Source organism: Phragmites australis, chromosome 17 (genome assembly GCF_958298935.1).
Source record: "Phragmites australis chromosome 17, lpPhrAust1.1, whole genome shotgun sequence".
In the NCBI taxonomy this organism is placed as follows: Eukaryota; Viridiplantae; Streptophyta; class Magnoliopsida; order Poales; family Poaceae; genus Phragmites; species Phragmites australis.
The window spans coordinates 22,076,579-22,147,674 of NC_084937.1; the positions used below are offsets into that span (position 1 = coordinate 22,076,579).

Consider the following 71,096-nt stretch of genomic DNA (forward strand, 5'->3'; position numbering starts at 1 on the left):
CTCCACAAGCCTAGAACTTTGCGTTGTCTTCAGGATATTCTTCATAAGATTCACCTTCTGAAAAGCAAGCGTGAATATTTCCAATACTCGGCATGTGGGGGAAAGTTTGACATAAAGGCTTAAACCAAGATTTCCTATTTTTTTAGGGTTTAATTTGCATAAAAGCCCAATTTTAGATTATAGCTGTAGAAAAGCAGTTTTTTTTTAAAAGGAAATATGTGCAACAGATCTCCTTTAACCCTCGAGAATTCAACCATTTCTTAACCATGGGAAACTTCCACCCGACTAATCATGTGAGGGTCCATGCTGCTTATAACCATGAGCATAGCTGAATATTCAGTTTGACACTCTATAGAGTTTGTACACTTCACCCATGAGTCGTGACCAACTCTTTTGCCGGTACCCATCGGTACCTTACACACTTCCGAGGTGTGAGCCAAGAGATCACTATGAGGCCTTTCCAAAGAGTCTCCCAGTATGCACTTGCCCACTAAGATTTTACCATTGTACATAAATAGAGTAACCCTCCACCCCAGAATCCCTCTCTTATGCCAGGTAGAATCAGGAAGTACCCTTTACTTCTCTACACATCCAACTAGCTCATACACCACTGGGAGAATATCTAATTACTTAGCCAAACCGTACCATATAGGTCTCGTGGTTGTACTATTGTCATGGATGGTCACTCTATGAACCGGTCCTTATTATGGTTTGGGTAAGATCACCAGCTAACCAACAAGGGTAATCACTAATCATATCCATTCAACATAACCATGCCTCGAACACATCAACAAGCACACACCAACATACCCTTCTTACCCAACCTTAGATTCCTTATTGCTAATTACCTTAACAACATCAATTATCAAACCATACTTCATATCTCAACTTTTAATTTCATAGCTCATGATTCATCGCCTACATACTACATGTTATCTAAAAGTATGGCTAAGCAGAAACATGACATTATTGAGAAATAAGCATCTATAAGCACAAAACCCACATAATAGGCTAGTGTTTGCTATAAACCCCATTTCATCACAAAAACAGCATGCATGTTTTGTAAAAACTATATTTATATTAAAACTTTGCTCACAACATGGTCAAGACACTTGCCTTCGTCAAGGTGATGCATGGTTCCTTCAAAGTCTTCTTCCTGGAACTTCCCGAACTGCTCTTGGACTGAATCGACTACATAAGCACACAATCAAATATAAAAACAATATACCAGATAGTACTAAAACTTGGTAAAAACACCTATAAAGAGATTCTACACGTTGCTACAAGAATTTGAGCGTAAAGATCGTCTAAATCGGAGCTACGAGCAAAAAGTTATAAACATTTGAAATTCTAGGGGTGTTTCTACAAATTTTACTTATTCACAAAGAATGAACTAATTATTTTTATATTGAAAAACTTGTTTATTGCATATGTAGATGTCATAAATCAAGAAATAAATTATTTTGTTATGCAAAACTTGCGTGGACCGAGTCCACCGGGCGGTGAACCGAGAGAAGCCCCTCGGTCCATGGGTCCACCAAGGATCGGAAGCTCTAAAGAGACTCGACATGGCGGCGCGCGGCCGGATGGTGGCCAGAATCGAGCGTCGGTGGCCGGGATGCTCTAGGGAGTGGCGTAAAATGGCGAGGGAGCGCCAACGAACTCACCCGAGCGAATACGAGACCGGAGCGGGGTTGTGGAGACCGTGCGATAATGAGGGTGGCAGCGACGGTCGGTGAGGCATCAGAAGAGGTGCTTTGGTGGCTGAACGTCAACAACGAGCCACAGGATCGACTTCGGAGGGTCCTGCAGAGCCGAAGAGAATGCTATCACAGCCGGAGGCAGCGCAAACATGAAGAACAACGGCGGCGACGCATCTCACCAGAGTCGAAGAAGAAGCGGGAGGCGATGGCGTTCCAAGCATAAAATGAGGTGTGAGCAGGTGAGGGGTGTGTAGAACTTCATCGAGGTGGTAGAGGGCGATTTAAATAGATGAGAAGGTGAGCGGAGCGGCCGAAATTCGGAGGGAAATAGCCGGTGGCCATGGCCTTAACGGCCGGTGGTTTTCTACCTTGATTGTGCAATAGAGAGGTATTAAAGAGGGGGAAATGGGCGAGGATGCCTTGATGGCACTTAATGATCTGGGCTCGACCGTTTTGGGGAGGGGAATGGGCGCCGGGAGGCACGGGTTTGGACCGGTGGCCAGCGGAGGGGAACGAGCCGAGGCGGGGGAAGAAGAAGAGGAGCTGGGGCTCAGAGGCTTGGCTCGGCTCGACTGGCGTGGCTCGGCACGGGCCCGCAGGACAGAGAGAACGGCAGGAGAGGGAGGCCGGCTTGGATGCAGGAAGAGGCTGGCTCGGTCAGGCAGGCCTGGTCCAGGGGCACACGGGAGAAGGCCGGGCCGAAGCCCACGTGAGGAGAGGGTGAGGGAGACTGGCCCGATAGAGAAGAAGGGAGGGAGGGAAAGATGAGATTTGGGCCGGATTTGGAAAGAAATCGGCCCGAGGTGATTTGAGAATTAGGAAAATACATTTCCAATTACTTTTGAACCATTTTCCAAAAGAGATTTTAAATGAGTGCCTTCTAGCGATTTTTTACACATAAAAACCTATTTGCAACTACTGCTACATGAATGCATCAAGCAAGAATATACCCTATGGAAAATTTAAATTTATAAATTAATTTCCTCTAGATTCAAGTAAAAAACTAAAAGTGCTATTTATTTCTATTAAAATTTTAACTATTGAGAAAATTTGAAAGTTTGGGTGTTACACTTTGCTTGATTTTGTTTACCTTCTTTGCAACATCTTTAGTCTTGGAGGTTGAGCTTTGCTTGACAGGGGTTCTTTACTTCATTTGCTTCCTCCTCCATGAGCTCATGAGCAAGAATTCTTCCAAGCATATCACTTAGAGTGAGTCTCTTGTAAGCCATTATTTCGTAGATGAGTGTTACCAAGGTGAGATTCCTTGGTGCGAAAGCTCTAAATAATGTTCTTACCACTTTGTGGTCATCTGGCTCTTCACTTCCAAGCCCTCCAATCTTGTTCACTAGCATCATCATGTAGTCATGTATTGTTTGAGGGGTTTCATCATCTTCCACCAAAAATCTTCCTAATTTCCCTTTAAGCAACTCTATCTTTGATTCTCTCACCCTTGTGGTGGCTTCATGTGCGACTTGGAGTGTGTCCTATATCACTTTAGCCTCCTCAAGCTCATCCACCTTGTTGAACTCCTCGAAGCTCAAAGCACCAAGCAGCACGCTTGCGGCTTGTGCATTACGGTGAAAGTTTTGCTCTTGTTCAGGAGTGAGCTCTATGTTTTCATCCGGTAGTTCAAAACTTGTACACACAATCTTCCACATACTTGGATGAAGAGATAATAGATGCAATTTTATTTTGTGCCTCCACACGGCATAATGTGTGCCATCAAAAAATAGCACACGCCGGATAGCACATAAATATAAGAATAGAATGCATTTAATTTATCGTAATTGGAACCGATCTCAACTCCCTTGTTTTTTCCGTCGCCCGATGTAACATCCTTATGACTTTTTGGGCTTTTCGGACTCTTCTCTCTGGATGTCGACATTTTCAAATTCTCCAAGCGACGAAGCTTTATAGGATGTTTTGGCTCTAATACTAATTGAATGTACGAGATGTCACCTAAAGGAGGGCTAAATAGGCGTTCCTTAAAATTAAAAACTTCACAGCAGATTAACAGAATCTAGAACTTTTGAGTTCAGTGCGGAACTTCCGGGTACTGGAAGTTCCAAGTTCAACCCTTCCGGGCTAAATAGAACGAAATCAAAAATGAACAATGCCTAGGTACTTCTAGTTGAATCTAGTTGTTACCACAGGTTCCAAAGTAAGTGCAGAGTGTTTTCCACCTTTCACCTGCAGCCACAAACTCACAAACATGTAGATCGGGGTAAATTGCTCAAAAGTCAACTAGAACAACAAAGAACACAAAGAAAACAAAGGAGATAAGAATTTTTTTTCTCAAAGTTTGGATCCAACGATCCTACGTCTCCATTGAGGTGCTCACAAAGAGCCAGATCTCTTTCAACCCTATTCCTCACCAAGTAACCATGGAGATCGAGCTTGGGCTTACTCAAAGTCCTCTTTCCTTGTGAATGTGAGGATGAACCTTCACAAACTTTCTGTGGCACTCCACAAGCTTGGGTGCTCAGCGGGCGACACCTAGCCATCTAGGAGCTCAAAGCTTCAAGAGTAACGAATACGAAATTGATCGACTTGATGACAAACTCGGGTGCTCAAAGGTTTGAATGGAGCTCACTAGCAATCAATCACATAACCCAACTCTCAAAACCTTACAAGAATTAATGCCTAAGGGAGTGGGGAGCTATTTAATGGCTATCAATGCTTTTCTCTTCGTGGTTGCTCAGTAGCAAATGAAGGGAGGGGGTATTTATACCCAACCCCCCAAAACTAGTTGTTATGCAACTCTTCTGCAGAAATCTAGAAATTTCAGGTTCAACCCGGAATTTCCGGATTAGCACGAGACTTAGAAACTAAGGACCCCTACTCGGAAAGGATATGCAGGTTTCAAGACCTGGAACTTCCAGGCCAGCCCAAAAATTCTGGGTTAAGCACTGAGGTCCTAACCGAGCACCCCAGCCCAGACTCAATCTTGATGTTCCGGCTACCTGGAACTTCTGGGCCAGCCTGGAACGTCTGGGTTGGTTTTAAAAAAGGCAAACCGATCACCCTTGCTCGGAGCTCCACCCGGAGGTTCCAGCTACCCGGAACTTTCGGGGTACACAGAGCAACTTCAAAAATCCGGCGTTCGTGGCGTGATTTGTGTCTCTCATCTTTTGGATAAAATTATACTTTAAACACTAAGACATCATCAAGACAATCTAAACGCATCCCTCTTGATAGAACGACATACTTATACTCAACTTCAAAAATAAAATCAATTAAAACTATTGAGTACCCACGTGCCGCTTCTATTTTCCTTTTGAAGGACGCCAACGTTGTTTAACATCTTTAACGGGACTAAAACATGTTCATAATCTCATTAAACTCATTAGTCACTTGATCATTTGTCATCAATTATCCAAAACTTACATAAGGGGCATAGATGCACTTTCAGACTTAACATAGCAAATCGATGTAGGATTTAGTGATATTATATGTAATGTTGTTAGATCTATTTTTTTAGCAATATAGAAGTAATGTTGGACCTATTTTTTCAGGAATATTGCACGGTTAGATGTAGATTTGCATAATAGGTTTACATGTGTGGTTTTTATGTTATGTTGTTCTAAATGTAGCGAATATAGTTGTCGGTACCCGAAATAATAATAGAGTTTTTTGTTGATCGTTGGCATGTATGTCAGATAAGTAGCAGTTTAGGATTTTTTTTTTATAGAGACAATGACATCTTTGTGGTGTGGAAGGGGTAGTACTGTCGGTGTTTGAGTTAATAGAGAAGGGTATATCGAGATCGATGCATAAGAGTGTCGAGCATTTGTTTGACTGGTTAATGCACGGTTTCAAAATATATCCCAAGATTCAAGAGATGACTATTAGCATTGTGGGCAGCCGTAGAATTGATAGTGTGTACGTGGAGGTGTACCTGCTTACGAAAAAACAGGATTGGAGGAGGTACCTACAAGATGCAGTGCATAAAGGTTGACCACCTATGTTGCTTGTGTAATGGAAGAACAATGATGGAGTTGTGGAGATGCAAGGTGAAGGGTATGTGGAGGAGGAGGTGGATGATGAGGTAGTGGAAGAAGTGGTTGGCAAACCAAATGTTGGGCAGCCATCGCCCGTTCCGATTGAACCCACTGGTGAGGCGAACGAAGGGGAACACATCCCTAGTTTAATTGAGTAGATGGACTGGGATGATCGGGAGGCCGATGAAACTATTGAGTGTGACATGTCGGATGATGAGGATGATGCTCCTGTCCCTACGGACTGGAACAATCCAAATTTTAAGAACCTAATGGTGAATGGAGGGAATCAGATAGTGTGGGAGTATAATGAGGTAACCCAGGGGGCTAGGTACCCCACCAGTAAGGTCATGAAGGATGCTGGGATTCAGTACCCCACCAGTAAGGTCATGAAGGATGCTGGGATTCAATGGGAGACATCGCTTCGAAGGCAATTTGTTGTTGTCAAGTCCAGCAAAGAGTATGATGTAAAGTGTGTGAAGGATGGTTACCCGTGATGGGTGCACACTTTCAAGGGGGTTGACTATTGAGAAGTGTCGATTGTGGTGGACTACAATTGCACACTTGATGAACTTTCGTCGAGCCATAGGAACCTGACATCAAGCTTTGTTGCCAATGTTATGTATGCTTAGATTGTGAACAACCTGAACTATAAATCCAAATCCATAACTAAGGCAATTGAGGAGCAGTACTAGTATACTATCAGGTACAGCCAGGCTTAGAGGGCGAACAAGGCAATTGATATGAGGTTCGAGACCTATGAAGCATCATATGACAATCTGTCACGGTTGCTTCAAACCATTGCTCGTTGGAACCCTAGCCTTTTCAGAATTAGCATTTTCAGATATAGCCTTTTTAGAAGTAGCATTTTTACACCTAGTTTTTTCAAAAGTGGCCTTTTTAGACCCAGCCTTTTCAACCTAGTCTTTTCAGAAGTAGCATTTTCAGACCTAGCCTTTTTAGTTAACATGATCACTTCATACAACGGAATCAATTGCTTTCCCCGGTTCAATTTCCGTGGACTTAGTCCTTGAACCAAGACAAAACTTCAGTATAAAAAAAAAAGACGCTGGTCATAGCTAGGACCAAACTAGTAGCCTCAACCTCCATAACTCCTACAATAATGACGTCCAATCCTCTCCTCAAGAAATATATACTGGATACTACGCATGTTGTGGCCGAAGTACTCATGTGCTGGTATGGAGATCTTTATGGGGTGATGAAGTACAACAAAATCTCTGACATCTACAGAAGGAGGTTCTTCATGTGCCCATACTACGACTACGATCCACCCCAAAGCAGCATCCATGGCGCCTACTGTCACCAGCTAAACACTTCTGGTCAAACTACTTCAAATAAATCTGTGATTTACCATTTATCATTTTGGTCTTCGTTGTAGTCTTTACCACCACTATGTGACTTCATACAGTAACTGGATACTGAGCAGTCACCAGCAGATGTGTTCCACCTACATGAGTAGCACCGAGCTGCTTGGAGATGATTCCATGAAATGAAAGCTAACGAGAGGAGGGAGGTTGAGTGCGAAGTAGTCAAGAGGAGCAGCAGAAGATCAGGGAGGAGCAAAACCGCCAAAATGAGGAGACCCATGAGGCGGAGAGGGAGAGGAAGCACCAGAGGATACATCGGGCGCGTGAGGCAGGACCGGAAGCTACGAGGAAGGGAAAATACACACGTTGCACTCAGTAGAGTTGATGTTGTAATCAAGTTATTTACATTCCTTAAGGCATGTTAGGATTAGAGATGATACATGGATATGTTAGAATGATCGCGTTCCATATATGCCATCGTGTTTGTTCCTACTATGATTAAAATTGATATGTTCAATTATCCTTATCCGACAATTTCACTTATAAAATTATCTCAAAAACAACGAATGACGATGGACTTTTAAATACTTTGAAAACAACAAATGGAGATGGACAACACTAACTCTAGCGCAAACCGAAAACGGATGACGAAACCCTAAACTCAGCAGGCAGCAAACCCTATCAAGATGTCACCCATTGGTTAGGCAACACCTTCCTGTTGCACATTCAACGCGCGACACCTTTTGTCATCCAATCAGAGGGCGGCATCTTTTACACCACATTAGGTAGTTGCCACACTGGTATGCCACTCAAGGTGTCGCCCGTTGGATGGGCGACACCTTGATGCCACCCTTCCAACGAGTGATTGTAGGTTAAATATGCAATTATATATATATATATATATATATATTCACACCAGCCGCAAGACAAAATGAGGTGGGCTGCATTGGCTACAAATGCCCCACTTGCATCAATAGACACACCCTGAAGCTGATGAATGAAGTGGAAAATCATAAATCCCTACTTTTAGATTAGGGAAAATGTTTAGACGCATTTTGGAACCATCTGCTATATTATGTCAATTACGCTATGTTCTTTAGTAGTGCATAATGCAACTAGATTCAAGCTTAAGATGAAGCTGCAATATATCCTTCCTACGCATAGCCATGGGCATGCGCAGCAGCTCTGTCCTGGCATTGGCATACTTCGCCCCCATCCTCTGGCCCTGGCGCCATCGGGCACCCACATGCGTAGCAGAAGACGAATTGGCACCTTCAAGACGGCATCACAATATTCGTGGAAGGAGTTAGATATAGATTGCCATTGCACCAAGCATTGAAGACAGATACATCAAAAGGACAGATTGATCAGTGATAACCATCAGGAGAGCAAATTAATAAGAGAAATAAAATAGGATCCGGATGTATAAATATGTCTGTAAGATAGAGATCAGCAACTAAATGCAGCTGAGAAAAACCCAAAACAACAAGACAGGTGAATGACAAGATCGTTTAACATAATTGGATATTAAAGCAAGGAAGAAAGTCTAAATAATGCATGGTAGTGTACTACAGATTGAGCTGTGGGATGTCGTGAATGGTATTGGATTGGAGTATTCTCTAAGCATGATTTTTAAATCTGATTATTGCGGCACTGTCTTTATGCTAAATGTTTCAGGAGACACTGCTGACCTAGTTGAGTTCCAAGATATATATGTTTAGGATTAAAAGTGGCGACTAGAAATGATGAATAGACGTTTCAATAATTTCTTGCAAAATAGATATTCTTCTTCTATTTTTAACCACCCAACGCACCTTAAAGCTTGAGCGGAAGCAAAATACTCAGAGAGACAAAGCAAGATGGAAAGTTTCATGACAATATAACTCCACTGATAGGATATGATCTATACATTCCATTCAAAATTATTCCATGTGTCTTTATACTAAAAGCTCGCAACCTGAGATGAGATAACCATGCAATTAAACTCTTCAAGATGATGATCTAAAGACAAAAAAATTTAAGACCCCATCATATATGCATGTGTATGTGAATTCTATTCATCTAGCATAAAAAAAATAACTTCCTAAGGTGTTAAAATTTCAGCTCAAAAAGAAAAATGAAAATCAACAACAAAATATAAAGAACTTGCAAACATAAAAGGGAACCAATAGTAGGAAACTAGAAGGAGCAGGATTTAAGTATATGCAAAAACTTAAACTTCATTATTCAAAGAGATCAACCCTATTTTATACGGATTATAAAGATTTATCTCTCAAAACTCTTACCTATATAGGATAAGCACTCCTCTCCTCTCCTCTAAAACCCTAGCACAAGGCTTTTATATGGATGGCTCAAAGGGTGGACTTCCCAACCAGTCAAACTCCTCTATTTATAGCCTAGGAAACTTGACCTCCAAATTTCCTTGATTGTTCCTAAAATACCCCTCTCTTGTAGTACATTCCTACTAACCACCGGATGTATTTTGGTCTATTTTCTCCTTCATCCATCGGACGATCGTGGCGCTTTCACGACTTAGCTTCGTCTCGACACAAGCTTCGCGATAATGCCACGTGCACTACATCCATCCGCGGTTTTGTGGCCGAACCGGGAAACCGACTCGCAAGCTTCTTAAGGCATGACTCACAGCTGCTTGCTTTGATCTCAAGCAAGTCTTCTGATGTTGACGCGTGTCCTCTATCTTGCGACCTTGACCATCGGCAAGTCTGTCCTGCTCTCGATCCCTCGGGTCATCTTGTCACTTGCATTGGCATCCCCTTTGCTTGACTTTATCAACACGCCGTCTTCATCAATCTTCATCATTGCCTTGCTTGATATCTATATGTACCGTAGGATCGTCTTTGACTCTGATCGGCCTCCTTGATCGTCCAGCACCAAGCACCCCCTTAATCTCGATCACTCGCTGTCGACCGTCAAGTTACATCCATCATCTGCACACCATAAGACCAGCAAACATGCATATCCAAAATCATATAACATCATCACCTGTTAGTCCAGATCGAAATCAAATTGAAAAAGATCAGACGTAACAAAAATATGAACATCGGATTATCCGACGTTCATACTAGTGCAACGCTGGACCATCCAGTGAGTATAATATCGCTGAAACATACCCACTCCCTCCTTTTATAATTGGGGACAGAAAGATATATTCTACACAAACTCCTCCCAGTGTAGTCATTTCCAAACTATTAGTCTCTCGGATATGTAAGAGATTCCTCCTGATCAAAGCATGGCATTCCTATTCCATACGATTATCTTTTTTATAGTTTATCTTCATTCCTTTCTCTACTGTGTTTACAAATCATATCAAATAAGTAAGATGCGTATACACATCATATATCTTTATATATATACAATATTCATAGAATATATAGTTATTATATATTCTCGTCATCTAGTCTCACAACTCCGAAAAGGATCGCTGGTACTTGAAAAGATCTAGCTTTGCTAGAATTTTCCTAGTCTTTTGGTCAAATCCCACCTCTTTTAATCGGGAATTCCTCTGACCACTTGAGGTGGGCCAGCCCAAAGGAAGCCTTGACTGAAGCGAGTTTCAAAGCAATTGTGCCAAGCAAGTCTCAAGTTTTTTAGTTTCCTCACAAACTCACAATGCCTTCTGCGCCAATGAATCGAAGATAAAAATGATCAAAGAGCGTAGTGTGAAGCTTTTAAAATCACTCCTCGAATTATCTCTCCTACCCTAGCCCTGATTGTCCGACCGCATAGGAGACTATGCAGTCAGGGTTTATGAGGAAAGATTCTAACTCCCTAGCCCCCAAACTGTTCGGTTGAAGTAGGGCCTTCCGAATGGACAATCAGAGGTAGGGATGAAAACGGAACGGGAAAATCCTGTTCCGTCCCGGTGTCGTATCCCGTTTTTTCCAGTCCGTTTTCGTTTTTTCCCGTTCCCGCATATCCTGTTTTCGTTTCCGTCCGGCTGAAAAAATGTGAAAATGAAAACGGTAGAGAGGTTTCCCGACCATTTTCGTCCGTTTTCACCCCTACGCTCACTTATGTCTTTGGTTGAAACTTATCATTTATGTTTATTATATGCTCGAGTATCGAGTTAAGGTTATGGTTTTTTTAGAGGGGTACAAAACATGACGTACATAACTCACTTACATCACACTCACGCCTAACGCACGCACACACGTGCATGTCCTAAGCATACACGTTACAGATATATTCTCGCTAAACTAGCACGTGTATGCACCCCTAACTACTAAGGAAAAAACCCCCGATGAGGCTCGTAGGTCGATCATAGGGATCAAACCCACGACTGGTCGTCCCTGTCAGTCTGCCACTGGGAGCGAACCAACCGAGCTACTGCTCGGTCCTAAGGTTTATATTGTTGTATCTTCATATCTTGTATTGTTTGAGTCAAATATTAATAAAAAATGATATGTCATGTGAATCAAAAAATCATATGACATTTTTTTACTTTAATGCGACTTGCTGATTGGATTGGTTCATTAAATTTCTTAATTCAGTGTTATCTGAAGATAATGTTAAACTTATACATGTTGACATGTCTTGATAGTTCTGTAGGTCGGTGTTTCCATTTTGTGTTTTCGAATCCCGACCGATACCGGCATTTTTCCGATTGGATTGGTTCGTTTTCGACCCTCCGATTATGTCCGATCGTTTTTCTTTTTTCCCGTTCCCGTCTATCCCGTTTTCGTTTCCGTCCGGCAGAGAAAATATGAAAGTGAAAACGGTTAGAGAGTTTTTCCAGCCGTTCCCGTCCGTTTTCATCCCTAATCAGAGGCGCATCAAAATCACATAATAAATGAATGCATTTTTCTGTCCCTCTCTTGTTTTCACTTAGACCAGTTATATCTAAGTCTAGTGAAGATCTACCAGAACCAAAAGTCCACCATTAAAAGCATGTTTAGTAGATCTCTTACTGATTCAAATTCTCTGCGGAGAGTGATTTTCTCGGGGAAGTGATTCTATAGCTAAAAGTGATTCTTTAGAATAAACTATATGAAGAAAGTGATTTTATGCGGGAAGTAAATCAAGAGAAGTTGTTTTTTCAGCTCCCTAGCTTCTAATTTATTTCAGATAATCATTTTCACAGATTCCACTCAGAAAGCTAAAAGCTGAAATCTACTGTTTAGCATAGCTCTCCATGGTTTCAACCGGAAAGTTGCTTTGGAAGCTTTGCCAAACAGACTCTAAGTTTCACAAGAAAGAAAGAAAAAAATTGCATGTTTTCCGGGAACACATCATGATTTTATTATTCTACCAAGAGAATTGAAGCACATTTGACCTACTTTACCTACTTAAATATAAAACTTGTAGCGTCTATCAATATTTCAAGAGTTATTGAGCACGCGGCAGTCCTTCGTCTCCAGTTTCACTGAGCCTCGTCGAGTGATTCCGACTACCTTGAATGTAGACGGAGCTTTCTCTGAGAGCTCCGGCGAGGTGGGGGGCATCGCCGCATCGTCACCATCATCAGGGATCATAAAGTGGAGGCGGTGGCACGTAGAGAGGATCTGGCCCTAGCAGCGGACTGGATTCCGAAGCAAGCAATTATGGAAACTGATTGTGCCATAATTGCAAAATTTCGAGCAATCCGAGGTTGCAGAGATCGCCGGTGCATGCACTTCATTATCCAGGAGGGAACCGAACTAGCTGGGCGCTTGCCGACTTTTGGCGTCCAGCACTTGAAGAGAGAGCAAAATGCAAGTCGCACATGAATTAGCACGGTTTGCAAAACGGGCTTGCCGTTCTGCTGTTTGGCGACTCCATTCCCCTTCTTGTGTCGAGCATCTTATTGCTCAAGATTGTAATCCTATAAACTTTTAATAAAGCTCTCTCTTCAGTCGCCAAAAAGAAAAGAAAAGAAACAGTCCAATTTCCATATGAATCCGGGAAAATTCCCTTTGTTTCAAATGAGGCATACACTGGCCAAGAGAACCAAGCCAATAGTATCGCAGCCGAATAACAGAGTTGAGCAGCCCTTCGAAGTGATCTCCATCTTCTCCGTGAAGGAGCTCAAATTCACACAAACTTTTCAAGGAAGGAATAAAGGCGAGCGAAGTATTTGCACGAGGCTTGCGACCGAGGGGAACCGGAGAAGCCCTTCCTTTCCTCTCCCTTTGTACAAACGAAAACATATATATTCATCTCACTCCGATCCATGCCTCCTCTCACTGGAAAACTGTTGCAGAAGCCATGGATCATGGCAGCAACAAGCAGAGCTGCCATGGTCACTGGCCTCCTCCTCGCTCTGCCAGATGCCTCTGCCTCTGCCTCCTCCTCTCAGTCACCCTCTTGGTCGCTGTCCCCGTCGTGTTGCTCGTCGTCTTCGTCACGAGGCTCAAGAAGCCGGCCTTCTTCCTGCAGTCCATCCAGATGGACAGGACGTTCAGCCTCCGGCTGCCGTCGACAACGTCGAACCACAGCGGCGGCGCGAACGGGACCACGGCGTGCGCGGTGGCGTCGCTGCTGTTCTCGGCGCAGAACCTCAACGGCATCGGGATAAGGTACGGCGCGACGGTGCTCGACGTCGCGTACACGAACGAGTCGGTGGGCGCCATGGACGTGCCGGCGTTCTACCAGCCGCCGCGGAGCAGCAATGTGACGGTGTTCATGCACGCCCTGCTCGCGCCGGGAAAGGTGACCCGGCTCCTCGTCAGGGAGCTGTCGGCGCAGAGGAAGTACATGGAGATCAGGATCGCCGGGAGCATCGACGCCCGGACGCACATCATGAACTTCCCTCTGCCAAAAATTCAGGTTCAGGCTACTTCACACTTGTTCTCTTCTAATTTTCATAGGCAAAAAAAAGCCTTCTTACTTCTGAAATTCTTTGCTTGCTGTGGTTTCAGACTTTCAGAGCAATCTTCCTCGTTTTTCTTTGGTTCAGCACTTCAGCTTCTGAAGTTTTATCGTATTTTTGTTCAGTTTTCGCTGGATTGTAGAATAGGAACAAACTACACGGACATAGTGCTACGGGAAGGAATCAAGTCCGTCATGACACGCAAGGTACTTTGGTCTGCAAGTTTTCTGATGTTACTAATATTTAGACACCCATGCTTCTATCTGAAATTTAGTGGTTCCTTCTACAGGCTTTCGTCTTATCCACGCTGCCTCACCTCTCACAGAAGTGCTCTATAAAGATTGACATGAGGTCAAGACGGAAGAGGCCAAGCCTCGACGATTTAGTATGCTGATATTTACATCCGCTTGATAGAGTTTAACTTCGAGATTTATATATTATTTAAAGTTTATAGAATAAAATAAAATAGTTTAAATATTTTTTAGTTTAAATTAAAAACTCTCAATCTGTTCATAACTTAAACTCTAATATTTTTTAAGTTAAAAATGACCAGCGACTAGCTAAAAATTCATAGAGCTAGTGCTCTTCCAAACAAACCATTAGTCTGATAGATTCTTTACTTGTATGACAATTTTTAACTTAGACAAAAGGGTTCTTTTCAATGTTCCCGATATGTAAATGCACACGATTTATTCATCTGTACCTGATCATTTGCATCATCTAAACAAAACCGTTCATTTGCATCTAGCAAAATGATGATTACTTCCATCCAGTTAGAATTACTTATCGTTTTAACTTCGTGCATACTCTTCACATTTTTGCATAATTGGCCCGCGTCGATTGTGTACAGATCTTTATAGCACGCAACTAACAAGCAACAACATCAAAATTTAACTTTACATTAAGAAAAGAACAAAATTTAACTGTAAATCCTACTGCGTCTCGAGGCGCCGGACCAGCTGGGTGGATCAACCGTCCGATGGTCGCCCGCTGGACATGGGACGTTCGGCGCGAGCTCGACTCTGTTTTCTTTCCTCTTAGCTCTCCGGTGACCGAAACGTGTCCTGATCATACAGCGCAGGCCTGGCCCGGGTAGAAAGCAGGCGCGGCACCAGCTATGTGTTGGATCAAACAAATACCATGCATCTGTATAACCTCCTACACGTTTAAATCTCTTTTTTTTCTAAAAAAATAACCCGAGACCTTACGTGTCTCGAAGTTATCTAAGGATGTGCTTAATGTCATTCTAATGTTGTTTGGTTGGAGCCGAGGTAAACCTTGGCGGCATGTTAACAACAAACACAATATGTGAGGTGAATACGGTAGGAGGCGAGCACCATAGATGCGACTACACAAAAGAAAGATCAGTACAAAGGAAGATCTGAATTATTCAAAAACCTTCTATCCAGATTTCAAAAAGCTCCCACTTAAATCCAGATTTTCTAAAATTCATATTAGCTTTAATACATGCATCACCTACGTACTAGCCTACACTATACTACAGTAGCCTATCCCTTGTCACTGTCGTCGCTATTGCTGGCGCCGTCATCATTGCTCTTGATGCCAGCCTCTTTTTCGACGTTGGCCACAACCTCCTCCTCCTCAATGGTGTTGCCAACGTCGTCCTCATCCTTCTTCTTCTATTCCTCCTCCTCAACATCCATCTCCTCCTCATCCAAGCCCGACAGTGGCGGACTGCTCTCCCACCAAGTGCAATTCATCGTCACCACCCTCCTCATCATCATTGAAGGAGAGGCCGCTTCTCTCCTTGCCGCTAGAGAGCTCCACTGCCTCCTTTTTCCTCTACCCGGGACATGCGCTGGCTTATCAGGGAGACAGGGACCAATCCATATAGTAGGGAGGCAGTGGTATCGGAGAGGGTAGTGGAGAGTGCAGCGGCACTAGAGCGGCCATGGCAAGGGCGATGGAGATGGCAGTGGCAGATGGGGAATGCGGATTGGAGCTAAGCGAGGTGAATGGTTTTTTTTAGAGAGGAGGTGAGCCAGCGTGGATGACGACATGGAGCATTTATTACTAATGGTTGGAAAGTAGAACTGGGTGAGGTAAATTTGACCCTTGGTATCCGCTATATTTCTAGAGTATTTCAGATAGTTCTAGTATAGATCTGTCTGAAAAATTTATTCTAGATGACTCTAAGCTGAACTCGACCAGGATATAACTTATCTTAGACAGCTCCAGCTATCTGGCTTATCTTAGATGGCTCCCAATACAGATTGTCTGAGATAATATATCTCACATGGTTCTAAAGAAACCATGAGAGACAAACCGTCTAATATGATTATTTTTATTGTAGTGGTTGGACCACAACTGTGAGAACCCGACCAAACGGTATTCGAACTAATCATCAGGCAGATCATTAACATAAATCACAATCTCGACGATTAATCAAAATACCGCTCCGGCAGTCCCGACATGTGTTTTGTGCCCAAGGATCGGAACACATGCCTTCCAACATGTACATTACAACATAGCTTAATAAAGATCGAGTAATAAATATTTATATTACAAGTATTAAGTATGCAACTGATTTCAACAATTTACAACAAAAGCGAGCTAGGAGGAGACAAAACCCCTCAACTCCTAACCAATAAAAGATCTACGCAGCGGAAGAAAATAAACTAAACAACAAAAGGATATGAAGCCACATGCCCTTAGACTCCATACCAAAAGCATCGAGTTCAGAGTAGAGTGTGCTACTCCTACCTGCCACCCTGATCGGCAGGCACAAAGTAGCCAAACAGCGCCTCTTCCTCGCCAACCTGCGAACCTGCAACAACTTAAGGGCAGCACCTTGAGTACGAAGATACTCACAAGTCTTACACAGTATGGGTATATATATTTTTGACTCCAAGGATCATGCATTAAGCTGGAAGCAAGAATTAACATGGTTAAGTTAATTAAACGGTAAGCAACCTAGACGTAGGTGTGAGTAACTAGCTTAACCAACATATATGAAACAACCCCGCATCACCAACTGAACATAAGTAATTGTAATCAACATGTGTATCAAAAGTATAACAAGTACCAACTCTGACCACTCCCGCATAACCACCATGTCCATACCACCACCACAAACCCGAACCATAACCACACCAAACCATCTCATATCTGAACCAACACCACTATCACTCCAACATAACTCCAACATAACCGATCCACAAACACGTAGCCGAACCATCACCAACAACCGAGACTCTACGATCGGTGCAGATAAGCGATAGACATGCTCATAACCGAGAGCGCGGCAGTTCGAACTGTTTTTACACCCTGCAGGGGATACTCTTGGACCCACACGACATGAAGACCATACGGCTTGTGGCACCGGCCAAAGTGCACACAAGGGGGTACTCGTGACAACCTTTCCCAACCAGCCCCAACCGTGTGCGACATGCAACGCTCGGTGTGGCGGTACCAGAACTACTCCCGAAGCAAACTAGTACCGCTTACAAGCCCACCCGCTCACACCGTCGTTGTTCAGGCCTCACAAAGCCACAGCTGCAAAGGTGAGTAAGGTAAGTGCTAAAGCCGACTACACCGACGATCGGTGCTTAACCGGTGCAAGCGGTCTACGGTGTCCGGTTTTCCTTTACCGTCCTACCCAGGGGACCTCCACATCCGGGCAGGCTAAACACCCTCCTAGTATCGCTCACACCTCGCCTCATACTCACCACTCAACCAACCACCACATCTCAACCACCTTGACATCAAGTATTTGTAATCATAAACATAATTGTAAGATAGGAGCAACCCTAAGCTCGCGAACAACGGAGTACGCCGCCATTCGTCTTCTACTGATGACCTAATGCATTGCTAAGTATATAAGTCGAGCTTACACCTTAGATACAACATCATCTCTAGGCTACAAGGAATATACACGAACAGGTGACCAAGGTAGAAGAATGCAACGGTTTAGGTTCTACCCAAGGTACCCGACGACACATGCATACATACATAAGCATATTTAACATTTTAGATTTCAAGTTAACCCGGTGCAATATGATAGATGCTTGCCTTGCTACCCTGGATAAAAAAGATACGGCGCGACGGGATCGCCTTTGGCCTCCGGGATCGACGGATCGGCGTTCTCTAAAAAGGATCAACGCGTGCAATGCAATGAGTATGAATGAAGTGCAAATATATACCAAAATATGCATATAATAGATGAAATTATTTTTCCTAGATAGAACAAGTCATAAGAAAACTAGCAAAATTAGATTCATCAATTTTGGACTTATGATGAATTAACGATGAATTAATGAAGCTTTAACATAATTAATTAATCTCAGAAATTTAATTCATTATTTCATGGCTAAAATATTTTTAATAGGTAGAGTAGGTTATTATGAAACCAACAAAATTTGTTTCATAATTTTTGGAGCTACAGAAAATTTATTATGAATTTTACAAGTTTCAGCAAACAGTAATAGTGCTGTCTAGGTATACATCGGTCAGACCGTAGGTATACTGGCGGTCAGACCACCAAGAGTCGTGGTTAGACCGTCGGAAACGCGGTTAGACCGCCTCCATGCAGAGGGTTTTGGCCCCTGGCGGTCTGACCGACCTTGGGGTGGCGGTCAGACCGCTGGGAGTCACCGGAGGCACTTTGGAAACTCACCGGTGACGATTTTGGCGACATTTGGAGTGGGGACTTGGACCTAGAGCATTACATTGACTTCCTCTACCACGTAAGACAACATGCATACGCCGAAATCGACTAAAACTCAGCTATTGCTCCTAATTCATCAAGAACTCATGAACTTCAAACCCCTAGCTCAAAATTCGAAATCCAACCATCCAAAAGGCGGATTCTTGCCATTGGAGTTTAGGGGACTCACCCAAAGGCCTTTACTAAGGTTGTGGACCGCCGATTGAAGGAGGAAATGGAGGAAAAAGCTCGGGATGCAAAGAAATCTGGTGTTCTTCACATTTCAACCCTAAACACCAAAAGACACCAAATTCGGCTCAAATCCTCTGGGAAAATGAAAATGAATTGGGGGGATAGATAGCTCATGAGCTTGTGATCGCAATGATACCACATACTCACCTCAAATCTCTCTCTTGAGCTCAGATTTTGGAAGAAAAGAGAGAGGAAGTGAGAGGGAGAGTGAGAAGGGAGGGGAGCACGGTGGGGTGGCGTGGGGGAGAGTGAGGAGGAGAGAGAGTGAGCTGCCACTATAGAGGGAGAGAGAGTGGGGTGGTTGGCCCACTCTAGTGGGACCCACGTGTTAGAAAAAGAGTCTGTTTTAACTGCGAATTTTATTCTTCTCTCTCCTGGATCTCTTTCTCTCATTCAATTGTTTTCAAACGAAGTGCTCTAGTACGCCAAAATAATTTACCTCAAATTTAATTATAATGCTAATGATGCATGATTAAACTTAATCACGCGATTATAGAATTTGGGACGTAACAACAATAAAGACTTTAATTAGCCTTGGCATTAAGTAGATCAAAGGCCACACTTTGCACTGAAAGTTTGTTCAAATGCATCCCATACATATGACGAGAGGTGTTTGATGAACTTTTGTTACTCAAAATTCATGAATATGGAATAATAGGAGTAAACACGACAGCATGGGCCACATGTAAGTCGATGATTATTTGGGCATACAACAATACAACTTTTTTTGAACGTAAACAACAATACAAATATCTAAGCGCAGTATACGGCGTATGCAAATCCCGTGATCAAACTCTATGATGAGTGGGCCTTTGGCCTAATATTCTACGATACCATTAGACTCCTTTGGTCGCTCTCCTGACGGAGCATGAAGGATAAACTAGATCATAAATCTGATGCCCGATTTAATTTAAATGATATGATGTCTCAGAAACTACCGATCAATACGAAGACGGAGTATATTAGCCGGTCCGCGCGCTCGGCGGCATCGAGTAGCAGCGGCCGCCGCGCAGGATAACACGAGGACGAGGACGCGAGCCGGGCTCTTTATAAGTAATCTTAGATCACTGTGAGATAATTAATTATCTTGAGAATATAAACAAACTAGCGGCACAAGTGCATACATATGAAGCTTTTTTTTAACAACAATTTCTCTTCTCTTAGACATCACCTAAAAAATAAGTAATTGGGAATGGTCTAAGGCTTCTCCCAATGTTGGTTTCTTAGATATTAATTAGGATTCAATTAGGTAAAAAAAAATAGATGTAGTAAGCAATTTAAAGAGGAGAAATAATGAGATTATTTCTTATAAAAAAACTAGCTCTTTGAGCAATCTTAGATGACTGTGAGATAATTAATTGATTTGGGAGATCTCTAGAAACTAGCAGCACATACACATATATTAGGAGTTTGTTTCTTAACTGGAATTTCTTACTTAAAAAATAAGGCATTGCAAGTGTCCTAATGAATTTCCTTCCTTCACTGAGAGAGAAACTTGACTTCTACCGGTGTATCGTGTATTGTGTCATGCAAGATTTTTGGTATCACATATGATTTTTTACTAACATAGTAAGGAATTAAAGAAAAGAGAGGAGAAGTGATGTTTTATATAAGATACTGCTCAGGCACTAAATCAAGACTAAGAAACCGTGTATCTTGCATTGTGTTGTGTTATATGAAGAATTTGTTCAAAACGCAAACAACAATTAATTGACTTTGAAGACCTAGTAAACAAAAATCTAATACTGTGCACTGTAGGAGTTGTTTCTACACATCAATGTAATTCTCTCCCTATGATATGACAGTCTTGGATATAATAATTTGATACCATGCATCGGAAGTAATGGTGAGTTTGGTTATAGGGATATCCTCGCCTTCCATGACGGGTAAACAAATTTGCTCACCTCTGGCCAGAAAACAAATGAAAATACCAAACATCCTTGCTAGGGATCCAAGCCATTCTTCAAAGCTTCTTAATTACCCATCACTCCTAGTGTAGTGTCTTAGACGTTAATTAGATATCCAAAGACAATAAAAGATGACGTGTCAGTGTAATTAAGTAATAGAGAGAACGAATTAGTGTCTTCAGAAGAAATAAGCTAGGCTCAAATTAAAAAACTAGAAACCAACAAATATACATCGGAGGAAGCTAGTGTGCTCGAAGTGTGTTCTCTCATTTAGCTATTGGTCATAAGAAATCATATAGATACCACACATATACACTATGCATTTATGTAGAATGAGATTGGTGACTAGAGGGGTGAATAGATGTCTCAATAAATTTCTTTTGAAATCATTGGCTTTCTCCCATTTGAATCATCCAACACTACTTAAAACTCAAGCAGAAACAAAAATAGAGAGAAGTTTTAACAACAGAAAATTAAGACAACACGACTCCACGTATGGTATACGAATCATAGGTTCTATTTAAGATCAATCCAAGTGTCTTAGCACTCGAAAGATTATAACTTGCAAAGAAACAAGAAAAGATGAGCAACAAGCAACAAATCTCTCCAAGTTGATTGTCTAGAGGCAAGAGAATTCAAGACCCCATCATATAAGTGTATGTATACGAGTTTTATGCCTCTAGCAATAAGAAGAGTGACCTCACAAGGTGCTGAAATTTTATCCTAAAAATCAAAACGAAAATCAAATCCGAAAACTAAAAAACTTGCAAGGGAACCAATAGAGAAAAACTTGCAAGGAGGTAAGCATAATAACATGAAGAAAAATAAACTTTATTGCAACATAAGTTAGTCCTATTTTAGGCAGATTACAAAGATTTTTTCTCATAAAACTCTCAGCTAATACATAGGCTAAACACTCCCCTTCCTCTCCTTAAAACCCTATTACAAGACTCTCATATGGATGGCACAAGTGATTTAAAATAGCTAGTTCATCTCCTTCCACAGCCATATCCCTCTATTTATAAGCCTAGAAAACTTAACCCCTAAGTTTTTTAGTTTTTTTCCCCAAAATATCTCTCTTTTAGTACACTCCTACCTACAATCGAGGATATTTTGGTCCAGTTTCTTCTCAATTCATCAGATGGCCACAACACCTTCACGACTTAGCTTCCCTTCGATGCAAACTTCACGATGGTGCTACGTACTAATCCAGTTCTCCCACGTTTTGAGGCCAAATTGTGAAACCCTAGCACCTTTCTCAAAGCATGACTCCCCACTTGCTTACACCTTAAGCAAACACTCCGATGTCGACGCGTGTACTCTATCTTGCGATTATGACTGCCGGCAAGTCTCCCCCACCCCCAATCCCTCAGGCCGTCTTGTCACTTGCACCGGCATCCCCTTCGCTTGACTTTCATGCTTTGATTGACCTCCACATATTCAGCTAGGATCACCCTTAAATCCATCTGGCCTCCTTGATCGTCCAGCACTAAACACTCTTCTTGGGCCCGATCATCCTGCCGTCGACCACCAAGTTGCATCCATCACCTGCACACCATGAGACAAGCAAACACATATCTCCAACTCCAATTCCAGTTAGTCCATAATCAATATGCTCAAATGAAATCCTAAATTAATTCAAATCACATCAAACCTTATACAAAATTGAAGATCATCAAACCAAATAAATACCTATGTCAATCACTCATCATAAGTAAATCAAAGTATATTTCAACTTAGTTTCTCAATCTCTCCCTTGATGAGTGCATTGACAACCCTCAAAACACAAATATTTTGGTTTAGAAATTAAAACAAGATAAGCTCATCCAAGTGAAAAAACTCGAGAAAGAGCAAAATATGTCACTTAGCATAATAAAGGTTGCAAAAACTCTAAAAGAGGCAAAGACGAGCTAAAAACCTCAAAAGAGCAAGAAAAACTCAAAAACCCAAAAAAAACGCATGTCCCTCCTTGATGATTGCACATTTTCTATTTTCCCCATTTCATTTCTAGATAAATGCAATTTTCTCTCCCTTTGTTGAATATTTGTGCATAATATATTTGGGCATATTTTCTCCCACTTTAGCAATGCAAACATCAATGATATAAGATAATGCCAAAGATGTGCAAATGAAATGCGAGCATACAAAGCTTCACATATAGATCACAAAGCACTTGTAAGGACTAGAGATGTCAAAGCACTATGATGAGTAAACAATATAACTTAAAGGCACACAAAGTCTCGAAGTGAGTTCATGCCACAAGCACCGGGAGTGAAGCAAGTTTTTATCATGTAGTTTAATTATCCAAAAGATGTCACTACAAAAGCATCCACGGTTTCATGATCAGTGCAAAGATTAGAGAAACTAGTGATATGTCAAGTTCGAACTAGGCAACCAAGTTCAACCCGACAGGCTATGCAAACACCCACATATTAATCCAAGTTTTAGTTTGATAACATGAAAAAGAACATTCTTAACTACCAGATTAAAATACATAAGTTAACTTTCTCATTTGAACATTTAACTATCCTCAAATGAGTTTTAAGCAACTATGGGTTCACTTCTTTGGCAAACCACATGAAGCCTTAATCCACCGTATTAGATTCAATTTTAGCTCAAAACTTGATCATTCATTTTATTAACTCAACATAGGATTCAAGATATACAATTTTTCATAAAGTAAAAATAAGTTGTGCATTTGCGACACAAAAGAGCACATGTTCTTCCAAGGGTTAATCATGGGCTAAATATTTACATAGACAAAAGTCAAAAACCCTCAATCCGCTGAACTGAACAAAACGGTGTAGCACATACTTTTCACAGAACTAGCCTTAATTTAAGCACTGATCAAGATAAAGCAAATACTTAAGGGTGACAAGAGATTATATTCACATTTCAAGTTCATTCTTAGAAAAGATAAGTTTACTCAACAGAGTTTATGCTACGTTTCAATAAGAATCTAAACTTGCACAAATTGGTATACATCGACTACACTTAGCACAGATTCACAACTAGTATAAGAAAGTGGTGCAAATAACATATAAATGAAGCTTGCTAACATGATTATCTTACAAAATATTATGCAATGCAAATGAAATAAAAGTAAGATAGAGTATGTACAAATGCAACTTCTCCTCACACAATTTCATAGGGATGGCACATACCAAGCTCTCCCCTTAGAAAGTCAAACCTTGCTGCACCTAGAGGCTTGGTGTTGGATATCTATGTAGCTCAACTCAATGTATCATTTCTCATTGTGGTCTCTCAAGAAGTGGAATCTCACATTAATATGTTTGGTTCTAGAGTGTTGAACTGAATTATTGGCTAAGCTTATGGCACTGCTGTTGTCACACAAAAGCGGCACACTCCTGAAATCTAACCTAGAATCCCTCAAAGTAGCAACCATCCACAAAATATGTGAGCAACAGCTAGCAGTAGCTACATATTCAGCTTCAGTAGTAGATTACACAACGCTAGACTGCTTGCGAGAAGACCAATACACAAGAGAAGTATCCAAGAAATGATAGGTACTAGAGGTACTCTTTCTGTCAATTCTACAACCAGTAAAATCCGCATATGAAAAGTCACGAAGAGAAAGCGAAGAGGGTGCAAAAAACTAAAGGCCATAGTCGTGAGTGTGCTTGAGATACTTTAGAATGTGTTTCACTGTTTGACGGTGGGACGTCCTCGGTGAAACCTGAAAGCGAGCACACAAGTATATGGTGAAGTGGATGTCGGGTCTTATCACTGTAATGTACATGAGGGAGCCGATCATGCTCTTGTACTCCCACTGGTCCATCTCATTTCCATCTTCATCCGGATCAAGCATGGTCAAGATAGCCATTGGTGTCCCTAATGGCTTTGCATTGCTTATGTCGAACTTATTCAGTAGATCCTTGTTGTACTTCACTTGGTGGACAAAGGTGCCTTACTTGCACTACTTGATTTGAAGCCTAAAGAAGAAGTTAAGCTCGTCCATTATCGACATCTTGAACTCCTTGCTCATAGTTTCCGCAAACTTGGTCACAAGTGCATGAGAAGAGCCACCAAAAATAATATCATCCACGTAAATCTGAACAAGTAAGAAAGAATTGCCATACCTGAGAGTGAACAAAGTTTTATCAGCTGACCTCATCACATACTCATGCCCTAGCAAGAAAGACCTAAGCCTATCATACCAAGCCCTAGGTACCTGCTTAAGCCCATACAAAATTTTTTGAAGCTTGTATACTCTATGATGGTATTTGGGATGCTCAAAGTATATGTGTTGCTTGATATAGACATCTTCCTCTATGAAACTATTTAGGAAAACACTCTTGATATCCATTTGATGCAACTTGAAACTTCGGGATGCCGTAAATGTAAGGAAGATCCTAATGACTTCTAGCCTAGCTACTGATGTAAAGGTCTCTCTAAAGTCTACCCCCTCTACTTGAGTGAAACCCTGAGCTAGCAGTCTAGCCTTATTTCTTACTATAGACGTTTTCCTCCCCTGTTTGTTTTTGAAAACCCATTTGTTGCCTATGGTGTGAATATTTGGGAGTGGCTCTACAAGGACCTAAACTTAGTTTCTCTCAAAGTTTTCTAGCTCTTCATTCATGGTATTGACCCAACTCAAATCTGATAAAGCATGTCCAACATCATGAGGCTTAAAGGAAGCAACAAATGCAGAATCAGTGAAATAAGCATAATAAGCAGATTTGAACCTCGTTACCCTTTCATTGATGTCATTGATAATCATATGTGGAGGGTGTCTCTATTGAATGTGTTAAGGAGTTTCGCGCTACGAGATGATCTTCCCCTCAAAAACTGTTGGTGCAGGCTCGAAAGCAGCTGAAGTGGAAGTAGAGGCTGCAGGACCCTCTACCGGTGTAAAAGAGGCAGGAACTAGCTTGGAAGCAAGTGTGATAGTAGGAAGTAGTGGATCATCCTAGTCATCCCTGAAAAGCTAGAAGGCCGTCATCTACAAAGATGGTTTCGCACATCTCCTAGTCACCTGCACACTTAAAGACAGATCTAGCACAAAGGGGTTGATTCATCAAAGATCACATCACAGTACTCCATGATGATGTTAGTACCAAGATAAAAGACCCTATAATTAAGAAAGACCATAAAGAGAATACCCCAAAAAAATATCATCGAAAGAATGCGATTCGAATTTATCAAGATTGCCATCCTTTAGGATCAAGCACCGACACCCAAAACTCTCAAATACGGAATCTTTGGCTTCCTCACAAAATGCAACTCATAAGAAGTCAAATTCAAGATCGAATGTAAGAAAACATGATTGGAGATGTAGCACGCCATGCTAATGGTCTCAGTCCAAAACTTCCTAGGAGTCCTATATTCATCGAGCATCATCCTAACCATCTCCATCAAAGTGCGATTCTTTCTCTCAACCACGCCATTCTGCTAAGGAACGCGTAGGGCAGAAAATTAATGCTCAATGTTATGCTCAAGACAGAAAGCATCAAAGAGATAGTTCTTAAACTCGGTGCCATTATAACTGTGAATTACTTTCAATGCACCAGAGAGTTCTTTGAACAATCTCAAAACCAAGCTCCGAAATTGTGAAAACACTTCATCCTTGCTCACAAGAAAGAAGACCCAAGAGTAGTGAGATAAGTCATCAACAATTACAAGAACATATCACTTCCCGCCCGTCGAATGAACTCGAGAAGGACCAACAGTGTCCATACGGAGAAGTTCTTCCGGTCGTTCAGTCATTACTAGATTGACTAGTAGGTGATGAGCGACAATCATCTTGCTATGCCAACAAAGAGCACAAATAAGGTTCTTCTCAAACTTAAATTTGGACAATCCTCAGATCAAACCTAGGACACTCAAACGAGTAAGCAAATCAAAACTCATATGTCCTAGTCTCCTATGCTACATCCAAAGCTCAGAAGAAAGTTATGCAATCAAACAACGAGAAGAATCAAGAGACTTAGAAAAATCAGCTCAAAAACTCTCCCAACTCTGAAAATTCGGCAAATTAAAGCGCCAGAAGAATCAAGAACTCGAGAAGTATCACGTTTGAAACGCACTTCTAAGTGCTCATCTAGTAACTGAAATACATAGAGAAGATTGTATCTCAGACGGTTCGAGCCTTAGCAGGAGAGTGGTCGTGGTATAGGAAAGAGTTTTGGCTGAGAATAGCTAGGAATTTGGTGTAGTCATGGGAGGAACAAGGCAAAAACACTTTTATTCAAATCTTTTTGTTCTGATATAGGGCAAGACTTACACAGCATTCATCCACGCACCCCTACTGCTAAGCCTCCAAGATAACTAGCCATTTGCCTCTTGGTACATCACAGTGGCGTACAATTAGTATTGGATCAAAATCGACAACAGCACTGGTGACGCCTATTCGGCAAAAATTTATATGAAACAGTTCAAATTTCCACATTATTTGAGAAAAAAAATCTTGAGTTTTAAACGATGCCTAAATGGTGGTCAATGCCAACACCATGTCAATGTGCTTGAGGGCTTGTTTGGAAAAGGAGGATTGGGATCTCAGTCCTAGACTTTAGTTTAGATTGGAATTAAAAATTCTAAAGCTCTCTATCGAAATCCCCTCTTCCAAACGTAGCCTAATTTGCATCAGGAACCTGCCCGCGAGCCGCTGTGAGGCCGACCAAACAGAGTTATGTGGACGCACATTACAGGCAGTGAACGTAGTAATATGCATCCATCACAAATTGCATTGTTCAGCAGGGAACATGATTAATTTGGAGAGGACGAGAGACGCTCTTAATTTCACAGGTAAAACGACAGGAAGGTATCAGCAAATCAGAAAGCTCTGTAAATGAGTACATTCTGGTATTGCTGAGTTCAGATATACATGAATTCCCCACCCCTGACAGCATTCGCCGCTCCCCTCCTGTCTTCCTCCTCCTCTCGCTCACGCTCCTTCCTGCTCTCATATACATGGTCATCAGTCCTCAGCTCATGCCGACATATCGGACAGGAGTTGTTCTCATCCTGAATGAAAACACAAGGATATTGATTCGTCAGCTACATTGAGTTGTAATATATGCTAATTTATGTCCATCTAATGATTCATGAGCTCTTTGAGATTACCAGCCATGGCTTCAGGCACGGAGGATGGAAAAGATGCTTGCACGGCAGCTCCTGCATCTTGTCGTCCACAACCAAGTTTTCACGGCAAACAGCACACTCGGTCTCACTGCCCAATCTAGCGATGACTTCATCGGTAACAGTTATGACTGGTAGATTGGCAACAACCTCCTTTGAAGCTGGGGGTACCTTGGGCGGATTCCCCATGATTCCCTGGCAATAGTAAATCAACACTTGGCATCAATATTCATATCTTGTTACAGTTTGAGCTAACTGAAGCAGATTTACATCTTGACAGAGTAGCAAGTTGTGATAACTGGACTAGAAGCTGCAGAACTAGACTAGATCCTTCCCAGTACAATGAAGATAAAGGTATGTAAATCGAGGATGCAGGTCTTAACAAAGATGGTAATTGTATATCAAATTAACAAAATAAATTCTGCATCCATCAAAACACGATAAGTTCTACTTTCAGTAAATTCAGTAGTATAACTTGAGTGTAGAACAGATTAAGTTCAAGAATAATTAATATACAGTATCATTGATCAAACTACTGGACAAATTAAACAAGTTTGTTATCTTCTCTTATGGCACACAAGAAGATCGGAAGCATACAGTTGAATACCCTCTACTTGGTCAAGAGACCTTGCACTGTGCACTGAAAAACTAACATAGAAAGGCCACTTGTACTAAAGAAGTTAGATTCTCGTGAAATGATTTAAGCATTATGCATACCTGCAGTGATTCTTCCAAGGCAGTTTCTAGATCCCTGTCCCCTGATATGGTGTCTAAGAAGTTCATTATAGCAGGTGCCATCTCCTCAGCTCTAAGTTCTGTTCTATTGTTGTTCCCATCTTGATCCCCAGAGTTTTCAGTTAATATGCTCAATTCTAGTGCTAAATTCTGGGCAACAAGCCATGCCGGAGGCGGAGGTTCCGGTCCCACAGTAAGGTGACCTTCAAAAAGAAATCTGGAGTCTGCAAAAAGCAACATCTTATTAGCAAATAGATATTTATAAGAACATTTTTTTTTGGAAAAACACTTATATTAAGCGTGTAACCAAAATTCATGCACAAGTTAAACACTTTCCTGAATTTATTATTACTTCACATTATACACCTAATGACTGCCAATATGTACCATCTATATAAGCTCAAATTCTAATGCCATTACCACCAGACCAATCATATGATACTTGAATTACAAGCACAGAATGTGCTGTGCAGGATGTTGCCTTTCAAAAATTCACCATAGGATGTTCCTTCCAAAAAATGTATGCTATTTCTTTAAAGTTTTGACGGTATACCTGCTTCTCTGTTGCTTGGCATGGAGTCCTCATTTTCTTTTTCATCAAGATGCTCCCGGGCCCTTGAAATGCAGGTCTTCAAGTGCTCCTTTTCAGAAGGATTAGTTACCAGCTTCTCCATTCCTACCAAGAGGTTTAGACCAGCACGCCAGAATCCAGGAGCTGTATATCTAGTCTGAAGGACTGTTGCAACACGGCAAACCATAGAATACATCTGCCAAAAAGTAATTCATATATGCTAAGTGAAAAAATACAAATCGTCACAATAGATGCCACTTATAAGTTATAACAGTCTTGTGCAAAAAAATGGAATTCTCTGCAATAGTAATGCAAACAAATAATTATGTAACAATATAGACATAGAATTGTACTACATTATGTAAAAAATAATCCATAAGATCAATTCAGAATAAAAGAATTTGCCCGATGTATTTTTGTTAACAAGATTAGTTACAGACAATGAAAATCGAATAGCCCACCAAAATGTAAGTGCAACACAGTAGCATATACATGACTTTTTTCATGTGCTCAATATTAAGTGCATTGAGTGGTAGAAGTTACATCAGCCAAATTACTACTCCCTATGTCACACTACGTGCTAGTATCTTCTGCAGATAGCCCAGCTACTTTGGATGGTATACTTAGGTTTCTTGCTTGCTATGAACCTGGTGACGTTAGCTTATTTTAGCCTCCAAAATCACATGTGTTTTCGTTTATATACATAGAAGATGTACAAAAACTCCTTTAAATAGTTTGTCCATGCCCCTTCTATCGCCTCAAGCATGATGATCTCATCTTATTAAGAGCATTCCTTAAGAGTAATACAAGAGGAGGAAACGAATGTCACACCATTTTTCAACAGATAGCATACATTACAATGTTCCAAACTAAAAAAAAAACAGTCATGTTACTGTAAAAAAAAAAAACAGTCATGTTACTGTAAGGTCACTTGTTGCATTTTATGTAACAAAAAAAGAATAAATAATTTCGTTACAGGCCGTTGAGTTAGTCTTTAGCACAAATTCTGCGTCTACATAAGGGCCAGTGGAAGATCATTTTGGATGCAATAGAAGGATTATGCTGCCAATGGATGTTGAGCTTAGCTGAAGCATAATATGATATTGAACACGAGCTGCTTGATGGAACTCGTCTTTTCTGCTTAGGAAATCGTAGTGCTACAGAATTTAGAACATTCATCGTCTCCTGAAGAACAGTCTAAAGTAGAACGCCATCGGTGGTCACTCTAACCAAATAATGCAGCTTAAATGCTTAATGGAAACCCCATGACTGAATTTAGGAGTTGTAATAAAAACAAATGCAACTCCACACCATGTTACGATCCAATTCCACCGAAATCGAACTTCCGATCCCCAGCCCGGCCCTCCCAGATTGCGCAGACCACCCAAAGTAAATCTCCTGGCAAGCAACAAGCCTTCCCTTCTAAGACCAGATACTACATAAGCTTTCGCGTGTATTCCCCAGCCCTATGACAGGCTACTTAGTCGAGGGATAATTCTCGTAGATATGCAAGATTGCAGATCGGGTCGGGTCGGCCTTACCGATTTGCGGAGGGCGGGGGAGGCGCCGGCGTAGTGGTCCCGGACCGTGGCGGCGAGTTCGGCGACGGCCTCCTCGAAGTGCTGCTTCTTCCCGAGCCTCTGGCGCAGCGCCTGGAGGCGCGCCTCCACCGCCGCCTCGTCCGTCGCCGGCGCTGACATGTTCCGGGGCTCTGGTTTCGATTCCGCCTCTTGGGTTCTCGAGATCTAGGCTTGGGATTTGGTCCCCTTGGCTCGTGCGGGAGGGAGAGGATGCTGGGTGCGTCGCCGCGCCGGAGGTATAAATGGAGGGCGGATGCTTGCAGGAGAGGAAAGAAGCGCCGACCGGACCGACGGACGGTGGCCACGCGGGCACGCGGTGGCGTGCGGCACGACCTCGACGGAGGCTGACCGCTGACGGGAGGTTTGCCGTTAACTTCGGACGGCGGTGTGATGGGTTTTGGACTTTGGAGGTGCGTTGCTTGTTGGATCAGTAACTCGGACGGCTGGGATGAATCCAGCACAGCAATAGCTTCCAGAGTTTCAGGTTCAGTTACATTTGGAACAACCATAGCATTAGACCAAGGCTAAGGGATTCCTTTCACGGTCAGATTCTCGTTGTGAAGGGATTTACGTTCCCTTCAGCGTTTTCAACGGTTTTTTTTCACGATTCCTTTCACGACGGGATTCTCAGAGTCATTCTCTTCAGGACCAGATTCTCTCTTCTTTCCTTTCGCGATTCCCTTTCGAAGGGAAGCTGTTGGAGATGAGAGGAAATAAAGTGAATGAGAACCGGGAAGGGAATCGAAAAGGGAACAAAATGAAGAGAATATGGTTAGGGGTAGTCTTAGCTGCGATGAATTCTCCTTGATCACCTCGCCACCTCGGCATATGGCTCCAACAGCTCCTTTGGATTCAGCGTACATATTTAGAGATCGTTTCACAGAGCTCTAACTTTCTTCAGTCAGATTTTGAGGTTGTAGACAATAATAACATGATTAAATTACTATTTTTAGTTTAAAATAGAAACAAGATAATTCACTCAAATGTAATTAATATACATACAACTTTAGCTCTATAAAATTTTGGAGCTAATAATAGCTAGTTTCAAGAATTTTTTAAGCTGAAGTTGTGTCAAACAAATCAATCTTGCATTGACTACCGCCAAGTTTTTGATTTTGGTTGTTGATGGTTCCTCTATTTTAGCTCAAATCCCTTGACAATCTCCACTTCTTCTATCAACCGATTGACCATTGCCATTGTAGCAAAAGGGTCTCAAAGACTCCATCATGGATAGCTTTTCTCCTTGCATGCTATATAGCCAAACATGTAACAAGGATCCATATACCATCAGCTTAGGGAATAATGCCACGTATAAAAGAGAACCCAATGTCTTGGATCAGAAATACGCAGACTAGCAGTTGTGATCGAATTCGGAGCAAGACGCCAACAAAACACTTCGATCTTCGACCGCAACTTCATGCTCCACGTTTGTTTCCACTCCTTTTACTCGCCACATCATCAGAGCAATTTGCCCAGCCTTCAAAGTAATCATCTCTGCTTTTCTTCGTCTCGATCATCATCCGGTAAGCGAAGCGTATAGTAAAGAGACCATTTCTTTCATGATGCCATGCCCAACAATCTTCATGTTTCCTCGTACTTAACGGTATATGAAGGATTGCTTCAATGTCCATCTGAATGAAAAAGTACGGCACTAGCTCTGTTTTACATGACATTGAGGAATGAAATCAGTTCACACATACACGCGCTTTAGGGGGTCAGGTTCCTTCGAGTCGATAGGCATGTACATACCAGTTCTTGGTATCCAGTTGCAGCACTAAATTGGTGTGCTTTTGTGATCACCGATTTGTCTAATCGGCCCTCGATTCAACCCTTCTATCCCATCACAAATAGCCCTCCTAGTCCTTGATTTGATGGGGTTGTTCCCAACAGACATGCTAAGGTGTGATTCCGGCCTAATGAGCAGACGGCATGCCTGTCTTGCAAGCAATGCTAGATTAAGAACTTCTATATCTCTAAAGCCCAATCCACCCCATGTACTTCGGTTGGGTTATCTTATCCCATGCTACACAACTTGTTTTCCTTTTGCCTCTTTCCCTGCCCCACTAAAATTTTCGTACTAACGAGTTTTATATGATCACACAACCCTCGGCAATCTGAAACAACCCAATGTTATAAGCAGGAATTGCCTGTGCAACTGATTTAATTAATACTTCCTTCCCTCCTGCCGAGAGTGTTTGTTCTATCCATCCCTGAATTTTATTCCAAACTCTGTTCTTGAGGTACTTGAAAGCTCCATTTGTTGTTCTGCCAACTTAGTGAGTAACACTAAATATTTTTCATTCAGTGACTCGTTTTCCACCCGAGTTATAGATTTAATATCATCACGGATGGTCTGCCTGCAGGCTTTGCTAAAAAAGATGGAGTTTACCTTCTGACCAGAAGCTGCACAATATTTGGTCAGGGACTCGTGCACTGCTCGCGCATTGCTTGCCTCCGTTGTGAAGAACAGGCAACCTTGTCGCGCAAAAAGAAAAAGAAATGAACCTGGAGCCAGACACGGACCGCCAGTCCACCACGCTCCGCCCGCGCATACGTCAAATCCACCCGAGGCGCATGGGCGCGGACCTCAGCCCAACGCGTGGCTCGGTGGACCTCCGCGGCTCGGCTGCCTCAAAGCCCTCAGCCGCGTGCCCGCGTGGCCCGACGATGGATGGGCACAACCAACAGCCAACATCCGTGACCGGGCCCGGCCAGCCAACCAAACCAAAACCACGTCGCCGCAGTGGTAAGACTCGAGCTTTGAGTCGAACCCACCCGGGCTTTAAGTCCGGGTGACGCGCGAGGGCTCTTATTTATTTCGGATTTTTTCGGTTTTTTCGGCGTGGTGTTACAGAAAGTATCACGACGTGCTCGTCGTCTATGAGATTCTCAGTGGGTTCTGGTGATTTTTGGATGGACATTTTCTTCGAGCTGTGTGTAGTTGTAGGGCTAGCATGTGCGTGTGTTAGGTGTGTGTGGAGTGGATGCGTGTGTGAGAGTGAGTGCGCGCGTTCATGTTCAGATACTACAGCTGTATTCAGTGATGAAGAGTTAAAAAAAAAACCCAAAACCACGTCGCCGCAGTCCACCAGGAAACCCAAAGCTGGACTCGGCACGTCGGCCGTGGCACGAACCCGCGTCCAGGATACCATTCCAGATCGATCGATGGGGCCGCGCCTCCGCAGGTGTTTCGCACCTGCGCGACGAAAGGGCGCCGACGCCGCCGCGGACTCGGAAGCAGGCACCGCGGAATGGAGGGGAGGGTGCGCGGTGAGGTACAGGCGACACGCCTACACGCTGCTGCCTGCCGCGCGCCAGCACACCTATGCCTGCCGTGCACTCGTGTGCTAAAAACGAGCCGTTTGCTAGGTCGAGCCGCAAAAACACCAAGCGGGAAGCTGCAACACGTCGTCGATCGACATGCGTGAACTCCTCTGCCTCCACGCGCCGGTCGAGCCCATGAACTTCTATCTGCCAAACCGCGCCATGGCCGGGCCCCGGGCCTCATCCTATCGACCTATTTCACCCATGCATCCCATCGTAAAATCACGAGATTTTAGCTAGCAAACGCGCTCGCTGTTTCAGTAGAAATCAGACGCCTTGAACACGAAGCAAAACTAGGCTCGTACAATCGTGTCAAATTCAGACGTGCCAAGCCGGTTCAAGATGACATTTGGTTTTCGTATATCACAACATTCTGTGAGGTCAGCATTTCAGTTCCTATATATATAATGCTTGTCCTCTAGCGTGGAAATAGATTTGCTGCGAATGAAATTCAACGCTGCATTGCATTTCATGCTCCCACCACATTCATCAGGGTATCGGTTGGAGATATTTCAGCTACTTGCACTTACTTATCAATCCAACAATTTTCTTTTCATCAAATTATACAGTCCAACGTGAAGCATCTTGTTCCATTCAATGTATATATGTATGATTGACATCTGATCGCATAAAAAAGTACAAATTTCTGGTGCTCGCATTTGCCATGCTATATGCCAAGCCAAAAGCAAAGGTGACGCACAGATACGGACACGGAGATTGTGCACCGAAGTTGATAACCGCTGGCATTTCCTACTTGCACTTGGACAATGAATGGAAAAAAGGAAATATGGTTTGGGCACGGACTAAAATTTGGTGACCTCTGATGGCATGTCCTTGTGTTGAAGGGCAAGGACTGTGTCCAACAGACTTCGGGGATGGGCTAAACTTTGTGCGATATTGGACTTCATTGGCCATGAATGACTGTGAGAACTTTTTTTAATGTCATGACTATGTGAACTATTGTAACACCCTATGCTTAGACATTTAATAAAATTCACTAATAATTTGAACTTTTAAAAGTTTTCAACAAATCAAATAAAAATAAGAATTAGATTGGGCAAAATACTCCAAAATACATCAAATTAAATTTTAAATTTTTAAAATATGCACAAATTAAACCGAGAGGGTTATTTGGAGAAGTTTGACATGAGTAACCTTGTGTGGACCTGTGTGGTCATGCAAGTCGTATGGTCTTCAAGTCGTGTGGGTAATAGAGTACTCTCTACAGGGTGGAAAATAATTTGAATTGCCGCACTCTCAGTTATGAGCACGCTTCTGTCTATTTATATCAATCGTAGAGTTCCAGTTGTGGTTGTGATGGTATGCTGGGAAATATATGGTTATGTTGTTAAAGTTTTGATACGGTTCAAGTTATAATCATAGTATGGTAATGATCTCAGGATAGAAGGTTGCTTATGGTTAGGTGTAGATGTTTACATTTGAGTCGAAATTGATCTTGCATATGAAATTTACATAATCTTGTGGCCGAGTCCTTGTTAATTATCCAAATTGTATTCTTTTTGGAGTCAAGCTATTTATAAGTGCCTAGTATAGATTAATTATTGCGAGTACATTCGTACTCACGTACTTCGTTTTCTTTTCAGGTGAGGAAGGTTTAATTTTTGGCTACTTTACGCTTGCAGACTTTGTTTGCTTTTTAGGTGAGGAAGGTTTAGTTTTTTGCTACTTTACGCCCGGCGACATTGACGACGGGCAAGAGCAGCGCTGTCGGTGAATCAGGAACCAGGGGTCTTCGAATCCCGAGACCAGGCCAGCATTCTGCCACGTGGCGCCTTCCCGCAGGGTTCATCTCCGCGAGGTACGAAAAGACTAAGTCCTGGGAGAGGACGTTCGGGGTCATGAACAGTGGTCCCCGAGTACCTGGGTTCCCCGATGATCTGCGAAGACCAAGTGACCGGGAAGAGAGTGCTCGGGGTCATAAACAGTGCCCCCGAGCACCCAAGTCCCACGAGGACCCAAGGAAGGTAGTTCCGGGAGAGAGTGCCCGGGGCTGCGAACAGTGGCCCCCGAGCACTCGGTTCCCCGAGGATCAAGAGACGGCGTTTCTGGGAGAGAGTGCTCGGGGAGGTGAACAGTGACCCCCGAGCACTCGGTTCCCCGACGGCCCAAGAAGTCCTTCGTCGGTGGCCCCCACAGGGGTCCAGCGGTGAGGTGTCAGCCTGTGAAAGGCCCGATGCCGCATTTAAGAGGCCGCGTGGCCTGTCACCTCCAACTGCTCCTGCCACGTTCAGTGTCAATCCTTGCCACATTCTGGCAGAAGGGCATGGGGACATTTAATACACGGGTCCCATCTCGCGTCATCCGGCGCGCTTCGGGATAGCATCGTAAGGCCTGAGGTGCACCTCCTGCCACCCTACTATGGCAGGCGTACAAGACCGAACGGGCACGCCGGGCTGCTCTGCGGCTGCCCGGTGGGTCCTCTCCACGGCGCCCGTTGCCAGCGCCATCATGACGACCGAAGACCGGACGGGGGGCACGTTTTCAACCCCCTGTCACTTCGCGCAGAGGCCACGATGACTGCCTTTCCATTTATGGTGTCTTGGAACTCGTGCCCTCCCTTTCGGGGCACGCTACCACCGGTGAGTATTTAAGGGAGCCGGAAGGCACGGACAAAGACAGTTGGGTCAGTTGATTCAGAGGTTCGGAGAGAGCACAGACGCCAAGACTCGAAGAACACCTTCGTACAAGCATAGAAGCTGAGACCACCGAAGAATAAGGAGCCCGAAGCACTAGGATAGACAAACATTCTTATAACCAGCACATTCCTGAGAGACATTCTCACGGCATTTATAGCATCCACACAGGAGTAGGGTATTACGCTCAGTGTGGCCCAAACCTGTCTAAAAATCCCTCCAGTGCATTTACTTCTTTCTGCATTAGATCATTCCACCCCACCTTCTATCGCATTTACACCCATTTATTTCTCCCACAAACATATTTAGAATCATCCCCCCGGTCGAATCTCAAAAAGGGGTCCTTCAGGATTTCTACGATAGGAGTTAACCATCCGACAAGCACCATTCTACTCAAGTGCTGTTATTTTAGGGTGATGCCTTAGAGCAATGACGCTACCCTTCTTTTATCATTATGAAACTCTTTTCGCTGCATAGTTACTCTAACTATGTTCGGTTTATACTTTGGTTGTAAAGTTAATCTACTTATAGACTTGTAACTTAATTTAATTACTCGTTATTTATTATATTTTATGATGATGTGATTGTTGTAAAGGTGTGTGTTCTGATCTTGGGTACAAAACACATGCTGGGACTACTGGGATGATATTCTGGTTAATCATGTAGTTATAATTATATAAATGATCGACTTAATGATTAATTAGAATATTATCTAGATGATTCCTCACAAAAATGCTTTTGTGAACAATATGAAATGATGTATATGCTTGGTGGTGTGAGTGGGTTAAGAGTGATGGTGTTAATGAAACTCTAAAGCTTGATTTCAGGGGGTGAGTAAGGTATCCTATGGGAGTGGGACTACCTTTGGAGTAGGGTTCACATTTGTGGTATTCTTACTAGGAGACAATTACTTCAGTCATATAAGGACTGGTTTGTTGTGACATCCTACCTAGCAATAACTGTATAATCACATTTCATGTATGTGAAATGATTTGACCCAACTCCTCTAGCTTAGTTCGGTACCCACCATAGGCTGGTAGTAGCAACAGGATTCAGAAGAAGACTCGAACAATCTATGTGAAGTCTCATGATCCGACCGAAAACTCTAAGTGAGGCATGTATACATGAGCCCCTGGTTGAGTGTCCTATGGATGGATATTGTGGTGATGTTAGGAGGCTGCGGTGTCTTGTTACATAAGCTCCGACAGTTGTTAAGGTTAGAGTATGTGCACATCTTAAGGATAAAGTGTGTAACCTCTGCAGAATGTAAACCTATCTGGATAGTCATATCCACAGTCAAAGACACGCTAAGGTTCGGTTACAATGATTAGTTTTATGGTGTGCGTACCTCCTTGATGTGTGAGTGGGCTATGTGCCCATATTTTGAAAAGTGCAAGCTGTAAGTTGGAGAACCGAGTGTCCCACCAACTATAAAACTTAAGAACTAGTGGGATGGTGTACCTCCCTTAGGGCCGACAACCCCTAATATCGATTTAACGTTACTTTTCTCTAAATGCTTTAGACCTTGCTTTGTCACCTAGCCTTTGCATAAAAACTAGCTTTCCGCTAGAATTTAAGATCTAAGGCATTATCCTTGGCTTACCCTTTTAAGCATCTATCCACCCCTTATAGTAGGACTTCTTGAGTACCTTAATTATGTACTCACTCTTACCTTTGTTGAGTTCAGATGAAAAATCAGAGAACAACTACACCGATGATAGTGATGAAGTAGAAGAATAAGACTACGTCCGCACCCGAATTGCCTCTAGGCTTTAGGATTATCCGGTTTTTTCCATTGTTGTTGTGTTGTAGAACTCCTTTGTATAGATTTGTTGACCTTTATTGTAATGAACTTTATGATGCATATCATATGTGAGACTCTGTTTATGGTATTGTAATATAACTTTATAATGCTATTCTATTATAAGTATGTATATCAGCTACTGATCAGAGACTGGTACAGGATGTACCATGACATCTTGAAATGGGGGTCCGACAACTATTGTATATTGGAAGATAAGAATTGTCTGCAACTGAATCCATGCAAGTGCTGCAGATTTTTAGAGATGCAAGTCAAATACATGTATGTGTTGAATCAAAGTCAATCGCTTGTAGTGTGGTGTATCCTTTTCTTTGAAGCTTCAAAAAACTATGGAGTTTGAACTACTCCTTATGCAATGTACTTGGGCAGCTAACCATGTGCCTATTACATTTATAATGTTCTTACAATTCTGGATACGACAAGCCATTGCAATTTAAGCTGACATCTTTCAGGGAGCAATGCAAGTTTGTCGATCTTCATAAATATGGTGCAATCTAGATGTTGGACCCATACCAGTCACGGTATGAATTCTTTTAGGGGGAGCTACTACCATGCTGACCTAACATTTTCGTTTCAACCCATCGCAGGTCTTCCCATTTCGTCTTGCTTAATGTGCAACGGTGGTAAAATGAACAGAATGCTACGAAGGGAAAGGTTAGAAGAAAGTTGCTAGACTCAGAAACAAAAAAAAGGAGTAAAAGACTATCACGTCGAGATTATATTGTTCGTCCCTCCTCGTTCACCAGATGATCTGTCGCTTTATTCCAAACGGCATCAGTTTTCTCAAGGTCATCAACACGTCAGACCTTGTCGAGCAGCTCCAAAAGAAATCCAAAACTGCCTTACAGCCTAAACAGGTAGTATGCCATGGGTTTGTTTGTCACGCTATCTCGTCTTTCCTCTTCTGCTAACTGACGTCTAGCAGAAATACTGGTCTAAAAAGAGAAACTAACACGAAAGGAGGAAGAAGAAGTCATAGCCAAACGCAAAGCTTCACATGAACACAGTTCCTTCCAAAAGCATCTTTGAAGAAAACTAAAGCATCTTTTTAAGAAATCACAGGTAACATAGAAGTAAAGTAAGCTGCACAGTCAATACTGGTGGAGTACATTGCTTTGGTCGGAACACACTAGAGTAGCATGCTTGCATACACGAGATCGATCGTGTTAACAAAAGATAATACATCGAAATAGTTTAGTTTTTCTTTAGAAAATAAGATGATGCTTGTGCTTTGGTAAAGAAGAAGACATGGGAGATCAATAATTACCGGGGTAAAAAAAAGACTACACCACCAGAGAGCACAGGCGACATGGGAGTGGAGTGGGAGCCCACCCTATCTTCTCTGAAAACTAATTTGATAGGAGTCTTTTATAAAGATTGTTTCCTCTGTGACAATACATGTTCGTTTTATCTTTTTTTTTCCAGCTTAATCATTAAATTATAGAATGAATGTTACAGATAAAATTCTATAAAAATCTTTTTAAACAGTATCTATAATATTTGCTTTCTGTCATGTTGCCTTTGATGTCACTGTCGAGTAGCGCGTCAGCGTCGCTTCTACTATAAAGTAGGGCGTCCAGCTACCAGTACCACTACCACCCCCGTCCATCTCCCCCACTCCGCCCACACTCACCGAGAGGGGCAAGGCCAAGCAAAGATCTTCTCCTTTTTCCACTCACTGTGCCGCCCTTGCTCTCTCCCAGTCCCACCAATAATCCATCCACCACCGGCATCTCTTTCGTTCGGCTGCGATGTGCGGCGGCGCCATCCTCTCCGGCTTCATCCGGCCGTCTGCCGCGGCGGCGGCCAAGAAGCAGCCGCGGAGGGTCACGGCCGAGGTGCTGTGGCCGGGGCTCAGGAGGAAGGGGCTCGAGGACGGGGAGGAGGACTTCGAGGCTGACTTCCGCGAGTTCGAGCGGGGCCAGAGCGAGGACGACGCGGACGGCGGCGGCGACAACGACGTGGTCGAGGAGGTCCCTCCGCCGCCGCCGTTTCAGGCGGCCCCAGCGAGGTTCTTCTTCGGCGCCGGAGCCAAAATGGCTCCCGGGGTTGCGCTCCCAGCATTTGGTGAGAGCCGCATTAAAGTTACTACCTTTTTTTTTTTCTGTCTCGTACCTCGCACGCAGCACCCTGTTTAGAAGGGGCGAAAGATGTCTTTCCCTCTTTTGAGGTCTGTTTCTTGAATCTATCGAGGAGAGAATTGGGGTTCCATGGAGATGGAGCTGCCACCGAATGGGGCTTCCGGTTACAACGCTAAATTTGATCTCTAGGCTAGACATGGAGTGGGTAGCACTGCAATGGGGATTGATGGCTAGCTTGAAATTTTGTCTTAGGATCTGCACTTCTCTCTGTCTGCAGTTATCTAGGTAGAAAGGCAGAAATTATTTGTGCCTTTGATTCAGCTTTTTCTTATGATTTACAGTTACTCTAAGTGAGGTACTAATTATGGTAAAATTGAGTATCTTGCCAGGCATCTTGAGAGTTGAGATTATATGTATTCCGATCGAGGGATCTTACTGTGAAGGAGGGTTTATCGTGCGTAATTGTTTATTTTCAGTGTAGAATAGGTGCTGGAATTTTTTTCGATAATTATATCTCCTGAGGGATTGTTAGATGCAGGTCTAAGGTTCTAAGATTTTTTTTTCCCATTGAAGAGAGAAGTTTAGGTTATGCTATTTGAATTTTTTTTTTCCAACTCAAGAGAGAAGAATTCAGGGAGTTAATTTACATCCATTTAATTCCGAAGCTCAAACAACAAAGAAGGATGAAACACAAACAAGTTGGGTAGGCTAGAGATGAAACCCAACAAAGGAGGACAAAAAAAGAAAATAAAAAGGTGTTAGTAATAGTAAAAAAAGAAAAAGATATCCGTAAACTATGTACACTAATTTTACAAGATCTGTTATTGCTGGATGGATGTTCAAAGGTGACTGATCTCAATAGATATAGAAAATTACTATCTGTTGCTAATTGTAGCACAACAAATTGTTTAACTGGTACCATTTTATCAATCATATCTGTTCTTTGAGGGCAGGGTACTCCTAACCTCCCGTTACTTCATGTTTCCATAAGCAGTATTTGTGTGTATTTTGCACAGTAATGGAGCTGTGAGGCGGAACCAGGACTTGGTCACGCCCCAGGCTGACCTTTAACAGCCTAAAACTAACGTCAAAATATCAGATTGGGCTTTTACTACATGGGCTATACCTTGGCAAAATTCCTACACCCCGGGCTGAAGCCCACCTTGCCATGGGCTTGGTTCCGCCCCTGGAGCTGTCACAGTATGCCTGTTATGTTCATGAACATCTTATGTCACAGTATTATTTATATTGTACAAAAATTTCAGTTTCCTATTTCCGAATGTTTTTGTCGAGATGAATTAATATGCAACCTTGATGCAGATGGTGTGATACCAAAGCCTTCTCAACAGGATGGGCCTGCTGCTACCTCGGCAAAGCGCAACCGGAAGAATCAGTACAGGGGGATCCGCCAGCGTCCCTGGGGAAAATGGGCAGCTGAAATCCGAGACCCAAGCAAGGGTGTCCGTGTTTGGCTTGGAACTTACAACACTGCTGAGGAGGCAGCTAGGGCATATGATGCTGAAGCCCGCAAGATACGTGGCAAGAAAGCGAAGGTCAATTTTCCTGATGAAGTGTCAAATGCTCAGAAGTCCATCCTGAAGCCATCAGCTGCCAATCCAACAAGGCTAGCTCCACCTTCAAAGACTTGCGCTGACAAGGCTTTCAGTCATCCAAACAATGGGTACGATGATTTGTTAGCGATGTTTGCCTTCAATGACATGAAGGTTCCTGCAAAGACAGCTGAGAGTGCTTGTTTCGTCCCTCAAGTGAAACCTCTTGTGCCTACTGAGAAATTTGGGACGAACATGCTCTCTGACCAGAGCGGCAACTCATATGATTCTTCTGACTTTGGGTGGGATGATGAGACCATGACCTCAGACTACACTTCAGTCTTTGCTCCGAGTAATGCCATGCCAGCATATGGTGAGCCTGCTTACCTGCAAGGTGGAGTGTCAAAGAGAAGGAAGAACAACTATGGTTTAGCTGTGCCTCAGGGAAATGGTGCTCCCAATCTCACACAAGACATGTCTGGTTTCGATCCTGAGATGAAGTATCTGCCATTGCCTTGTGTTGAGAGCAGCTCAGATCGATCAATGGACAGCCTTCTGCAAAACGATGTTACACAAGATGGGGCAAGCAACGGGGACCTCTGGAGCCTTGATGAGCTGCTTATGGCAGCTGGTGCTTATTGAGAGGTCATGTTTGTGGTCCGTGTGGTGCGTCAATAGCAAAAAATGTAACGCATCCATACTGGTTATTTTGTTTTGCCTAGACACGTCTCCTGTACAAATTACTTATGTTGCGAATGGAGTATCTCTAACTTCGTTTTGTTTTCATGTCAGGTCCCTTGCCTGTGGTGATCCTGAAGAGCCAGTTATATCTGCTACATTTTATAGCGGGTCGTACCGTAGTTGTGCTATATTACATGCTTCTGTCACTTGAACTCTATGACAAATGTTTATAGTATGTTGCTGTATGGTGTGTCTATTATTGGAAGCAAGTTTGAGACTGATTCAATAACTACCATGGCACATATGTCTGATGTACTGTAATGTGCATAATGCTTATTATGCTATGGTGTGCTTATATTGCAAATCTTCGTTTGGAAGTACTGTATTTCGCTTTCTACGTGACATTTCTTTTCAGTAAATGTTTGGTGCCGGCCGACGCTGTGTGACTCAGAAATCCAGAAAGATCTAGAACTAATCAAGCTTACAGATTGTTGATGTGCAAACTTATTTGTCGTACTCAGTTGTTTGTTGGGAATAATTATGTGTTAGATTCCGGCACAACCTGGTCAAGCCATTAGCTGAACCTAGCTGGTTCTCTGTGCCATGTTTTATACTCAAGGCAGATACTGGAACAGAAATTTGTATCTGGGACTGACCCCAAACAGAAAAAAGTGATCAATTGCACACTGGATTTGGTGCCTGGTTTTGCTCTACTGGGTTGGCATTGCAGTCTGCAGGCACAAACAAAGTCTCAAATTAACTTGTAGTAGCTGTTAGCTATCTTTTTCACCTTACATGCCTAGTGATGTTCTTTTGAGCAAGTGCCAATATTTATGAACTTTCAAATTCAGGCTCCAGAGGCGAGTCTGCTTCACCCTGATTATTTGTCAAGATTTGAATCGAAAAGTAGAGAGCAAATTGGCCAACTTGGGCCTCAGGGCTATTGCTTGTGCTGTCATCTGTGGTGGTCCTAGGAATTATTGCCATGGCGTCAGTGACAGAGGCTGCTCTTTTAGTTGCATTGTGATATAAGGATTCCAACCTTTCTCTGAACACCATCCCAAGTGGGGTTTCAGAAAGTTTAACTCCAACCTCGGATCATCGGGGCAATAATTTATGTGGAGAAGTCCATACTACCCCTTGAGCTTACCATTCGTGTAATCTCAACCATGAACAATGAAACCATCTAGTTATTCTTCAACCGATGAATATCTGGAGATATCTCAACTCTGAATATCTGGAGATGTCTGACGAAACTGACGAAGGACAAGTCTGAAGAATCTGAAAAAAACGAGAGGAGAAGGCTTATGAAGATTGGACGGCTAGGATTGCTTCATATCGCTTCAAGCAAGATCGACGGCTCAAATGCTTTTCCGTTTTTACTGTTGGGCGATTAGAACCGATAATTACAGTACTGTTTTTTTTGTCAAACTCTTCTCGTTCTTCCCGTTTTACCGCTGCTGTAATCAGAACCTCTTTAGCCCAAGTGGGCTAAGGTAAGGCGGCAACCATTCCCATGCCAATTATTCTGTAGCGTAAGGTGGAATTAGTTAGGTTCTTCGTATGTACGAGTTCTCGCGGGTTCGATTGCCTTGCGGCATCCACTGATTTCTCCCAAATTCCATCTCGAATCCGTAGGATCTGACAGGATGGAACCGATGCAAATCACTTGCTACCGTAGTCCTGTACGCTAGTGTTTTTTTTTTGGAACGGACGTGGAGCATCCGTGGAGTCATTTTAGTTCAACTCAATCAACTACTAATTATTTTAATTAGATTAAAATAACTAGTTAGTTAATTAAGTTATATTAGCGTTGATCTACGGATATCTATTGGTAATCTACATCCATCCCTACTTTTTTTTGGGTAATTTGGTGGCCAGGTCACTTGGTTTTTTTCCATGTTGCCATCCATTTGAGCCAACCGAGCTCAGAAAATTGGATCGAAAGAAAAAGAAAGAAAGAGAAAATATCTTTTTTCCGATTTCTTCTCTCTCATTCGCGGAGCGAAGAAAGCAGGCTTTTGCCCCAGCCAAAAGGAAAGGCGAGCAGCCCTTATTGCAATAGCAAACGGCCTACTTATAGCCCTATTTCACCGGTGTTGATGTGGCAAGCAATATTAGATTAGAACATTTAGAGCTAGGCCAAAACTGCTAATGTTGTTTGCCATTTTGGCACCGTGCCGGATGAAAACGGGGTGGATTCATGCCGGGGTATACGGTTTTGACGGCACGAGAGTCCAAATTAGACTGTTTTGAAGTTCATGGTTCAAATTAGACGAACCGGAAAATTCATGAGGGTAATATGGGTTTATTTTCTACTTGCACTATCTAAGCTTGTCAAACTATAAACAGCAACCCTTGAATTCAGCTAGACTGAAAATTCAGAACCGGAAACAAAATCAATCTATTAACCTATTGAAAATTTGAAATTTCCATGGGTGGATATTAGATCGATTGCATCAAACTTCCCCGAGATCCATCAAATTGCGACAAGACAAAAACGTCGCGGCCGAAAGCAAAGCCACTCAACAATTTGACCATAGCCCATAGAGCTAGCACTTGGCGAAGAAAATTAAAGGACCTCACGATGCTCCATGCTTTGGTTGGTTGATCATTTGATTAGCAATTTGGCATGGATCCCACTCTCCTCAGGTGCATTGAACTCCTCCCCAGCACATCACCCTCAGCTACCACCAATGGGTACCTCTCCTTAGTGGCGAAGCTAGAGGAAAATAAAGGGGTACACCACTTGATAAGTTTGGCATGTTAGCTGGCTGCTGGGCTTGCCATGCTGAACGGTTGGACCTGTGGGTGCATGTTTTTGGATCATAGGGAGTACATGTATGGTGAAAATAGAATAGAAACAACTAAATTTTTATTTTGATGTGGCACCCACACGGACCAACTTGGCTTCGCCCCTGCCTCTCCTTTTGCCGTGGATACACACAATTCCCTTCACGAACGGCTGGAATGCATTCAGCATTCGGGTGAGGAAATATGGCTTTGCTAGTGATTGCCCAGCACATTTTGTCGAAAGTTGACATATTTTCTTTGTTATTTGATGGGGCAAGTGGCGGATCAAGGAGAAAGATTCATTGGGGTCGCCGTTCCGCGAGCTCGAATGATAAAAGGTGGTTGAATTCGCCATTGGCATTGGTTCCTTCCTATATTGGCCTGGACATGGTGGTAATGTGTGGATCGAACTAGGTTTATTGGCAGGGTTCACAAGACCGGATCGCGATAGTCACCGGGTTAGTCTTGTACCGAGTAACCTGGCTGGTTTTTATCTCTTAATTTTCTTTGACATTATCTGAGATTTGTTTACGTAGTACAACAGATAAGAATGTGTTAGATATATCCATCAAGCTGGCCGGTCTCGTCATCGATCGGGGCTTTTCTAACCTCCTCGTCCACTGATCCAATCATTGTTACATTGCACCGGCCCCTGCAGCTTCACTTTCCGGCTCCCACATGTACCAGTCACGGACCAACTTGCGGCACTGCACTGCATGCTTAGATATTTATTGTATTGTATCTGACGCGTAGAAATTCTCTGCCCACACGTACGTACGTACGCTATCTGTCGTCGACGGCCACTAGGCACTAGCTAGATAGCCTGCGTCCTACTATCTGACGTGCTTGATTGGGGCAGGAAGTTTGTTGCGATTTCCCGGAGATCGACGGCAGAAAGTTTGCGCTCGTCACCGGCCAGCGCCTAGACGGACGTCGTCGTCGTCGTCCTCGTAGCCGGCGCAGGGCCGTTGCACTAGAGACGCACGTCGCGGGACCGCACACAGCTAGCGGAGGCGTGCCGTACGTACGCGCGCCCACTTGATCACGCGCGCGGTTACGGCCTGTGCGTGCGTGGTGCCTTGCATTGGCGCTATGCAATGATGCAACGCAAGCATGCGTAGAGAATGTACGTATATCCCGAGCCGACTCGTGCGCGGGTCGGCGGAAAAGGAGAAATTGTTAGCCCACGGTTCCGACCGGACACGTACGTTCGTACGTACGACGTGCTCAACTTGTTTCAACGACGCAAGCTAGGTAGCCGTATAAGGGCGTGTATAACGAGGTGACGTTAGCTGTTTAGAAAAGAAGTCATTTAGTATTTTATTTGATATGGAGGAAACAGAAGTAAGACAGAAAAAAATGATATCTATTAATTAACAAATGATTTAAAATATTATACAATCACTCTTACATAGTATTTTCTCTATTGTATGGATGCCATCTATTATTTATAGTCTCAATTTTTACGTGTCATTTAATAATTAGACATCATTTAGATTACTTATAGTCAACTCATATAATAATTTGTCTATTATATTATATATATGTGATATAAACTTGTATTACAGATAGCTGCCGTTTATATCACTGCACATACCCTAAGCGGTGAGGAGCTAGTCGGTCTGCCGTTTCAACCAGCTGGCAAGAGCCGGAGGTGAGTCGAGAGGTCGGAGCAGGCCGACGACAGGGCAGTCCTCGCCCGCATGGCTCTCTAGTCAGACAACTCAAAGTCACTGCTCATCCTGGGCACGGGCCTTAACGAAAATGTGGGCTCAAGTAGTTGGGCCCCCTCTTGGCCCAACCAACGCGCATGCTCGACTTCAACGCGAAATCAAAACCTTGGTCGGCAAATAAAATACCGTCCACAGTGGTTGCTAAGGGTATATCTGGTTTGTGCCAATGCCTAAGCTTAGTCATATCATATATTTTTAAGTGACTATTTGATTGACTGTTACACCGTATCAAGCCATATTTTGTTAGTTCTCTGGTTCACACGTCATTCACTTATTTTTATTAAATTTGCCATATTTGTAGCTAAGAATTTATTCGCCACACTTTTTAGCAAGCCACGTCTAATTAAAACTAGTCATGACAAGGTTAGGTACAAAATAAACATGCCCTAAATCAAATACCGACCGGGGCAGATAGCCGATTTCATGACACTTAATAATTGTGAATTGGGTCTATAGACTATGGACTGGCTGAGGGTTTCAGAGGGTGGTTCATGGTGGACCTACCACAATGGACTAATTGTTGACGTGGCTGGTTTTGGATAAAAGGTCCTACGTGTGATGACGAAGGTGGTGGTGGGGTTGGCATTCCCAGGAGAACACCGAAGCGGCGGTGAGGACTCGCTGGATCGAGTTGCAGGCAACCAATGCAAAGTGAGGAAGTGTGTGCGTGTGGATATTTTAGGGTCGGGCTGGAGCACTGGGAAGTGTCTACATGGCTCAATGGAGCTTGCAGGGGGCTTGTTTGGGTCGGAGAAGCATCGACGGTGAGCAGGGGTGGACCCATGTGGGGGTAATGGTATACATATGTATATTCATTTTTTTAAAAACTTAATTATATATCCTATTCTCCGGTCCGGTGGTCCAAGACTAACCAGATGGCCCAACTCGCACGCCTAGCGCGGCAACACGAACAACCTAACTCCCATGTCAATGTGGATGGCCCAACTCGGCAACTCCAACTTGAGAACACTCCAACAAGCAACAACAAGAGGCAATTTCCCGCCTTGGCCTAACCACACATGAGATGGTGAGATGAGGGCGACGGCACCGAGTCCGAGCGTGGCAGCGGCGGTGCAGCACGAGCGAGTGAGTAGGCAGCCAAGGATGCCATCCTCTACAGCTACAGGCATGTCTTCTCTGGCGTTGCCGCTGTGCTCACGGATAGGCAAGTGACGGGGCTCGTCGGTGAGCTCACATTTCACTAATCTCCTGTTCACCCTACATCTTTTCTTTGTGTTCTTGACAAACCCCATGCTGATTTATTTTTTTTGGTTTCCTTCTGGTTCAAATTAAAGTGTGGTGCTAAAGATTGGCCTGGAGTAGTGCTAGTGGTTCAGAATCGTGTTCTTGACCTGCACACCACCAGGAGCTGGGATTTCATGCAAGTGAAACCTTCACCCTCGATTGGAATCATCTCGGAGAGAAGATTTGGAGGGAATTTCATTATTGGTGTACTAGATACAGGTGAGACCACATATCTGTCTCATTGGTCCCAATAGAAATTCACGACTAGAACTGACATTGCAATGTGAAGATTGTGGAGTTCTTTGTTTCATTATTTCCACTGTACATGGATATGGCTTGAGTTGAACAATTTTAGAGACAACAACATCGGCGAGAGAGTGAGGTTCCACGACGGTGTAAAGGGTGATGTGTCGCCGGAGATAGATTCAATGCTTCTAACTGCAATAGGTTAGCATTGCCTTGGTTTCACCTAACGAGTTCTAATATTAGAGCTCGATCACAAAGTGTGTAAATTAAAGTATTGCAGAATTTTGTATGGTGGACAATTTAAAAGTACTGCAGAATTAGCATGGTTCACATTTTTACATGATTATAACATATTACTTTCTTTGGTAATTGCCTAATTGGTGCAGTCGTTAGTCATAAAGAACAAATTTGATTGCTAAGAATAGTTCTTACAATAATGACTACTGTCTATTGAGTATTGAGCAAGTGCTAGAATAAATTTGATTGCTCACTGAGTACTGAGTACTGATCAAGTGCATGAATAAATTTGATTGCTAACTTGGCTAGTTGGCTAAGAATAGTTCTTACAATAAAGTAATGTTTATGAGAAAGACTATTTGGAAAATGAATGCTATGCACTAGTGATTTACTTGATCTTTATACTTAGCCTAATTTGGAAAAGGAATGCTATGCAAGTTGTGCTTAGCTAAAAAATCAACAAAAATACTATTGACTATCGTAGTTCCTTTATATTACTTGAGATGCTATTATTATGAACAATTTGTAGGCTGGATCTTATCATTATGAAATCTTTACGATTATCGAATAATTTTTTAGCTATGTACACCCATAGTTAGAAGCTATGCCGCCACTGGCAGTGAGACGTGCCTTGGTGTGTGTGAGAGACACATGGAGAGAGACATGGAAGAGAGAGAGAGAGAGAGAGAGAGAGAGAGCAGAGGAAAAAAATTGGAGGGGCCCATCACCCTTTTAAAGCCGGTTGAGGTAGTGCACACAGTAAGGAGGGAGAGAGAGAGAGAAAGATAGAGGAAGCAACATGGTATGGGCGGCGGTGGGTTCTCGGTCGGGGTTTCGGACCTCCAGTGTAGTGCACGTGGGTCATTTGGGATGTGACAAATTGACAGGTCTCTAGAGGTGGACGAGCTAGCATGATGCGGGAGACGTGGGGGACAAGATAAGAGAGGAAAATCAGGGAAGAGAGAGAAATAGAGAGATGGCCGGGCATGGGCATCTAGGGAAGACGATGATGGGGGCAGGCCCACTTGTTGGCATCACGCGATGCCGGCGGTGTTGTTGGGCTGAAATGGGTTGAGGCCACGGTGAAGTGATGCGGAGGGATGGTCGGCGGGAGTTAGGTTAGTATGGTTTGAAGAGGAGGAAGGAGACAGGGTGATGACGGCCCAGAAAGAGGGAGAGGGAGAGATGTGGCCAGGTAGAGAATTGAAGAAAAAGAAGAGAAAAAGAGAAGATTGGGTTGCGCTAGAACTAGAGAGAGAGGATTCAGCCTAAGGAGGGTTTGGAAAAAGAGAATTGTTTTGCTATTTTTTTCAGAGAAGAAATAGAGTTCAAATTTGAACCTGCAACAAAAAAATTAAGAAAATCCAAGAAAACTCCAAAATGCAACATGGTTTCTTTTGTGCATGTTTTCAGAATTAAAATTTTAAATTTAATATTTTGCCCAAATTTAAGTTGTATTTATTTTAGTTTGTTGTAAATTCAAAAAGGTTCAATTTTTTAGTGATTTTTAGAAATAAGCAAAACATAGGGTGTTACACATGTTGAACTTACTGAAAATCCTTATATTGAACAATCTTTGCAGGTCTGAGAAAATGGCTATCAATGATCGGTTGTGTTTTACATATGCAATTGATAATGTGTGCTGAAAAGTGTTGAGAATTGCATAAATTCTAATGTTTTATGGGCTTTTTCCCGAGTTCTCTTGCTGGCCCATTTGCCTTCGTGCAGCCCAAGCCCACACAGTGGTGGTCTTATGGGTCACATCAGGGCTACTAGGGTTAACTGCTAGGAAGAACGTGTGAGAAGCAGAGAGAGGGGCGAGTGGCGGCACAACCGTCCTCTGCTTCCTTCGGGTGTGAGACTGGAAGGCGTCATTGTCATGTATATCTTGGAGGCCGGCTCCCTGAAGGGCGCACAGAAAACTGCTTTCTCCTTTGGTTCCCCTCAGTTCCCCACGGATTTCTCACTGATCTTGGTTGCCATCTCCGAGCTGGAGCCATGAGGTGCTTGTGCTTTGGCTCTGGTGCTTCAGTGTGTGGAGGGATTGTGCGAAGGAGCTTCAAAGTTGGGGTTACTCAGAGCTATGATTGTCGAGGCTCACCTGGACACGTTGACACAGTGTGATGAGGCTTTGTATCTCCGTCTTTCTCTCACCGGCGGCAACTAGCGGGTGATTGAATTTCTGGGACAGCGGTTGTATAGCCGTGCCTTGCCTCGGTCTTCTATGCTTTCCAGCATATTACATTGTGAGTATTTTTTTCCCTTCTTATGTTCTTGACAGCATAGGTAGATTCATATAAATGCTCGATGATGAATAATAGTGCTAAAATTGGGCACGGTTTTGAGTTCAGCTAGTTAGACCAGTACATTCTCTAATGTCTCGATGATATTTGGTAGTCCTTATTTGTTTTAGTTGGTGTATATATATTTGATCTGGTCTTGTACTCCAAAAATCATGTTTTGATTTGGTTTCCAGAGGGCTGCCTGTTTGGTGTCTCTCGGGATAGTGCGGCTGTTAGTACATAGCATGCTTGCTTTTGATTCTAGATATTATAGCTGATTTAGCTATTAAGTTTTGTCTCTGTTTATGCTATACTTTGCTTCCTCTGGTCAGAATGAGTAGTCTCTGTTTGGGACAACGACACTATTCTTGATGATGGTTTAAATCTAGAGAATCAGTTCAGGTTTTAGATCTAGCTGGTGTCTTAGTAATCTATCCAGTCAGTGATATTTCAATAGAACAGTTAGGGAGCAGGCTTTGAATTTCCTGGGGCCAACTGCTATATTATTTCTAAGAGCACTTTCATAATTGTTGTCTACCTGCTATCTATTTCAAGATGAACACATGATAATTGGTACTGTTTCTAATGACTTGCTGTCTTTTGTTCCAAGGTCATGTGTTTCGAATACCTATTGCTTTACTCTTGTATTTTTATATGTGGTATAAAATCCATGCTCATATTATCACACTACTATTTACAATAATCCAGAAATCCAATAGCTTATGTGATGGCTAGTTCTAGCTCTTCTGGCCTACCACTGTTGTCCTCGGACACAATTAAGCCTAAAAGCTTCGATGGAACTTGCTTTAAGCGCTAGCAGGCTCGAACGAGGCTATGGCTGATGGAGCTCGAACTTTTCTGGATCCTCACCGAAGAGCTGCCCGCCCCTTCGGGGGAAGATGTGCAAGATGAGATCGAAAGAACGTGTCTCAATGCATTAGTGGCCCGTTGGGAGAAGGCTAATGGCTCAGCCCTAGCATGCCTCTTGGCTGCCCTATCGAACAGGCTCTTCGACGTCTACATGGGGTTCGAGGAAGCACAGAAGGTGTGGTCGGAGCTGAATGACAAGTATGCTAAAAACGACAACGACAATGAGCCCTTCATGGTGGCCAGTTACCTGAATTTTTGTATAGGAGATGATAGATTAGTCATGGAACAGATCCATGAGCTGCAGCTTATCTTGCGAGATTTAGGCCAGTATGGTGGTGTCCTCCTTGAGAATTTTCTAGTTAATGCAATCCTTGCCAAACTGCCCACTTCTTGGTGTGACTTTGTCACTGTATATCGACACTTAAAGTAGTGATTGACTCTTAATGAGCTCATCGCTGCTATAAATGTCAAGGAGAAGTCCAAGGCTGGCTATAGTGGGGTAAAGGCGTCCACTCAAGCTAACCTTGTCGAGCATAAGAATCAGCCTAAGAGGAATGTGAAGAAAGAGAAGTCCAAGCCTAGATTTTTAGGACCGAAGGCTAATGCTATGAAGAAGAAGAAGAAGCCCGAGATTGTTTGCTACGTCTGCGGCGGGTTGAATTGCTGTGATCGTAAGGGCAAGGGGCCGACACCTGAGCGCAGAAGGCAGCCAAAACTCAAGTGCATGTGGTGGTTGCAACGGACGATGATATCGGAAAATGTGACTCCACTAATGGGTATGTATCTGCAGCCTTTATGGCAAATTCACCAGTAAGTTGGTGGGTTGGTACAGGTGCTACAAGACATATTTGTACTGATAAGATATGTTTTACTTCTTTCTAGGGTGCAGATGGTCGATCCATTCTGATGGAGAATGGGGTTTCAACAGCAGTACACGAAGTAGGACAAGTGAGCATAAAGCTGACTTCTGGCTAGACTCTTGTCCTTAAGGACGTGCTGTTTGTGCTTGCCATGACCCGTAATCTACTCATCGGGTCAATGTTGTGCCGGAAAGGAATAAAATTAGTCTTCGAGTCAAATAAAGTAGTTATGACTAAATATGGGTCGTTTGTTGGAAAAGGCTATGATTGCGAGGCATGTTCTGTATTCTATTCTTGATAGTTCTGCAAATATTTTCTATTCTTCATATTCTAATAAGAAAATTGATATTTGGCATTCTCATCTCTGTCATGTTAATAATGAAGCAATAGTGCACTTGAGCAAGATGGATCTTATTCCCTCATATAATTATGACAAGGGCCATAGGTGTGAGGTGTGTGTGCAAGCTAAGTAGCTCCGCAAATTGTTTCACTTGGTTGAGGGGAGAAGCACAACGCCACATAAGCTGATCCATTCTGATCTTTGTAAGATGAATGAAATATTGACTAAGGGTGGCAAAAGATACTTCTTTACTCTTATAGATGATGCTACTAGATTCTGTTATATCTATTTGCTTAGAACAAAAGATAAAGCATCATAATATATTAAGATCTATAAGGCCGAGGTGGAAAACCAGCTTGGGAAGACAATAAAGAAAATGATATTTGAAAAAGGTGGGGAATATATTCTCAAGGATTTCTCCGAGTTCTGTGAAGAAAGTGGCATAATCCATGAGTTTACGCAACCATACTCATGACAGGCCAACGGAGTAGCCGAGAGAAAGAACCGAACAATTTGTGACTTGGTTATAGCCTTGTTACAAAGGTCTGGTATGACTAACTCATGGTAGGGTGAGGCTACTCTTACAATTAACCATGTCCTGAACAGAGTCGCCCCTTGGAACTGCGAGGCAACTCGGCCTGACACTTCGTCATCCACCTAAAAGGTTCAGAGCCCTGTAGTGTTTTGAAAAATGGAATGTTGTGCTCAGCATACTTGGCAAGGAAACAGCTGAGGGATGCGAGGCGGCCTACCAGGTGCTAGACCCCCTTCGCATCGGTGGGGGTGACATTTCTATGATGGCACAGATTTTACTAAGGTTGGCCACGATGCCTCTCCTAGTGACCAGGTAACCCAGCAGTCTACCAGCTTTAGCACCAACTATACACTTCTCCGGTTTAAGCCATACGCCTATGGCCTGGAGGCTGAAAAATGTTTCTTGGAGGTCAGCAATGTGGTTGGCCTTGAGCTTGCTTTTCACGACGATGTCGTCCACGTAGGACTCCATGTTGTAGCCTAACTACTGCTCCAGGATTTTGCGCACTAGGCGGGAGAATGTGTCTCTCGAATTTTGGAGACCAAAAGGCATTCGAACGTAACAATACGCCTCGAAGGGGGTAATGAACTAGTCTTGCCCTCGTCCTCTGCGGCCATCCATACCTAATGGTATCCGGAGTATGCATCTAGAAAGCTCAACAACTCACAGCCAGTGGTGAAGTCCACGAGCTGGTCGATGCGAGGGAGTGGGTACGGTGCGAGGGAGTGGGTACGGATCTCGGGGGTAGGCTTTGTTGAGCGTTGTGAAGTCGATGCACATGCATCACTTTCCATTGGGCTTCTTGACTAGGACGAGTTTAACAACCACTCAAAGTAGATGACCTCATGGATAACACTAGCTTTTAGCAGTTTCTGGACTTCCTCCTTAGCGGCCTCCGCTCGTTCGGAGGATAGCTTACGAACCCCTAGTGCACAGGCTTGTCCTGCAGGTCGACTCGGAGGACATGCTCGATAATGCAGTGGTTGACCCCAGGGAGGTCCTGTAGAAACCATGTGAATACGTCGATGTTGTCCGTAGGATGGTTAGGAGCCAGGCTTCCTGCTCCGGAGCGAGGTCCGCGCCGATCTGGAAAGTTCAGTCAGGATAGCCTGAACCTGATAGAACTTGCCTGATGTCCCCCTCCAGTCGTGGCCTCAGGGCGCCCTGGTGCCTAAGGTATGTCGGAGGGGGCGTCTTTGAGGGGCTCCTTAGCTACATTGTGGACATGGCGGATGTTGAGAAGGGTAGGGTGCCCGTACTCAATGTGTCTAGCCAGGTCTTAATCGCCGTGGACCGAGTACCTTCATGCAGAGGTAGTTGTGATGTGAAATTGCACCAAACTTGTTCAGAGTCCCACGGCTTAGGATGACATTGTACGCGTAGGGCACATTCACCACGTCAAATGTGATTGTCTCGATCCACGAAATGGGACTCCGCCGAATGTGACCCGAAGTTCTATATGTCCCATGGTGTCCAAGAGGGGCCCATTAAACTGAAGGGGGCTCTGGGCCAGAGTGAACCGATCTCGTGGAATGTAGAGCTCGTCGGAGGCATGCATGAAGAGAAGATTAGCAGAGCTTCCTCCATCAACCAACGCTCATCGGACTTCGACATTGGCAATGTTGACTGTGCCAACAAGAGCATCGGTGTGGGGGAATTTCACCCCATTAGCGTCGTCAAGGGTGAAAGTCACGAGGACTTCAGCCCATCCTGGGTCTTGATGATGAGCACGGGTTGCCCTGCCATGGTTGACACCATGCATGTAGTCTCACCTTTGCTGCTTCGAGGAGCCCCCGGAGGCTCCCCCTTCCGTTATAGGCAGGACCACATTTCTGATCTGGTCCCCTCCTTCGACATGCTGCATCACGGGTGGCAGAGGCGAAGGGGGAAAGGCCAGCTGAGGAGGGTTTAGCAAGGCCAGGCGATCCATCTAGTGGACTGTTGCAAGCCTACGACCTCCAGCCCGCTCGCTTTTAGGGCTATCTCCTGCCACGCGTGGCCTCGGAACGTTATGAGGGTTTGGCAGTTCTCCGTGTTATGGGCTCATCGGCCCCATGTAGGGTGCACCTGTACCCCTCTTTGAGCTACTGGTCAGGGGCGTGCTACCACTCAGGGAACACACCGAGGCTCCCGTGGCCACATCCCCTAGCCTGGGATGGGTTTAGAGCCCCTTGTGTGTGGTCAATGTTGTGGATGTCGAGTCGTGGGTGCCATTAGGGCCTACACCCTCCAGAGCCCTCAGCCTCCTCGGAGCCCCTTTTTGTTGGGGTAGACAGAGGGGCCTGGGAGGACCATACTTGCGAAGTTTATCTTGCAGGTACGACAAAGGGCTTCGAGACTGCCTCCATGGTATCACGGCGGAGCTGCTCCTCCTCAGCTCAAGCGTATTCCTCAAACTTGCACATGAGGGTATTCACTGTGCGAGCCAGGCATTGGTGCAACTGATTGAAGAGTGGTTCGGATGCCAGGCTCTAAGTCACTGCGTTTTTGACTAATAACTCTAACATGCCCTTTAACTAGGCCTTGGTCAGGGCGAACCTCCAGAAGTAATCTCAAAGGGTTTTGCACAGTTGTTACTTGATGGTAAACAGGCTGCCAGAGGTCACCGGCTCAACGAAGGTCACCTAGAAGTTATTGCAAAAGGCGTCCTAGAGCTAGGACCAAGCATAAATGGACCCCAGCTCCAACGCCCAGAACCACCAGAGGGCTACTCCCTCCAAAGTGAGGGGGAAGCACTTGTCCATTGTATCTTGCCCACCTCCATTGGCCTCGATGGCAATAGCGTACGAGCAGACAAACTCCTCTTGGTCTAAATCACCTCTAGATTTAGGAAGTTTGGGGGTTCAGAACCCATCCGGGAAGGGCATGGCTTGCGGGCCCTCCTACAGGGATGAGTCAAAGTCCAGGAGCTGAGCTTTGCACCGACAAACCAAGGGTTCAGTTGTGTGCGGAGCATCCAGGGGTGGCGCTCGGGGCAATGAAGGGCACAGGCTACGCCCTCGGCGGCTGAAAGGACAATGATATCGCTTAGAGGGGGGTGAATAGGTATTTTTCTAAAAAATTCGTCCCCTTTTACCGTTGACCTAAACTTGCAGCGGAATATAAATTAACGAATTTTCACAAGTGAATAATCTAAATATGCTAGGCTCAACTAGTGCACAACACCCTAAATAAGTGTGAAAGTTACAATCCTAAGGTGATAAAAAATATTCAATTCTAGCAAAATATATGCAAGAAAACATTAATTGAAAAATCCTAAAAACACTATTCACCAGAATATCCGGGTTAATCCAGATACTCCGGGTTGCACAGTTTTGGAACCTCCGGGTAAATTCGGAATCTTCGGGGTCTGTACAGAAACTAGCTCGAAACTGAAATTAAACAGCGCCTAAAGAGTTCTAGCTCAAACCAAATGAAATCGTGTGTTCCAATTTATGATTCCAAGTAGATCCGTGGAGAATCTACAATCAAAAGCACACAAACGAGTAGATCGAGCAATATGCACAAATATTGAGCAAGAACTCAAATGTAAACAAACCGTAGATTTGTTTCCCAAAATTCGGATTCACCACCATGAATCCTATGTCTCCGTTGAGGAAGATCCAATGAGTCGGGTCTCTTTCAACCGCTTTCCTCGATCCACTAGCTTTATCTGTTCCCTTGCGGAGGCGAGATCGACCTTCACGAACTTTCCCGCGGCTCACTACACGCACGGGAGCCCACCGGGCAACACCTAGCCGGCTAGGAAGCTTCGTCTCCAAGAGTAACAAATGCTTCACAAACTTCTTGCCGATGAACTCAAGTGCTTAAGAATAGATTTTAGCTCACTTGCACTTAATCTTCCAATCTCTCAACCCAACTCACTTTTCTTCTCAAATCTCTCACTGAAATGGAGTGGGAATGAGTTCTTTTGGCTCTAAAAGGTTTTTCTTTCATGCCCTTGCAGTAGCCCCAAAGGATGGGGATGAGGGGGTATAAATATCCAACCCCAAAAACTAGCCATTACAGCACTTTTTGTACTGACCCGGAGTATCCGGGTCTATCCGAAGACTCCGAGTTGGCACAGGTAAGCTTAACCGAGAACCCCTGGCCGGAACTGAACCTAGAGACTCCGGAACCCGGAGTATCCGGGTCCACCTGGAGACTCCGGGTGAACTAAACAGCCCCAAAACGAGACTTCCCCTCGGAACCTCATTTGAAACACTTTGAACCTTTGAATAACTTTCAAGCACCGCTTCTTTGATTCAAACCTTGAGGGTTCCCAACTTTCATATAATCTTCACTCCATCTCTTCTTGATTCTTCATATGATTGATGTGAATCACTCATAGTTTCCCATGGCATCGTACGGTCTATTGGCGCAAAGTCTTCACTCGCTCTTCACCACCGCCTTGGTCCTTCGGTGCCAAGCTATTTGCTTGCCCTTCACCACCGGATGGTCCATAGCAGCCGAGTCTTGCTTTCCCTTCACCGTCTTGCCATAGAAAACTACTTTGTATTCGACATCTTTAAGAATTCACTTTATCAAATATGGAGTCCACTCTTATTCTTTACTCTTAGCATATATGATATCAATTCAACATATGCCTTCTTATGAATCCTAACCCCATCTCACTCTCAATCACAAAACACATGGGTTAGTCCATAAAACTCTATTGATAATGTCATACCTTCAGTTACTTGATCTCTACAAGTAACTTAATCTTCAAGTTTATTGCCAATCTTATTGAGCTTTTCCTTCTCCTTCTCCTTGTGAGCATCACTAAGAGCTCAATGACAATGATGCATTTATTTTGTTCTCATGGTATTTCTCAGGAAATCCATGATTCATCACTTATGTATCTCATATAGACTGACCTAATAACAATTCTTAATACAATTGTTAGTCCATAAGTATTGTCATCACTTACCTGAGCATCATTTAGAGCTCATTCATCTTGATGCATTTTCAATCTCCTCATTCACCTAGAGCTCATGCATATCTCTCAATGCATTACCTATGGAACAACCTACTAACAAACTCAACACCATTATTAGTCCATAGGTATTGTCATTAATTACCAAAACCACACATAAGGGCTAGATACACTTTCAGCGGCCCTCGGAGCCTTACGGTGTTGGTCGTCACGGAGGTGACCTCAGCTACGACTGTTGTTTGATATGCAGCCCGAAGGGCCGCCTGCAGCTCTTCCAGTTGGGCCTGAAGGGCCACCACATGTACCTGCTAGCCAGTGGCAACGACTTGTGTAGCTGCAACCTCGGCCGCAACCCCTGAGGTGCCACAATGTTGTTGCCATGCCACTGGTATAGGGCCTCTATACTGACAAGGTCCATAGTGGTAGCCACAGTCGGGACCGTGGCCGCGCCGGCGATGCCGTGGCACCCTCTTTCCACTTGAGTGTGGACTCATCGTCGCCCCCGGTTGGGGTGTCATCATCGGCATAGCACGTATTTGGCTATGGCTGTCGTGCGGACTTTCACATAGGCATGGCCGTGGAGCCAGCCGCTCGGGCTACCGCCTGGGTGGTCTTTTTCTTTGGTGGCATACTACCTCTCCTAGTGCTTCTACGATCCCCACGGGTGGCGCCCGCTATTGGTGAAAGAAAATGTGTTCCACGAACAAGGTGCGGCGAGAATCATTCTTACTAGAGCGACTCAAGCTTGGAGAAGTAGTAGAGAGGAAGAGCATGCCTACAATAGTTCTCAGAAATTTCCGTCCCTGGCATCGTGTGCCCATGGTCAGTATTTATATTGCTTTCCTGAGAGTAAGGTTACAGACATGCCCCCCTCAATGGTAGAGACACGAGCTACTACTAGTACAACCAGGTGACAGGACCAGTTTCGTACTAGATCGCCTAGGCCAGAGGTCAAAATATCGACATGCTGATGACATCACCCAACTGTGGCAGTCATAGTAGCGGCGAGCGGCCACTGTGCTTGGTCGCTTGCCGAATACAACGTCAGTCTTGTCTGGCATGTCAAGGCGGCCACTACTTGTACTGGCATGTCAGTGCGGCCACCACTTGCATCGGCATGTCAGGGTAGCCGCCACTTGATAGGCATTAAATACCAGTAATATCATGGTAGATACCACATGTTTGGTGGGTCTGGCCCAACTAGTCTGACTAGGGGATCCTCGCCTTTCCCCAAGCCTCTGGAGGTCCATAGCCTCTGGTGGTTAGCAGCCTTTGAACCTCTGGAAGGCTTCGAAGGCTTAGGTTGCCCAAGCCGCTTCGGACCCAAGGGCTCCAGAGAGGTCTTGAGTTTAATGGTCTTCAGTCTTAAGCGGACGGAGTCAAGGGGCGAGGGGGTCTTTGAGGATGATCCTGAACAATAGTGTTTGATCTTAGGGCTAGTTTTAGTCAATTACATGCAATTAAGGTCTATCATCCTCCTCCTTGGACACCTTGGATCTTGCAAGGTGCTGCTTTGAAGATATTCCATATAGCCCTGGCTCCTCCATTTGCTCCTGCGTCTGCACGTTGCGAACAATGGACTCGTACCAGTCGTTATCATGACCTTCCTCGCTGGTGGAGAAGACGACCGGGGAGTCAGCGTCAGGGAGCACGGCTTGTCTTAGTGAGATAACAACGTCTATCATTGGCTTCCAAAGGGATGGCTGTGCCTTTGCGATGTCAACCGCGGGCAGGACACGACGTGTGACCCCCAGGTTGAGTCTAGTGTGGCCTCTATGGATGCGCTGAATGGAGCGTTGGCGGGCACCTCTTGCATGCCACTTCGGGACGACGTGTTGGGTGGCGCCTCCTACCGTGGCGGCAAGCTGGTTTTTGGCAGTGGCCTGGGTAGCAAGCAGGTTGTTTGCTTTGGCCTAGGTGGCGCCGAATATAGCTCCTGCAGGGGTGAAAACAGATCAATACGAACGAATATAGCTCATTATATATCATTTTTTTCTGAGTCAAAATCAGACACGGGTAACGTCGGATAATTATTTTTCATCATGTATTCTATTATACATTTTTTTCTCGAAGTCAGAGTCGAAGTAGATAGTCAGATAGATGTCGGTTAGTTGGATAGATGAAAAATTTTCAATTCATTTGCATCCACATACAACATATTAAACATTATAGAGGTATAATTAAAGTGAGCACAGAGAGAGTGATTAGTGAGATATGAAAACGAGAGCATTTAGTATTATCTGTCTATGTATACGTGGTAATCTACATTGTATATTATCATATTTTTAAGTAAAATCATAATGGGTTTTCTCGTAACACCTAATATTTAAATATTTCGAACGAATACCAGTCATCATGTATCATATTCTATATTTTTTCTTTGATCCAGAGTCAGACATTGATAGTGTCGGACACGGATAACAATAATCCTATATTTGCTTCGTAAACCTTCGAATAGTTAGGCGGGTAGAAAATATCCATCCTATTTTCACCTCTACTCTGCATGCCCGCCTCCACTACGTCCGCAGCCGCGGCATCGTGGTCAGTGGCGGATCCAGGATTTTGGGCAAGGGTGGTCCAGGCGCTATGGCTACAGGGCGGTGAAGATGCAGGACAGTGTCATGGAGACCACCAGCATGATGCTCTCCATGTCCATCCTGGAGATCGATTCGGCGTGTTCATCCGAGTACATCCCGCACGCTACAAAGTCCAGCGCTTCGAAGAACAGAGGGTCACCCTGCTTTCTAATGCTGCTGATCGTCCCAACGGCACGCTCCCTCGCCACGGTGTCCACCGGAGAGAACTGAACGGTCACCAGGAACTCGCCGTTTGACCAACCATTGATCACTTGGCAGGCAACCATGCATAAAAAGCCTGTTTTAGTGTCATAGACACCTTCTGCTGAGATGCGCAATTGCTGAGACATCATCGGCGACGAGATCCTTAGGGTAATCCACGGTCCACCCGTGCCACCCTTTGGATCAGCCACTGATCGTGGTTGGCGGCTTCCTCCTTGGGCTAATGCTGGTGGCATTGATTCGTGAATCTTAGCTGCACAAAAATAGCAAGGAAAAGAGGGGTGTAAGATCGAGTTGGTCTCAAAACGGAGCTGAATAGCACAAGTTGGTCTCAAAACGGAGCTGAATAGCACAAGTTGGTCTCAAAAGAAAATCCTGATTGGCAATCCGTGAGACAATGCTAAGCGAAAAACAAAGGAAATGGTGCAATAGAAACAAACGTAGGTATTTATCAATACATAGAAATAAGATCCATTCCAAAATCCCACACATACGTCCCAACACCCTAGCGGCCCGCCCAGAACGATGCATCGGGCCACGATCAGCTCGGGCTGCCCGGACAATTTTACACTGAAAAATAAATAAAATGAATATTTTGGGCTAGGACTACGTCACTTTGGATCTGCTAACTGCTGTCCAAGTTCACCCATAGACTCTTCTCAGGGCAATTTTTAGGCCAGGCTCGGACCGTTTTTAGGTCGGGCCAAATATGCTCAGGTATGGGCCAGGCACCACAAAGATACTAACAAGTTAATGTTGCAAGGCGAAGGGAAGACAGCTCTACATAGACGTAAGGCGATCCAATATACAGTATCAAGTGTATGGAATCCGTGTAAGGAAGGTATCGATGTTTTATAGCCATCTTGATTTCTTCCTGTTGACAATTAATTTTCTCAATAGAAGATGTCCCTAATTATGCAACATATGTGTCACTTCATCTAGCCATTACTCCACCACCTTTCTACCCGATGCTACTTCTGAAATTGAATCTGGCCTGCCAAGTCAAACCACCACATCATCCAAACCCACGCGACGTGTTGCCAATATGCAATTGCGATATGTTCAACAACACCACTATTCTTCAAAGTGTAATTTTTTTACTTCAACTAATTCGATTCAGCGACGACATATATGCTTACATCAAAATTATAAGAATCGATCCTTGCAAAAAAGAATAGAGTAAAGAAGTCATACCACTTGGAAACCAAAGCTTGGAGATGATGATGACGACGACTATTGACACCAAAGGACGAGCATCATCAGCTTGGAGATGATGATGACGACGACTATTGACACCAAAGGACGAGCATCATCAGCACGATACAAAGACAACAGTTGGTTGCTAACCGCGGGAGGATGCATGGGAAGATAGATGATGAGAGGAAGCGAGGATCTGGATCTCAGTGGTGGAGACTGGAAGTAGAGGAGAAAGGTAATGTGGGTATTGAGATGTTGGTAGCGGCGTGCTAGAGGTGACTTAGATACGTACTACTTAAGAGGTGGGAGGTTTATGAGCCGTTGGATACGATCCAACAATCCTAACGCATCTTATTTAGCTGTTGTGAACTTATTACTTCTAAAATTTTACATGCTTTAATTGTATAAATTAAACATGTAAAGAAACAATTGATTTCACCTTTATCCTATTGAAGTTCATGCGCGCTGGATTCAGCTGTAGGTTCCCGCAATCCTTTTCTTATTGTGTGAAAGCAAAAATTAGACCGTAAATTAAGCAATTCGGTACATGTCATGGAGACATCGAGTGACACACGTCAGGGATGCAAGTGGGGCAGGCTGGGGATAGCCCGCACGCTGCCGCGTTGCCCGCCAAGCATTTTTGTGGGCTTTGCAGGGGCCATTGGTCACAAGCTTGTGCCCCACATACGAATTTTTTTATTTTTAAATAAAAAATTGTAAATATATGTGTCTTTTTAAAAAAAAGAAATTGCAGATCTATACTCACGACATCTGTTGGAAGGGTGATATGGAACTGCAATTTTACATATTAATGCTGCTTTTTTAATTTCTATATAATAAATGATGTTAAGGTATGTAATTTTACATATTATTGCTTGCTTTTCAATTTCTATATAAATAAATGATAATTATTTTTATTGAACCATTTGTGATATGTGATAAATGATGATTATATGTATTGAACCATATGTGATGATAAACTGAATGTGAACCATATGTTTTTGTTTTTTTAGTGTGGAATTATTACTGTCGGTTAGTGTCGGTGTATCAGGAACCGGGGGTCCCCGAGTCCCAAGACCAGGCCGGCCGTCCGCCACGTGTCATCATCCCGCGAGGTCCCCCCTGCAGGATGAGGAAAATCTAAGTTCCGGGAGAAGGTGCTCGGGGCCACAGCCTCTGGTTCCCGAGCACCCCAATTCCCCGATGACCCGCAGAGTCCAAGTACCGGGAAGAAAGTACTCGGAAGGGTGCCCGCTCGCCCCCGAGTACCATAATCCCCCGATGGGCCAAACAACCAAGTGCTCGGGAGAGAGTGCTCGGGGCTCCACGTAATAGCCCCCGAGGACTCGGTTCCCCGAAGGATCTACAGAAGGGCTCGGGAGAGAGTGCTCGGGGCTGCACGTGGCGGCCCCCGAGCACTCGGTTCCCCGAAGGATCGCGCAAGATCACCCGACGCCCCGACGACCTGGAAGGACCCGTCGGCGAGGTATCAGCCAGTCAAAGGTCCGAAGCTGCATTTAATGGGCATGCGCGGCCTGATATCCTGACGTCCTGACATTCCCAACTGCCCACGCCGCAGTATCAGTCCCTGCCATGCTTTGGCAGAGGGGCGTGGGTCCATTAATTGCACGGGTCCCGTCCCGTATCATCCGGAGTATCTCGGGATAACGTTGCCAGGATCAAAGCGTTCCGCCTGCCACCCTGCCCTGGCAGAAGAACAAGACAGGGTGGGCGCACCGGGCGCCTCTGTGGCCGCCCGGTGGGCCCTCTCAACGGCGCCAGGACGTCCACAGTGGCGGGTGGTCGGATGCGCGCCGCGTTTTTCCACCGCCCCTGTCACTTCGCCCAGAGGGAATTATGACGCCTTTCTCCGTGGCGTCTTGAAACTCGCGCCCCCTCTTTCCCATTTGGGGTAAGTCGTGGTCGGCGAGTGTATAAAAGGAAGGGATGGATAACACAGGAAGAGTAACTGAGTAGCGCTAGAAGACCCAAGGAAACCGAAAGATCGATCCGAGATCAAGTAACCTGAGAAACCGAGATAGAACCACACTCGAAGAATCCTCACAAGAAACCCCGAGGAACAGAAAGACCAAAAGAAACGCCCGAAAGACTTAGAACCACCGAAGAACTCCACTAGCAAGCTCGAGTAGAGCTAGAGCAAGGGAGCCTCAAGCTCTCTGTTAGACGATACACCCTTGTAACCAGATACATCCTTGAAGGATTCCCTTCAAGGAAGGATATTGCATCCACACAGGAGTAGGGTATTACGCCCCCGTGCGGCCCGAACCTGTCTAAACCCCGGTGCATTTATTTCTTTTTGCACTAGGTCGATCATCCCCCACCACCGGCCGTTGCATTTATTTCCGCTTCCATTTATTTCCCCGACGAACTCGTTCAGGATCATCCCGCGGCCGAATCTTTAAAAAGGGGTCTCTCGGGATCCCTGCGACAGGAGTTCATCCTCCGACAGTTAGAGTCAAGAACTGACAATGATGTAACCACTTTTAGTGCCGGTTTGATCCATGAACAGGCAGTAGTAGTGGAGACATCACTGTCGGTTTTTGGCTCAAACCGGCAGTGAAAGTAGAGACATTACTGCCAGTTCATGACTCAAACTAGTAGTGTTATTAGACTATTACTGTCGGTTTGTGACTTAAATTAGTAGTAAGAGTTTATTATTGAACCGGTAGTGATAATTCCATACTATCATTACTGATTGTGTAGTGCTGGTTCAAAAATCGACAGTGATAGTGGTTCTGAACCGTAGTAATGGTATTTTCTATAGTAGTAGTTGTTTTTAGTGGAGAACTGTCTATAATATTTTTCAGAAGTTCGACTAATCAACAGTAGAAACATCTCCTTTAAAGCAAATAATGTAGATGGTTGTTTTGACTTAGTTGTCTGTAATGATTTGTTATAGCAGATGGTTATCAAACTGTATGTAATATCTTCTTTATTTCCGACCATTTTGTGCAGACGGTAGGAAATCTCAGCTTTGTACTTTTTTTAGCTATATATACTGACCTGTTGTGTAGTAGTGCACGAGAAGGTCCGGATTTGAACTACACCCATCACGTTAATCCTAACCATCCAACACGCGTACACCGTTGAGAACCTGGCCTACACTGTAGAAGGCACGACCACCTCTCACCACAGGGGGCAGGCACATGAAGCAATAGCACGTAGCCAGACCTGACACGGAGCCGCGAGAGGCAAACATGTGGCCCTTGCCTGTCGCTATCGGAGCCAAATCCTCTATGGTAATGTATAGAGGTCGATATATCCATGTCGCTCTCGATGCATTACTGCAGAGAATATGTATTTATCTCTATCTGTATAGTTACACTAAACTTGACCGATAGATTGTCGAGGGCACACGGAGATAGTTTTAACGTTGATCCTCCGCAAAACAGAGGTTTAAATTGTGGGGTTTCCCTTGGGCTGCCGACCTAGCTAGTCGTGCGGCGTGGGCAACCCACCCACCAATCCATGAACAGTCTTAAAAGATGATGGACACTTGATATGCACTGTAAAAATTTCTGTACAAAAGTATGTATAACGTTTTTACAACCATAGTGCAATGATAATGGAAGGCAGTGGTGAACCGTGCAAAAGATTTTAGGTGGAGCGAATTTCATCTCATCCTTGTTCAGCGCCGGCACCACCCGCTCAACAGTACTTGACTACCACTGAATTACTAGCTGGTAGGTAAAATGATCATACTATATTATCTTATTAAAAGGTTCGCCGCTGAATGGGAGCGTAAAGAGTCACACGTTCACTTTTGAGTTTGTATGAGCAATGAAGTCAAGCATGGCTACGCTACGAGCAGTAGCACAGTGCACAGGGCAGGCCTAGCCCGTACGCGTCCCTCTTCTGCGAATGGGAATAAGATGTTACTGCATGCATGGATATGGAGAGGGAGGGGCTTAAACGCAGGATGGGAAAGATAGGGTGCAGAATATGAATCTTTTTCTTGGCCAATGCCAATGATACGAGTGTATCGGTGCATGGATACGTCGTCACCCGGCCTGCAGCCATGCGTAAAGCGGTACGCTCACAGTGGTCTTGTTGCTCCTCCTGCAGGAATTAAACGGTGTTCTACAGAAGTTTCTGCAAACAATTTCGTGGAAGTCCCGTGTTCCAAACAAGCCCTAGACTCGGGCCTCTGTGTAGTGTCACGAGACATAACCAATGCCTCAACACCATTGGAATTAATAGTTTGACACATGTTTGCATCATTAAATGATGTTCCGCGCCAGAATGCCCCTTCGCCGTCTTCTCGTAGGAGTAAATCTTTAGCTGGATGCGGCTTTTCCTTGTCCAGATTTCTTTGCAATTACAGAATTTACAGTTCCCCAGCTGAATCAGAATTCAGATCAGTACCAAGAATATAGGGGAAGAAAAAACTAGCCGAAACAGAGACAGAGTCTTTCTGAATGAGAACCTACCCAAAAAGCATAGAGGTATAATGCCATTTTCCTTTTAAAACTACTGTACGTTGGAGTAACATTACAGCTATAAAGTTACACTGAACAGAACGGAGAGAGGAAGGTACAACCTAATCAGCTAACTCTTGTCCTGGTCCTGGAGCTATTTTCTACATACAGTCTATTGGGCAAAATTTGCTACCTCAAAACTTGGGTCTGCTTGAGTCAAGATTCATAAACAAAACATAAGTGGTGGTCAATGGACCAAACCTATAAGTCAAGTAATCGCTATGAAGGAATCATAGATCAAAGTCCAACACGACTATTATATTATCACATCAGCCAGTTTCTCCCCCTAAGCATTCCCAACAACTTTGGTTATTTTGTTCTGTACCACCTGTATTCATAGTAACAGCGAAAGGAGTTAGCAATTTAGTGCACAACAAAAATGAAATTTAATTGCAGCTAAGGTACGTACCTTATAATGTACGGAAGAAATCATCCACCTTTAGAGGTTATCCATATAATGCACGAAAGAGTATAATACAAATTTGCCAAGCATGAACGCCCTGGACACCCAGTTATAGCCCCAAAGCCATTGCATTCAGCAGACCTCTCAGTCTAAACAAGGAGCTAACCAAGTATGTCTGCAGCCCGCAAGTCGCAATTCATCGGAAAAAGGAGGCTGCAGTTTAACATTGTATACAAGAGCAACCCTTCATTGTTCCCATCGAATATGTACAGAGGTGATCGATCTTTGTTGAAGCTCACCTCACTGCTATATGCCAAGAGTAAATATTTTGCTCTCCTGGTTCTCATCACACAGATGTATCCTTCTGAACAGGCTTTTGAGGGAATAAAAGGATAGCAAGCAAAGAGCAGATACTTAAGCCGATAACACCATCAAAAGGATGCAGATGGTAGGTGCTAATCATCCAAAAGGGAGTTTCAGGTTTGGATGTGATGACACCACTACTTTGTATTAGATAACTAGCAGTCATAATTCCAGAACGCAAGCCAATGGGAGCAGCAAGCTTTCCTTGTGTTCTCTGCTTAAGTCCAAAAAGCACCAGAGAAAGTAACAAGAAACCTGGTACCGAGGGTAGTGACCTGCCATTCAATTGTATTTATGTCAACATTTATCAATGCTTTGCACAAGTTTAGCATGCTTGTATTTCGAAAGATGGATAAGATCATATAAATGTATCATGGACTTTATATCTTTTGAAGCTTCTGAAAAAGGCAACTAGTTAGTTCATTAATGCGACAAATCATGTTTCATGTTTGATTTTATAGTAGCGTTAAGATTAAACCCGCTGTGCACAAATCAAAGAAAGTTCACTGCATCCATCTTCTCCCTTTCATGTTCTTTCGATCTTTCCCCATTTCCCCCATCCACCGCACCACCTGCTAGTGTCAGTGATGGATTGATGGTCCCTCCCAAATAAAAGTCATTCGGTTTCCTTTCATAAAAATCAGTTGACCAATGAATTAAGCTCCTACGACTGCCATAGGCATTCACTAGCAGTTACATGAACCATGTACAAAACGATAAAGCAGTGAAAAAATAGGTGATAGGGGAACAGAATGGATGTACCGATGAATTAAAGAAAAAGCAACTCCAGATATCATAATGGCATTGTAGTAACCGAGGTCAACAGCAATTTCTTCTGGAAGCCATGATCTGAAAACCATTTCTTCAACCACAGCAATGCTAGTTGCTGTGGCAAACCCTCTAAGAGCAAGCATGAACACATTGCTAGAAGACTTGATAAGATCAAAGGGTCTATCTAAGAATGAATACAACCCTGTCTGAAAAGTTGTAAACCCAAGTAGAATGCTTATCGAGTGCACCAACCCTACAACAGTTACACCTCCAACCAGACCTTGAAAAAATTCTCGCACCTGCAATAAAAAGTCAGTTGTTATAGACATACATAAATAGAATGAGAGTGTTCTGAAGTTTTTCTACGCAAGACCAAGTAAGGTAGGAATAGTTTATACCCTAGATGCAGATCCAATATTCATCCCATATTGCTCAACTGGATTCTCGTAGCCACGTATTCTTTTGCCCCATAGCATGACAAGTATCATTATAGATACATACAATCCAACAATGCAAGCGTATCCAACAATCCCGGTTGAAGCGCTTATTGTCCAACTTTGAACAAGTGTTGGCAGTAGGGGAATCACAACAGGAGACCATAGAACGAGTACCATGAAAGAAAAGCCCAAAATCCTATGAAGGTGAAGAAAGCACAAGTTAAGGACAGCCTAATAACAGAAAATAAACAATGAAAATATAACATGTCTACAACGGAGAAATTTCACCTGTAATCCATAAAGGGGCAAAACTAGTACACATAACACTTACAGCGAGAGAATTAAGTAAACCAACCATGGCTCAACTAACTACTACTCGAGAATGTCCACCGATACTTCTCCAAATGCTTCTTATAGCTTTAAAAAAATGTAAAGCTTTGACTGTTTGATGTATAAAAATGAAACTAAGGCCATGTTTGGTTCAGCTTCTACTAGCTTTTGCTACTCAGAAGTAGAAAGCTAAACCAAACAGTCTGCTTTTGGAAATGGCTTTTGAGAAGCAAAAACTGTCATCATTACTAGAAGCTGGTCTGGAGGAGTTTTTTAAGCTTCTGAGGGATGATGTTTTGAGGGGTATTACATATATTATACATCTCATCTGCATCAAAAGCCAATTCAAAAACAACTTTTCTATAAGCAAAAGCTTTTCAATAGCAGCTTTTAAAACTAGCTTTTGGAACAGGCCCTAATGATCATTAGCTCACTTTCTTTAGAAACAAAACTATGCAACATACGAAAAAGTATGCATGCTGTTGGCCAAACCAAAAATGGACATTAAGGGCAACCTCTTTCAGATAGCAAAATCAAACCAAAACAATTCAAGCTGAAGGATCTGGGGCTTTCTAAATATTGACTACATCTGGCATTTCCAGAGGACCATTTAGGTATTTTAATGATTTCTGCTTGGCTAAGTTGCTAGAAGGCAAGATAGGAACAATATAGCCTACAGCTGATCATCTCTAGTTATAAGGGATGACATCAAGAAACATGACAACAAAGTGGACCAGGAAAGTGAACTGAATCAACACAAGAAGACAAATATGTTTTTGATAGAACCACAACTTTTTTGAGGGAGATAAAAAATACAAAGTAACAACTAAGAGAGCATTACTTCAGCGTATACTTTTCACTTTTGTGAAAATTTAATTTGTGCTAGGTTCAAAATTATTTATTTTCACCAATATGGCACTCTATTGCATTCCTAACACACAACCATTTCATCATTCTGTCACACGGGTTATTTGTTCTTCATCAGAAGTTACATACTTACATATATTCTATAAGTTCCACTAACAAGGACAAAAAACATATCATTGTAGACCACCCCTGCATATCATGCTTATTGCAAATGAGAATAAAGAAAATGCCATTAATCCTAGATTTTTTTCAACTAAGAACAAATGAGTGTTATTATTTCTATTTTTATCACGAAGAGATGGACCCTAAAAAGAGGAATAGAGTTCAAAACATCACCCAACCCAGGCGGACTTCCTGAGGGGATGAACACCAAAAAAACATCGATTATGCGCCATCACTTTCACACAAAAGCATCCTGAAACTGGGACTCGCCACGAACAGTGTAGATACACCAAATAGTATTGAAAAACTCACATACACCAGAAATACTAGAAATTGCATGTGTTACTACTTACTAACATAATCCAACTGATGAAGGCACACCATTGGAATTATGTTCTTATTCTCTATTCAAATGTTTCTCTTGTGCATTAAAACATAGGACTAACCTCTGAAAT

General features: G+C 43.6%; 5 protein-coding genes across 7 annotated transcripts in view; 3 read left to right on the top strand and 2 right to left on the bottom strand.

Moving 5' to 3' along the window:
- Nucleotides 1-13,139: 13,139 nt before the first annotated feature.
- On the top strand, nt 13,140-14,330 carry LOC133896639 (uncharacterized). Its single transcript, XM_062337239.1, has 3 exons — nt 13,140-13,794; nt 13,963-14,043; nt 14,127-14,330. Exons 1-3 carry the CDS (start codon nt 13,234-13,236, stop codon nt 14,229-14,231), a joined length of 747 nt encoding a protein of 248 aa, XP_062193223.1. The 5' UTR covers nt 13,140-13,233; the 3' UTR covers nt 14,232-14,330.
- Nucleotides 14,331-27,388: 13,058 nt separating this feature from the next.
- LOC133896814 (E3 ubiquitin-protein ligase AIP2) lies at nt 27,389-30,894 on the bottom strand. Its single transcript, XM_062337455.1, has 5 exons — nt 30,608-30,894; nt 29,049-29,262; nt 28,478-28,719; nt 27,746-27,955; nt 27,389-27,646 (listed from the first exon to the last, which is right to left on the bottom strand). Exons 1-5 carry the CDS (start codon nt 30,764-30,766, stop codon nt 27,497-27,499), a joined length of 975 nt encoding a protein of 324 aa, XP_062193439.1. The 5' UTR covers nt 30,767-30,894; the 3' UTR covers nt 27,389-27,496.
- Nucleotides 30,895-40,046: 9,152 nt separating this feature from the next.
- LOC133896811 (ethylene-responsive transcription factor 1-like) lies at nt 40,047-43,138 on the top strand. 2 transcript variants are annotated; one of them, XM_062337447.1, is made up of 3 exons: nt 40,047-40,513; nt 41,848-42,763; nt 42,870-43,138. In XM_062337447.1, exons 1-2 carry the CDS (start codon nt 40,198-40,200, stop codon nt 42,717-42,719), a joined length of 1,188 nt encoding a protein of 395 aa, XP_062193431.1. In that variant the 5' UTR covers nt 40,047-40,197; the 3' UTR covers nt 42,720-42,763; nt 42,870-43,138. The 2 variants fall into 2 exon arrangements, with proteins under 2 accessions (XP_062193431.1, XP_062193432.1); XM_062337448.1 differs by having other exon boundaries at nt 41,848-42,743.
- Nucleotides 43,139-52,135: 8,997 nt separating this feature from the next.
- On the top strand, nt 52,136-53,139 carry LOC133896967 (uncharacterized). The gene is made up of 4 exons (XM_062337585.1): nt 52,136-52,573; nt 52,637-52,835; nt 52,955-52,974; nt 53,047-53,139. The coding sequence occupies exons 1-4, from the start codon at nt 52,136-52,138 to the stop codon at nt 53,137-53,139; spliced, it is 750 nt and encodes a 249-aa protein (XP_062193569.1).
- Nucleotides 53,140-67,270: 14,131 nt separating this feature from the next.
- LOC133897336 (uncharacterized) overlaps nt 67,271-71,096 on the bottom strand; it is a 10,935-nt gene continuing 7,109 nt past the window's right edge. For both annotated transcript variants that reach the window (XM_062338036.1, XM_062338035.1), the window contains exons 8-12: nt 71,088-71,096; nt 69,244-69,478; nt 68,837-69,144; nt 67,718-68,349; nt 67,271-67,636 (exon numbers count right to left, since the gene is read on the bottom strand). The exon at nt 71,088-71,096 is cut by the window's right edge and continues 147 nt beyond it. In XM_062338036.1, coding sequence (XP_062194020.1) covers nt 68,058-68,349; nt 68,837-69,144; nt 69,244-69,478; nt 71,088-71,096 — 844 coding nt within the window. In that variant the 3' untranslated portion in view covers nt 67,271-67,636; nt 67,718-68,057. The remainder of the gene's footprint in view (nt 67,637-67,717; nt 68,350-68,836; nt 69,145-69,243; nt 69,479-71,087) is intronic.

What these genes read in the sequence shown, in the direction of transcription:
- LOC133896639 (XM_062337239.1), top strand. Translation starts at nt 13,234, where the DNA reads ATGGATCATGGCAGCAACAAGCAGAGCTGCCATGGTCACTGGCCTCCT. An exon ending in TCCCTCTGCCAAAAATTCAG is followed by an intron (nt 13,795 to 13,962) that starts GTTCAGGCTACT and finishes ATTTTTGTTCAG; the next exon opens with TTTTCGCTGGATTGTAGAAT. An exon ending in AGTCCGTCATGACACGCAAG is followed by an intron (nt 14,044 to 14,126) that starts GTACTTTGGTCT and finishes TTCCTTCTACAG; the next exon opens with GCTTTCGTCTTATCCACGCT.
- LOC133896814 (XM_062337455.1), bottom strand. Translation starts at nt 30,766, where the DNA reads ATGTCAGCGCCGGCGACGGACGAGGCGGCGGTGGAGGCGCGCCTCCAG. An exon ending in CCCCCGCCCTCCGCAAATCG is followed by an intron (nt 29,263 to 30,607) that starts GTAAGGCCGACC and finishes ACTTTTTGGCAG; the next exon opens with ATGTATTCTATGGTTTGCCG. An exon ending in GCCAAGCAACAGAGAAGCAG is followed by an intron (nt 28,720 to 29,048) that starts GTATACCGTCAA and finishes TGCTTTTTGCAG; the next exon opens with ACTCCAGATTTCTTTTTGAA.
- LOC133896811 (XM_062337447.1), top strand. Translation starts at nt 40,198, where the DNA reads ATGTGCGGCGGCGCCATCCTCTCCGGCTTCATCCGGCCGTCTGCCGCG. An exon ending in GGTTGCGCTCCCAGCATTTG is followed by an intron (nt 40,514 to 41,847) that starts GTGAGAGCCGCA and finishes ACCTTGATGCAG; the next exon opens with ATGGTGTGATACCAAAGCCT.
- LOC133896967 (XM_062337585.1), top strand. Translation starts at nt 52,136, where the DNA reads ATGGAGCTCGAACTTTTCTGGATCCTCACCGAAGAGCTGCCCGCCCCT. An exon ending in CTTGGTGTGACTTTGTCACT is followed by an intron (nt 52,574 to 52,636) that starts GTATATCGACAC and finishes ATAAATGTCAAG; the next exon opens with GAGAAGTCCAAGGCTGGCTA. An exon ending in CCTTTATGGCAAATTCACCA is followed by an intron (nt 52,975 to 53,046) that starts GTAAGTTGGTGG and finishes ACTTCTTTCTAG; the next exon opens with GGTGCAGATGGTCGATCCAT.